Genomic DNA, 71,774 nt, shown 5'->3' on the forward strand with positions numbered 1-71,774 from the left:
GTTATTGTCTGGAACTGGAACTGTCTGGAAATTAATTCTAAATAAGCAAGTATATTCTTAATCCTTAAATATATTCAAACTTCTTGAATATATCCAATATTGTTGTCCATTCAAATATCTAATTAAAATTAAATTTAAAAAAAAAGAGAAATAAGAACAAAATATCCCTTGGAAGCCTTAGTAGATGAAAATTATTTGAGGAGCTCAGAACCACGCTAAAACCAACCACATAAATGAAACAAAGCGCAAAATGAAAAAGGAAGAAAATAATTACAACATAATTTATTTGTTATCTCTTGAAACACAATTAAAAACGTTTAGTAGCCAGGTTTAATGATTAATGTAATAGCGAAACGTACAATCAATGATAAAGTACAATATAACATTAAGAATTATTTAAATTTTTATTCACCAAAAAGAAACAGCCGTAGGACATAAACATTTGCGCCACTAAGCTTGCAACTAACCACACTAAAACAAATTATGTAAGCAATGCTGTTTATAAGATTGATGGCACCCGAATAAAAATTGACTACAGCCCCTCCCCCTTCCCAAATGAAGTATAATACAAAAAATCTACGTCAAAGTGAAAACTTTTATCAAAGTAGGCAAGGTCGTAGCCCCCCTCCCGTGGCGCCCAAGACAGCTTTCCTGGTGGACCACCATTTTGACCTGCCATTCATGTAAGCTATATAAAACACAAGTTGCAAGCTCATGTTTTACCTCTCGAGATGGTATACTTCAGTAAACTTATATTTGTAACCTCTTTGTTGCAGAAAAAACAGAAGGAAATAGCTTCATGTAGTGTTTTTTGAAATATTTTTAACCAGCAAGTATAATCCAAATTCTTAAAATCATTAGCAGATGCATTTCAATGCTTACATCCTTTCTAAATGGTAAAAAGTTACAACAAATAGAGTTAATTAAGTCTCGTTTCATCAAATTTCTTGTGCTGCTTAACAGTACCCTAAGCTATTGGAAAATATCATCCCATGAGCTCAAGTGCCAAATACTCTAATATATATAACAGAACGGTTCCTTGACAGCATCTGTATGGGAGGCCAAAACCATCCTGGAGTAAATCCAGGATGTCCTCACCTCTCGACGCCTATTTTTGATTTTTCCATACCTTTTTTGGTTTCCCGCACATATGCTTTAAATTTGTAGATTTTCTAAAACGAACATCGTCTTCAAATAGACGTCAATCTAAACAGAGGAATTTATGAAGATTGTCCAAAGGATGCTGTGTTTTTCTATGCGCTAATCACTGTAGTGACACAATTTGAGAGGAAGTGGAATGGTTATATTTAAGACCAAAACTATGGAAAGAAAGAATTGTAATTGTTATGGGAAGGAATAATTGTTGTTAAGTGGTTTTAACGAAGAAAAGACGTATTTTTGGACGTTAAAAAACTATCTAGATAGGTCTTGACCTAGTTCCCTTAGAGCCATAGCCTTAGAAAATATTTTTCATATAAACGTCACATGGGGATCGTATCAAACCTAGAGTTTGATAGGATAGGCAAAGGGCTAATTTATGATATGTGAAACCCCTGTTAAAAAGAATTGCACAAATCAGGATAACTTAAGAATAAAAATTATGTCAATCATTCTGAATTCAACTAATAAAGAGTCAATCACCTAAAACAAACAAAAAAGATGGAGGGAAATATTTGACACTTCTGTGTTTAGTTATGAATTATCACTGCGGAATATCCTTAAGGCTGGACGCTCCTCCAAAAATTATACTGCCTGTTAGTTCTTTTTCAGTCGCGGAATATCACACAAATACTCAAGGTTATCAGATTTCAATTACGACTAATGTATATTCATTCTTCGTAATTCAACAAGTAAATAGGAATATTTATTTGGAAAAGAACTATTATTCGAGGAGAAAATTAGAGAAATTATTATTCGAGATTTTTTTTTGGAGGAGGGGGGTTCAGCTCTTACGAAAGAAATACCAGGAAAACACAGGAAAATTAAACATTTCGCTGACAAATTAAGCATTATACAAATTTAAGGTGGGTGAATCCCTCGCCTGCGTGTGTGCCTGTGGTCTGGTCATCATTATTTGCCAGGAGACGCGGTATAAAATTGTGGAAATTACAAATAAAAAGTACATATTTTCGGGTTTTTACTTCATGCAGACCTATTTAGAAAAATATAATTTAAATAATTGCTCGCAGCGAAGTGACAAATTTATTTCATTTTATCAAAAAGTTCGTGGTAACGAACTGTACTAAGGAGCGACCCGGCTCAATAGTAACCAAAACTCTAAAAAACGGATTTTTGATACCAATAGCTACATGAACAAAATCGCATTTTAATGCTGACTTTAAATATATGAGATACCTATCTAAAATTACGAGTCTAAGAAAAATTTACGAGCAATGATTGTGTGTATCTTCCAAGGAATGACTTCAATAACATCAAATTACTTTAGGATAAATCTTCAGTGGTAATTTAATTGAACAAGTATTTGGAAATTGCCCTGCAAGTCAAAATTTGGATGGAATGAAGATACCTGTTATTTTAGCGCCGCTCGACAAAGAAGTGAGTAAAGTTAACGCTGAGATTGTCAATCAACTCTGAGTTAAATACAATTCACGTAAAAGTTATTATTCTCTGAAGGATAAGCAGGAAAGAGGGATTGGATTCATGTCAGAGTTTCTTAATTCAATTGAAATTGCTAATTTGCAACCCCATAGCATAAATACAAACAAGATTACATTACTCGAGTTACGCCAGAATCCAGTAAAGATGAATTTGGATGCACAAAAAAAGGTATTCGACAAATGTTTGCTTTACTAGCGTCGACTTCTGTACATCTTTCTTCCATTACAATATATCTTTTGCATCATTTTTCCGTTTTGAAGTACAAAATAACTTGAAAATATTACTACCATCAAAAGTTACCATCGGAAGTATAATGTCGTGTAGAAAAAAGTATTAAATTCTCCCCAAAATACTATTGTTAATGAGGATTAATAATGAGGACCAGAAGAGCAAGCTACGCATAACTCCTGGCGTTCGGCACGCGGCAGTCTTGTATAAATGTGATTTGTGCTGTTGCTTTTCTTCTAACAGTAGACAAATGTGAACTTCTTTTCCAGCAATGATCCCCCCCCCTCTTAGGATTCCCTGGTCATCATTTTTGCTTTGATTACGTTGTTATATAATTCAGAAGCAATAACAAGTGCTCCAATGCATTTAACCTGACCTGAAATAAATAAATAAATTACACATTCGTAATATTACCTTGTTATCTTATTTTTAAGTCATGGAGTGGAAAATCAGAAATATTCACTTTATTAAGGGTGCTGATGCCAATTTAGTTTCTTCTTCCTGTTTATTTTTAACAGAATATTAACTTTTTATAGGTTTTTTATCCTCCTGGTAGGCAATCGGTAGTCTCAGCATCATTTTTACTTAGTTCTTTTTGTAGGGGCACTAAAGTAACGCACTCCATCACTCCACTGTAAGTTTGTTATTCGCGAATGTATCCTGTTTGTATGATGATACTCAATACCGCATATCTTCTTACTACAAATTTTGTTTTGCACCATTTTTTTTTTGTTTGCCAATTCACTGCGAAGTTTTCTGTTGTTTTTTATTTAATTGGTTTTTTCTTTTGAATTTTTCTGTCGAATCTTCAAAGCGCAGATTTTGTTGTGTATCCTTTTAGTTTGCAATATGCTGTGATTTTGTTGTCACACGTCTTCTACATGCAAATTTTGTGGTGCACTGTTTTAATTTGCAATTTGTTATGATCATCCCTGCCACTTTATTCCAACCCCAGGTTGTATTATGCGTTTTTCTGTTCTGTTGTTCAATGTGACTCTCGTTGATACGAGACGCGCTTGTCTTTTAGCGGCAGATTTCGTTTTTATAATTTATATTTAGGATTCATTTAATACCCGTTGTCACATGTGCTCTAACCGCAAAGTTCAATATGTTTCATTTTTCCTAATTCTTACCTTTGGTATTTTTCCCATGCCTCCTGCTTTAGCTGTTCGGTATCATTGATCAACTTTTATAATTTTTGCATGACGTAATAGATATTAAAAAATCTTCTTTTCCAGCTTCTTCCCAAGTCATTATCTTTGCTTTAATTATATTGCTAATAATTCAGTAGTAACCAGCAGAGGCACCATTTGGACCAAATCTTGGGGTGGGCATGAACTCCATCTGCCCTTCCCCCCTGATTCACTTCGTGTCGCGTAAGAAAAAATGCAGGTTTTGGCCGCAAATCCATCGAATATTCCAAGTAAAAACGCATTTTCAGCACCCATGTGATGCTTGGAAATCTACTGTAACCGAACATGGAACTCAGTCACACTTTTCTTTAAGATTAATTATAGCAACGAAGATTATAATCAACGAGGTCAAGCGATTAAACTGAAAGTGGAAAATTCAACCAGACTACAGGCTGGCCTTCCTCAGCGAGAACTTTCTTGTTTAGGTAAACAATACGTCGGTGTAAGCAATCTTCATTGTTATGCTGAGGGTTGTAAACAGAATCTCGGTTTTCCTTCAGCAGAAATCTTTCAGGTCAAATAAATTTACAAAAGAAAAACACAACAAGAGAAAAAGCATTACAAGACTCAAGGTAACAAGGGGAACTCCTGAGGTTTCATCTTTGCAAAATCGTCAACAAGCTGGACGTAATCCAAATATTTTACTAAATCCTTCTCTGCAAATATCAAAAGGAGGTGACTGAGACGATCATCTCCTATTGTAGACCGCAGGTAGTTTTTCATTATTTCTAAGCTAGAAAACAACCTCTCATTGCTCACTGTTGTCATAGGAAGTGTTGCAGCAATACGAAGTACTTTATATTACTTCTTAGTAATCCACTGGTAATGCCTGAAGATGGTCATCAATGTCTAAGAAGTTTTCCGGCTTTTTTTCCTCATCGAGCAAGAAACGCTTGGCAATGCCAGCTTGATATTCGAGAAGAATGTCATCGATATCCTGCTCGCCGTAAAGAGCAGAGAAACGCTTGAGCAGCACTGTGTCTATAAACTTGGTCGAGCATGGATCCAAGGCCTGAGTGTGCTCAGCACTGGCACGTTATCTGTGAACCTTCTGTCAAATTCGGCTTGTAGACGGTCGAAAGTATCGAAGCACTCCCGCTTCCTTTCATCCGCAAAAGTTGTAGTCCGATTGCCAGATTCGATGAAGTTCTTTCATAGCGTCGAAGTTGTCACAAATTGTTTCAGATGTTGGGTGATTTTTTGAGTTCTTCGAGGTCATCCTTTCTGAGCAACAGAGGAGGGTCTAGTCACGGGTTCATTCACAGCAGGTACTTCCATTTTGAGTTCTGTCACAAACTTTTAGCCTTCTCGAAAAGTGACACGAATGAAGCGTCTGAACGCAGGTCGTTGATTTTGCTTCTTTTGGCCTGAATAATGGTGTGCGATCAGGAAATAACCAAGTCGAAGGCCTGGAGCTGCTGAGACAGCGTGTCCGTCACTCGCATAATTGCTTCTATGTAGTGCAATTGGAAGATAACAAGGAACCCTTCAATCTTCGTCTGTAGCCTCCTTTGCCCATGCTTCGCCGTCGGCTCCCTCGCTTACAGCAGACAGTAGAGCTAAAATGCATTCGTATCGGAGTCTAACCTTCAATGTAGATCGATATCAACATCGTGTGGCAGCGCTTCATTCCAGCTCCCAAACTGGCAGTTCGGCGGCTTTTTGGGCCTCAACAAACAGCTGATGCCGAGTGTTGCTGTTGGAAATGAATGTGTATAGTCTGGACCAGTGAGAAAAAAGAACCAACAGTGCCGACAGATTCAACGCAGCTCGCAGTGACTAAATTTAGCTTATGTGCATGACAATGAATATGGATTGCCTGTGGCGATTTTGCTCTCAAACAAGTTTGAACACCGGAAAATGGTCCGCTTATTACGCTTGCTCCGTCGTAGCACTGTGCGACACAGTAATTCTAAATCGGGTCCAATTCTTGTCACTGTGTCATGAATGAAATTTGCTAGACTTTCAGTATCCAGGCTCTTCATGTGATAGCATTCGATCGGTCTTTCTTTTACTTTTCCTTCGTCGAAGTACCTAAGAAGAATGGCGAGGTGCTCTTTCTTCGAGTTGTCCTTCGTTTCGTCGACCAGAACGACAAGGTATTTGGCACTTTTTAATTCTTCCACTATCTTGCCCTAAAGGCTGGAACCGATCACCGACATTAGATCGGTCTGATATTCATGGGATGTGTAGTAACCGTAGCGTCAACGCAGCTTGTTGAAGAGCGTAGGAGAGTACTCTGCGAGAAGATTGCACGTCTCGACGAAATTTCTCTTGTTGGGACTAGAGCCTCTAGCTACTAGACGTACTCTAGAATAACTAGATCCTCTAGTTTCACGGCAATTAGTTACAGAAATCGATAAATTGGGATACAAATTTGCCTAAGGTGACTGGCTTGTGATCTAAACTAGTAACGACAGATTTTCTCCGACTGGAACAAGGAATTATCTGACTATAAATGGCGACCAAGATATGAAAAAATATATTTGACGTAGCTTTATAACTCTTTATATGGTATACTACTCAATGCGGTTTTCTGTGCCACTTATTAGAGGATGCTTGAACTCGACTCTTTGAACCTAAATGGAAGAAGACAGGAGTTTGCGAACCGTGTTGCTCACAAAGGACAAAAAAAAACATGGAAAATCACTTTCCGCGCAAATTCAGTTCTTTTAGTGCGCAAAACTGTGAGTGGCAAAGAAGACTGAAACCCAAAAGAACAGAAACACAAATTTGCACTTAGTTGCTCAACCGGTTCACACGGTAATGGTTTTTTAATCCATCTACTCAGAGAACATTGATTTTTCGTCTCTTTCTCCTTCTTCAAGGCTGCCAATTTCCGCTTTTGAGCTACTGACAAACTCATGATAACACACAAATAAGATGTTGAATCGACAAGATCACAAACAATACTATCACTGCAATTCCAATTCTTGCCCGACCTGGTTTGCACTAGGATAATTACTTTATACTAACTAAAGCTAATGTCTATTAATCTATTAGTACCTTAGGGCTTAATGGTTAATTGTAAACAGCGTAATTACCCCGAGGGTCGTCAGGTAATTACGCTCTTTGATTAATAGGTTAATAGGCGTGTAGTAATTTCAAATTAATTGGACAGAATGGATTATGTTAGACATAACATAGTTGATTATTACATCCAGAAAAGGGCCCTTTGTGGTGGAGTCTTGGGTCCCCCTGGAAAATCTGGGGTGTGCATTTGCCCACCCTTGTCCCCCCAAATAAGGCTCTGGTAACCGGATGTGTACCATTGCTTATGCTCTCTGAAACATCTTAATAACGTATTAGCAGAACTACAGAATCATAGCTTCAATCGAAACTGGATTCTCTTGCGAGGTTATCGACAATCTCAGCATGAATTTTACTTACTTTTTCTTTTTAGTGACGTTAACACATTAGGTTCCTTCCTTCCATTGTAATTTTGATTACTTCGCTAGTGCTCCTTGTTTAATTGATAATGCTCATTGACAGATGTCTTCTAAATGCAGATTTTCTTTTGTATCATTTTCGTTTGCGGAAGGTTCTGATTCACTCTGTCATCTGTCATTGGGCCATAGATTTCTTGGTAATTTATTTTCATTCATCATGACCTTGAACATTTTCCATGCATTTTACTCTAGTTCATTGGATTTCTTCTTTTAGTTTATCTTGTTTAGTGTCGTATTACATCATAGCCGTCAAAAAAGATATAGTTGCCTCTTAAATAATATGATGAAAGTTATTCCGTAAATGCATATGGATGCAACGTCATTCATATGAAAAAAATTTTCCTAAATTGAAGCTCTCGAGGAATTTTTAACAAAGGTGCGACCTACAAAAATCTTTCAGGTCAGACAATGTCAGTGTGCTTTAAACTCTTAAGGCCTTTTTCGGGAAAAAAAACACAAATACAATATATAAAATCATTTTTCCCTTAAAGAGTGTAGGTAAGTAGAAGGAGACCGAGCTTCACAGGTGGGACACAGGGTCACAACTACAATGGCGCGTAACTGATATGGTGAGTAACGACTTACATGCAAGGGGGGCTTGGGGGGCGCAAAGTTCCCCCACCAACAGCTAGTCTATATATATAAAAAGTACTGTCTGTTGTCTGTTATCTGTTGTCTGTTACAATATGACGTCAAAATTTTTTTCATTTTAATACATGACGTCATATTCAATATGAGGTCTTATTCAATATAAATATATATTCTCTTTGACACTAGTGTCAAAGAGAAATTATCCTATAATGTCACCAAAAAGGGAACACCAGGAGGAAGCACCAGAGCAACACAAAACCAAGCTTGCGGCTCAAAGAGAAAGGGCTAGATTAGGAATGTCCAATTTACGTCAACGAAGGCCTGTCGAGGAACCACCAGAGGAACGTGAAACCAGGCTTCCAGCTGACAAAGATAGTAAGAAAAGAAGGCGTGTCGAGGAATCACCAGAGCAACGTGAAATCAGGCTTGGAGCTTTACGTCAACGAACGTATCGAGGAACCACCAGAGCAACGCAAAACAGGACTTGGAGCTGACAGAGATAGTAAATAAAAGGCGTGTTGAGAAATCACCAGAGAAACGCGAAACCAGGCTTGCGGCTTTACGTCAACGAAGGCGTGTCGAGGAACCACCAGAGCGACGTAAAACCAGGCTTAAGGTTGACAGAGTTAGTAAAAAAAGAAGGCGTGTCAATTTATTACAAAAGCAACGTGTGTATAATCACTTGGCAAAAAAGTACCGATGATTATAGCTTGAGTCGAGATGTTCAAATCGGAACTATGTCTAAAATTTGTCCCTATTGCAAGGCATTGAAATTAAATGGCGAAACAATGGAAATGTTTTGCGCCTCAGGAAAAGTTAAGCTTCCTCAACTGGCTGCACCACCAGAGCTATTGAAATCTTCGCTTACTGGGTACACTTCTGAATCAAATCGTTTCTTATCAAACATCAGGAAATATAACTTCTGTTTCCAAATGACTTCGTTTGGTGCCCAAATTTAAGATCAAGGTCATTTTATGCCTACTTTCAAAGTAAAAGGGCAAATTTATCATAGAGGAGGCTCTCTTCTGCCATTCTCAGGTGAGCATCACAAATTTTTGCAACTGTACTTCATCAGTGATAGCAATGCTGAATTGAATGCACGTTGAAGAATTTCTCCAGGTGTTGGAAGGACTATCATTTTCCAGTTGCAACATGTTCTCCACAATAATAATAATTTAGTGCGTCTGTTCAAAACAGCAATCGACTTAATGCCTACAAATACGCATAACATTTTTATTTCCGCTGACAAAACGCCTACAGGCGAGCATGTGCGTAGATAAAATGCTCCAACTATCAACGAAGTGGCAATCATTATGGTCGGTGATCAGTTCTTATGTCAAGATATTATTCTTTATAGGCAAAACATTCAGTTGACAAGAATTGCTAAAGCTCATCGATGCTACAATGCCCTACAATATCCTATCATTTTTTGGAATAGAGCCTACGGTTATTACTTTAATATCAAATTGATAAATCCAAACATTAACAAAGAAATGTGTTGCTTTAGGGGGGGGGGTAGGCTTGCGGGTCAGAGAGAACTCACCAAAAGAAAGCGTGTCGATGTATTAAAAGAGCAACGCGAAACCTGGCTTGCGGCTGAAAGAGAAAGTAAAAAAAGAATGCGTGTCGTACCAGAGTATATCAGAGGAGTTACCAGTTGTATATCCGCAAGTTTTACGCAGTTAAAAATAAGCACCTTGCACATTTGTTGCTGGGGCACGTTCCGAAAAAAAAATAAAGAAGAAAAACAAAATAAAAAAGAAGAAAAAAAGCAAAAAAACGAAAAAGGAAAACAACTAAAAAACTAAAAGGAAAAAAAGAAAAAAACTAACAAAAAACAAAAAACTAAAAAAGAAAAAAGTTAAAATTAAAAAACAAGGGATTACAAGAATTCAAAAACCTTAAAAGAGAAAACCAAATTTTTGAAGTTTAGTAGATATCATTGTTAGAAATTGGGCATGCTTTAATAATCAAATATCTACTTAAAAAAACTGCAATAGAACACAAGGGACAATGAGAACCCATATATAGAAGCCTGCCGCGTGCCATAGTGGGGCCCGGCAGCGAAGCCGCCGGGTCCCAGCTAGTCCTTAAATAAAAATTTGCTATCCATGAATATAAGCACATCCTGCCTACCAAAATCTTTAATAGCAGCAATTATTATGAGCATGTTCCAAGTTAAACAAAAGGTTAACGATATTTAATATAAATAAAATTTCTCAGTTCAGGTGAAAGCAGACTAATAGCTAGAACGATTGACTATTAATTTTGTATTTTAATTTTGTGAATTAAGCTCTGAGCGTGTTTTAGCTCTGTACAATTGTCATCAAATTGGAAAAAATGAAGACAAATGACCAAACTTATGAAGTCTAGCAAGTAGTAAGGCGCCTCGAGGGGCGCCACAGCAGCATTCATATTATTCATATTTTTCCAATTATTTACTAGCATTATTCATACATTAATAATCTTTATAGTGTGCATTAATAAATTAGTTAATAATTTGTTCCAGGTCCGCTGAAAATTTGTAATGAATTAGAAGTAAACACATATGGAATTATAATTCTCACCGGGAATGGTCTCTATGAAACAAAACAATAAAACTTTTGTTTATAAAAAAGCAATAAAATATTTATAATTTATAAAATACAATAAAAGCATTGATAGAAAGATAGAAATTTTATTCCGTGGTTAAACCAAAACAGATATTTCACAGATAAAAAAACATGCACACACTACAAAAAAAAACAGAAAAAAGAATACACATAATCTAAAACAAAACAGAAACACTAACTAGAAGTCAGGTCTCGTCGTACGGGATAAAAGTCTGTTTACAATAATCCGAACTATATTATTTACAATTATCAGTGATAAAGGAAATGGCATACTTATTTCATATTCAATTAATTCGAACTCCATTACTATACGTGCTCTACAATAAACAGGGCAATCAAATAGAAGATGACAACATGTTTCCATTGGACCGCACAAGCACAATAGAGAGTCAGCTTTCCTGATCCTATTTAAAAAATGAAGCAATCTACTATGACCTGTAATAAGCAGTGTTAATCTGCTATTTGGGGGGGGGGGAGGGGGTTATATAAGGTTAGCTTTATTTTCCAAAAAGTTATTTGGCTATGCGCTAGCACAATTTTTAAACTGATCAAACCATTTTGCATACAAAAACTCATTTAAAGATTTCACGGTCTGCATGAAACGGCTGAGATGCACTTAAGTCATTAAAGGAAAAACCCAAAAAAATTGCAATAATTTGGTCAGTATAATAGCTATGTTTTGGCGAATAGCTAATTCCATTCAAGGTAGAACTCAAAACCCTCGGCTAATTTTGAGGTCGACCATTTTTTCCGTATGTTAATATACTTAATTCCAATGCTCTTAAATCCATTGAAAGCACTACAGCGAGAGCGGTTACTACATGCGTTTGAGCTGTGTAAAGATTAAGAAATTATGATCAGAGAAGATCTTTGCGCCGACCGTAGTATTCAATGAATTTTTTTTTTTCTCAGTGCAGCGATCCAAATAGGACACGCATATAAAATACGGCTATTGATTACTGATTTATATAGCATCCTCAATGCATGTGAATTCAGGTTCCAAGTACTCAAGGCAACCATTAAAAGACGAACAGAATATTCTTTTGCAGAGTTAATTTTAAGTATGACATGGTCAGTCCATAATATTTTTCTATCAAGAATAACACCCAAATATTTAACCTTAATTTTAACAGATATCTCAATTTAAACATACATTAGCTTTACAGTTAGAAGCTGAGGCTTCCTTGAGAATAAAATTGCTTCTGTCTTGGATTTGTCAAACTCAAGCTTATTATCTTCTGACTAAATTTGGAAATACGAAAATACCCTTGATGACAAGGATTCTAAAGTTACTATTTTACTTGATATGATAGTCGCATAGACATCATCAACACATGCCTGAATTTCTATATTAGGAATGTTTAGTTCTAGAGGATCATTTATATTAACCCACCATAGCAAGAGGGATAATATTCCACCTTGAGGACATGATTGCTCTAAAATGCACGAATATTCACCCTTATATGTAATAACTCTATCTGAAAAGTAGCAGTAAATTAAATGTAAAAACCCATTGGGGCACGATTTAGCCTTTAACTTTTTCAGTATTCCAGGGTGCCACGCGGCCTCAAATGCGCCTTTTATATCAGAAGCCAAACTGCAGGGGCGAAAGCCAACTATTTTCAGTGCTAATTGCAATCATTCTATTCGCAATGGGACGCTCGTATATTTTATCAAGATTTGAGAGTAGGCTAGTCGGACGATATAAAGCTGGATTGTAGTCATTATTTTTAGCATTTTTTTAAAATCATTATATTTGTATTTTTCCAACTTTTCGGGAAATGAGAAATCTTTAAGCATCTATTCAATAACTTTACCAAACTAGGAGAAAGGAAATTGATGTTTTTAATTAGTGCTAAATTTAGAATTCCATCTGGGCCTAGGGCCTTCGATGGCTTTTAACCTTTAATTATTTCTTTTATTTCATTCAAAGAGACTTCGGTAACACCTGATATGCTATTAATTAAAAAATCTGTAAGTTCTGCTCTAACTTCACCATGATAATTACTATCAGTGGAATGATCATCCTTTAAAAACCACATGTTTAGCAATATATCCCAGGCTTCCGTCACGGACTTAGTCTTACTGCCGTCATATCTTTTGTTACGTGTAGTTGCTGAAAATTATTGTTTATTTTTAAAGTATTATTTATTTTCTACTGAGCATTAATATTTTACAAATTTTTTAGATTGTACTCCACGGATTCAAATTCGGTTTATCTGCAAAGAATTTATTGCAGTCACTCTTTTTAGCATTTAAAATACTCAGTTTATATTTCTTTTTTGCATTCCTTAAATTAACCTCATTTTCGAAAGAAATTGAGGATTTAAATATCCGTAGCTATTGTCTATACCCTTTTCTAAGGTCCAAAAATTCTGAGGTCCACCACCTTGAATACTTTTTGGGAGAGCCACGACTCACTGGAGTTGATTCCTTCGTAGCTTTTTGTATTAAGGCTGTTAAAGCATCTACAGCTTTATTTATTCCTTCAGCATCCATAGTAGGGAGGATATATAAACTATCTATTTCATTTGAAATAATCTTACTAAAAACGTTCCAGTTAGTTCTTCTGTAATTGTTCTTGACGTTATTACAAATTTCCGCAGTAACTGCCGCAAAACCTAGGTTAAACTTGATATACAAGTGCTCCGAAAAGCGGATGAAAATTTACTAGATATTTTCCAGAGAAATTGCCTGCGGATTTTTCTGGGTACCCGGCCGACTGACCGTATTTCAAACAGTAGGTTGTATGAAAAATGTGGTTCAATCCTGCTTTCTAGGGCTATATTGAAAGAAAGGTTGAGAGGGCTAGGCCACGTTCTGCGGATGAAAGATGACAGATTGCCGAAGATTGTTCTTTTTGGCCCATCAAGTGCGGCTACACAGAAAGCAGGTCGTCTTCGTCTGGGGTAGGAGGATGTCATGAATAAAGATTTAAAGGAAATGGGAACTTCCTGGGAAGGTGTAAAGAGGGAAGCCTTGAAAAGATTAGACTGGAGGAGAGCGTGCGTATCTGTCTTGGACTCAGGTGGCTTGGTGCTGCAGTGAATTATTAGTAGTAGTAGTAATAGACAAGATAAGGATGGGGGCTAATTTGTCACTTCCCAGCTGTCAACAAATTTTAGTAAATTTAAACCAACTGCTGTGACGTAGGGGATAGAATATGAAAATTCATAAGGTGGCATATCTGGGTCATTCATTACTACTAATGATTTGCAGGCACCAAAATTCTCAATGAATTTACCTTTGAAATCAGAAGAAATATTATTAAGCCAGCGTGAGCTCTTGGCATTAAAATTTGCCCCCAAGAGATAACTTGACTAATTTCTAAGATTTTCTATACTTGCTAAATCTAATCTAAACCTAACGAGTACAAGGATGGAGGGCAATACATGGATTTTCTACTTTTAAGATAAATGGACACAGTAACTCATTCATTGGTCGAGATTTCGTAGTGTATACCGCATTTTAGGGATTTGCGGAGAAGTATAGCAGCACTATAGAATCTTTTCTCAAACCTTGTCTTTGAGAAGATATTGTACATATTCGGTACATATGAAAGTTTACCAGATGTACTAATATAAGGCTTTTGGATAAGCACGACATCAGGGTATAAGTCAACCAGTGTTTTTTCTAGTTGTCCTGCTACAGCATAACAATGTTGTAGGCTAATTTGTAGAAACTGAAAGTTATTCTTATACGTATTTACATGAGACGTGTTCTGCATTCATGATGCATAACCAGTATTTTTTTTGGGGGGGTTATTTCTCTGGCTGTAGGACGATTTTTGTAATAGTACGATGGATGTGACTCACAATTGAGCTGCCGCTTATTAAACGAACGGCAACACGGGCAACTACTGAAGGACTTAACACATTCATTGTAGTCCATACACCAAGAGCAGGTTAAATAGCCCTTACACTCAGACTTCTTATTGCCGAAAAGACAACAAATGGTGCATCGTATAAGGTGAATGTAATCTTCGCATTGTAGGCGAAGAAATCCAAATTTGAGGCCTCCTCTTTTTAAGATTTTTCGTTTGATTTTTGGGCTCATTTCTAATATGACGCTGCAACTTTTTCTTTTTTCAATAATAGTCACCACTTCTAAGATTTCTCCAGCAATAACAAGTTTTTCTATGTCTGGATTACTGGATTCTTTGCACTCTGATTTATTTTTGATTATAGGAGCAGTGTTCACAAGCAATGTCGGCGGGTATTTTTTTTTTTAATTCCCTCAAAGAATATTTTAGTGCTGCTGAATTTTTGTTGAAAGCACAAAGAGCATTGCTTAAATCTTGTTTTGAGTTAAATTCAACAATGATTTTGCCTTCTTGGCCATGTTTGATAATTGAAATTCCCGTTTTTAAATATAAGATAACATTTTATTGATGCAAAAAAACATTCAGCGACAAACACCAACTACCCTCTCGTAATACCCTATGGTCAAAAATGCATGAAAAAATAATAACTAAAAGAACAAAACAAATAAAAGACCAAACAACTAAAATTAAAAAAGAAGTAAATATAAACACGTGCTCACACACACTCGTGCGATAAAGCTAAAAAAAAAACTATCAAACAATCAGTCAATTTATTGTAAAAAAAACTCATACCTCCGATGCCACTAAAAGCTCATTTGTCTTTGCATGAAGGGGGGCAACTACAGAACTAAAAAAGATCGCTCAAATGAAAAACTGTTGCGCACCAATCAAAACCAGCCGAATCAAGCCACAAGAGATGTTGCGCACAAATCAAACATCACTCACAACTAAATCTCCGAACCGGCCCCGAAACGTGCATCCCATCAACAAAGAAGAGAAATGATAATTATAACATTTATATGAAAAAAAGTCGCCCGGACATTAAAAAAAAATCCTTAAAATTATGTTGAAGGTACCGAACGAGTGACATTCTTGAGCTGACTCAGGCAGGGTATTCTACACGATATGACAAGCGGTCAGTGGATTGAAATCAGATCTCACCGATATGAAATACTAATGTCTATTGAATTGTGAAGATGACACGTCAATTAATCTGTGACGAAAGATGGTATAGTTTTAAAGGCTGTGGGTACTTTCTTATGGGGAAGTACATAAGTCTTAACAAAGAAGACAGGGAGACAACTCGTTTTGTCTCCTTTAACAATAGAGAGAGAAAAAAGAAGAAGGAATTACGCCTCAATAACTCACACGGAATACATAGAGAAAGAGAGAGAGAGAAGAAGCGAAAAAAAATTCGACTCATGGCGACACCATGGAGACATGAAGAAAAGCAAAGAATCCCACGAAAGAATCTAGAGTGACTGTGTAAATCAAGTAACAATTTAGGCTTAGAACAATTTGGTTACTCTGTAAGGCTCCTAACTTTATCGCATTTGACAGTGGTTGCAAAAAAGAGGAAAATCATAACGATAAGAATAATAACGATAATTTGGACATACCGATCCTTAGGTCTGTTGTAAAAGCCCCTTGACAGATTGATATCAGATAACTAAGAGCAGGCTTGAGAAATACAAGAGAAAATTGTAAAATTTGAATTATTGACATTTAGGGCAAGGCAATTAGCATTGGACCAGCGGATAAATCTCTAAAAAAGGTCTACTAGTTCAGCAATCATCTCGGTCTCTGTTCCTACTGTACTGTCATCAACGAAAGTGACGAGAGCACCCTCCCCGTGTAAAAGCGATTGACTTTTTCGAGCATTGAAATAATTAGGATGACATAGCAAACGGTAGGTGCCTGTTTCTTAGCTACCACTATAAGGTCATTGACATAAATCTAAGATAGAAGTGGTCCGAGGACAGAGCTTTGAGGAACATCAAAGTCGACTTCAGATAGAAAATTTAAATGGGAATCTATGGAGATAAGTCTATCTAATAAATAAGAATCAAACCAAGTGTGACCCTGTCCTCTTACACCGTTGTGTAATACCTAACAAAGCAGAATCCCATGAGTTAAAGAATCAAAAGCTTTATGGAGATCAAGGGATTTAGTAGTAGGAGTCAAGCTGGGTCAAGTGAAAGTTTAAAAGATTAGTGCTTGTAAGCTTCATAAACTAAATTCATGGGAAAATCCTTTTACTTCTGGAAAAGAAAGCAAACACGAAAGCATGGCCTTTTCCATAATTTTTCTAAGAACAGACAGAAAAGAAATAGGTTAATAATTATCTGGATCATACGGTGGTCCACCCTTATAGTACGACAATTACTCTAGCTCGCTTAAGAGAGCCAGCCTGGAAAAACCCAATTTTCAAAAGATGGATTTATAATTTTGGTTAATAGAGCCAGCAATCAAAGGAAGAACGAAAGTACCTTTTTAGTTGACAAACGTTGTTAATCTGTATATCTAGACTATGGTAATGTTAAACAGAATTCCATCTGTTTTCACTACGCCAGTCCTTCATTGTTGTATTCAGAGGGGTTAACAGATTTGAGCAAATACCCTCCAAATTTGTGTCCAACTCGCATAAAAGTAACAAAAATGCAAGTAATAAATTCCCAAGGGGATATTTTCTGCAATAAACAGCCCCTACCTTTAAAAAAGAAGCAAACTCTGGATACGACCCTGTGCTCCTTCATCCCAATAATTCTGAATCTCCATACACACTTGCTCTAGATCTGCATGCATTTTTATGCAACTCCGAAAAATTATGACAGCTTTGCCTCTGACAGAGAAAATCTGTCTTGGCTTTATTTTTGTAAGGTTTTCAAATCTTTTATTACTTTGACCAACTTTTTCGTTTGGTGAAACATATGCAAATTTTTCTAAAAATATATATTTTGCTATTTTTTGCTAAAAATAGTGTTATGTTCTCCAGCCGTAGTTGTCAGCCGTCCATTGAATCTCTCGTGTTTTATTTTAGGGAAGCCAAATGATAAGCATTACGTCGAAGTTTGTAAAAGGATTTTACACATCCCTTACGACATTCTTAAAATAGAGAATAGAGTCTTATTTTGATGGTTGTATTGACATTCAGCAACAAAAAGAGAGAATTCTATTCGTGAATTGAATTTCTTTTAACGTTAATTTCTTTATAATGGAACGGAGTTTATAACGGTTAAGAATTATAAAGGTTAAAATTGCTAAAAAGGACAAATTTTCGAAATAAAACTTTTCTTCCTTTCAGAGGAAATAATATATCTTTTTTTGTTTTTTATCTTTAATAATGTGTATTAATGTTTTTAATTGTAATGTATGAGCAAATCGCTCTTCTTTTCGGGTATTTAAGTGTAATCTGAATCTTGAAGACTTGGGAATAAGATTTTCAAATTTGCAAGATTCCAAGAACTTTTGCTGGTTAATAATATTAGCATGTTTTTTGCCTAAACTAATGAAGTAAAATATATCATTGGTCAACTGCTCCCTGTAAGCGAGACGTAAATCGAAAACTGAGACGTTTGATTAACGTAAATTGAGACGTTTTAAAAAACTGTTCATTTTAGGTTTATTGATTTTATCCTCTCGTAAGTTGTTTTTTCTTATTTCTATTGCTGAGGACGGCCCTTGGACATAGGGCCGAAATATTCATTCTAATTTGTTTCCCACTGTCTTAAAAAATTCCCTATTGTTCTTCTTGTTTTTGGTGTTTGTGGCATTTTAAAATTTCGGGACAAACAATATGAATATCTGTAAGTTTCTTCAAAAAACGAAAAAACAGGCACATTTTAATAATAAAAGTCTAAATCACAAAACAAGATCGGCAGAAATTGAATTTCTTTGAAATCTTTCAAGCACAAAAATCTGTGAAATTCTTTGACAAAACTTGAAAATCTCTACAACAAAATCAGAAAGCTTTTGAAATATACAAAATAGAAAATATTTGTTTTCACTCAACAAATGTTGAACAATAGGGAGTTTTCTTGACAAGAATTGAAAGTGGTAAAATTCACCCATCAAAGACAATAGAATTAAAATATTTAAGCCAAAAATTGAAAATATGTGATTCCCCCCAACAAAAATAAAAACGTTTTTGTTTCGTCGTCGTCAAAGTTGCAAGTAGTCATTGTTGAAATTAGTCACTATTGGAAGTAATCGTGCTGCAGCTGCAAGTATTCGCAGTCGCAAATGCAACTAGTTACAGTTGTAATCACAAAATAGTAGAAGTGCCTTGAAAGTGGGAAGTTAATACCTTTAGCTGTCTGTAAGATATTGCAGATGCATCATTTATATAACCTCAATGCATATAGTTTATAGTGACACTATATACATATAGTGTCTTTTGATTCAGTTCAACATACCCGTCAACATTAAGTTTCAACATAATACCCTTAGCCTTTTCAGACACAACTGGGACCAACCCTCCCCCACTTTGGCATCGATGAAGGTTACATGTAAACAATGAATAAATTAAATAATTTACTATCTTATCCCCATGGGCTGTGAGAGGTATGACATCGCAGTGGCATAGTTATTAGATTTTTTAATAGTTTTTGACAAAATGACCTTATAAACTTCTATTCAGTAATGAGAGGGGACAATTTAAAGCGTTGCTGGTTCCCTTTGTTATCTTTTAAGTATTGCTCTGTTTGCCAAATTTTCTATGTACCCTTGAACAAGCCCAGAAAGTTTCAACTTAACACTCTCAGCTGTTCCTGCGATTTTTCTGATACACCCTTTTGATAATTAGCATGCACATAATTAATTTTTATTTCTTTCAATACCTCCCTCAAAATTCCTTGAGACTTCACGCAAGTAGAGAGAGTCTGATTCACAAGTAGTTACTCTCACAGTTACCAGTAGTTGCAGATGCAAGTAATTTCAAGTGCAGCCACAGCATTAGTAGCAGCAGTATTGGCCCTGAAAGAATTTCCCGTCCTTGGAAATATTGCAGATACAACTTTTGATAGCCTGGGAGCACATGATGATTTTTTACTTAGTTCAAAATACCCTTTAACATTCCCTGAAATTCCACATTAATATCCTTAACCTTAGCGAACACACCAAGGCTTAATTATCTCCTTCTTCCAACTTATAATATGCATATAAGCAATGCACAATTTAAAATCCTTACAACAGGGCCCTTTGGGGGCTGGCTTCCCCGAAGGCATAGTTTTGGACTTTTGACAATTCTAGGACAAATATTATATCCTGCTTAGGTTGGTTTTGTGTTTTCCGTTAAGCCCTAATTTGTAGAATTTTACGGATATTGGAAAGCATAACTTTTCAGCTTATTTAAGCAATTTTTCTAAAAGAAATACCTTTCGTAATCTGCAGAGCAAGTATTGTTGTTTGTTTGACCACTGTTTGCTTCATTAAGAAAAGTTTTTTTATTAATGCATCAAATAAATAAATCTACCAATAATGTAACAGAAATATGTCGTATGATAAACAATAGTAGGCGAGTCCAGTATTTCTAGATATGTGAAAATTGTCATCATTATCACACAATAAATTGAGAAAACACCTATTGCCATAATTGGCATAAACCCATTTTTGTTATTCTTACTACATCACCAATTTCATTAAAATTTTTTTAAATAAACAGTGTTGAATTAAATACAGTTTTTCTCAATTTCAACAATATACCAAATAAACACTGTTTCGAAGTCTTATGGTTGTAATGCAGACCTAAGAGGCTACCTAAGGAAGTGGCATCACTGTTGATATGTTGTTTTTACTCTCCGCCTCGTGGTCCTTATCGTAAGGACCTTGCGAATTAATTACTTAATTGTACTGACAATGCACGATCCTTGTATCCTAACGCTGGTATCATAATGACTGATGACTTTAATGACTTGGATCCCAAATGAATAAGTAATCCACTGTCAGTTAAACAGATTGTTAATGTGCCAACAACAGGTAGCCGTATGTCAAATCTCAACTTTGGCAATTGTCCGGGATATTACAATACATAGTTACATAACCTCCACTAGGTATGAGTCACCACCTGGGTATTACTAGTGCACCTTACCATTTTATCCCAAATAGACAAACCACAGGGCCTGTGGTGTAGAAGCCCTATGCACCTGAGCTAATAAACCAAACAGTTAGTGATAACGGACTGTAGTAGGAAATGACACGGCTCAACAGCAACCGAAACTCTATAAAACGGAATTTTGATACCAACATATACATCAAAAGACTTAAATTTTTATGCTGATCTTAAATAAGTGAGTTTTATCAAGTTAAGTTTTACCCATCAAAAATAACGAGCCTTAGAAAATTTGCCTTGTTTTCAAAGAGAGGCGGAAACACACCTAAACCTCATAGAATCTTACGAAAAAATTTCACAATCAGATTCAGCGTATCAGAAAACTCTACTGCAGAGGTTTCAAGCTCCTATCTGCAAAAATGTAGAATTTTTTTTGCCAGATAAACGATCACGGATACGTGTTTGTGTGTTTTGTTTTCCCCAGGGATGATCGAATCGACCGAGTGGTCCTAGAACGTCGTGAGAGGGCTCATTTCAACAGAAATTAAAAGTTCTAGTGCTCTTTTTAAGGGACCAAAAAATTGAAGGGCAACTAGGCCCCCTCCCACGCTCTATTTTTCCCAAAGTCACTAGATCAAAATTTGAGATTTTGTACAGCATTGTCGATAAACCTAATAGCTATGTCTTTCAGGACGACTTGATTATCCAGAGTCCGAGGAGGAAGGCTTTCAAGTTATGAACTTTACCCATTGCTTAAATATAGTATTGATTACTAGGAAGACAGGGGGAATTTTTCTAGTGGTTGGGGGTCGATGGGTTTACGTGAAAAGATCTTTCTATGGAGGAATTTATCATGGGGGAAGAGAATTTCCATGAAGGGGGTGCTAGTTTTTCCAGCGTTAATGAAAAAAATAATAAATTAAATTAAAAAAGAAGTTTTTTCAACTGAAAGTAAGAAGCAACATTAAAACTTAAAATGAACAGAAATTATTGCGTGCGTGAGGGGGTTTGTCCCCTCCTCAATACCTCGATCTTTACGCTAAAGAATTTTTAGTAATTTCAAAAGAGCTATTTATTCTAATTAAACAGCCTTTGTGATTGATTCAAGGATCATTCTTAAAGAATTGGAACAAAATTTGAACTTTAGCGTAAAGAGCGAGGTATTGAAGAAGGGGCGAACCCATTCATATACGTAATAAAAATACACGAACATAGAAGTTCGTTACTTAAGTTAATTTGTAAGTTAGGTATATTTATTATTAATAAAGACGTTCTTAAACAAAATTGAAAGTCCTAGTTGTCTTTTTAAGTAGCCACAAAAATTGGAGGGCAAGTAGGCCTCTTCCTTCACCCCATTTTTTCTCATAATCGTCGGATCAAGACTTAGAGAAAGCCATTTAGCCAAGGAAAGTGAAATTAACATGCAATATTTGTTTGAGTTATTCTACAAATTTGTACAAATTGTACAAGTAAATGTACAAATTCATGTATAAAAAGAACAAAAAAAGAGCCATCATCGTTGCAAGATTTTTTTTCCAAAAATTGTTTGCATGGTTAACTTTTATTTTTAAGAGAAATAGAAATTATATTTCAAAAACCCTACTTTAATAATATTTTTGATTTTATTATTTTTTCATAGCCTGGTTTTTAGTTTTCACTTAATAAGGGCAATCACCTAAATTGCCAGTCAAAATTCTTTATCTGTGGGGCACAGAAAGCCGTATGGAACATTTTGGTGGGTTTATCAAGTCGAATTTGTAGAAAAAAAACATGTTGACGTAATTTTTTTTCAATTGAGCTCTTAAACTGCGGTCTTTGATGTTATAGTATTTCACTGGCGGCAAGAAAATGCTTCAATGTGGGAGACTAAATATTCTGTATGAGGAATGAAAAATTGAAAAGAGTATGCATTGAATGATCTCTCATAGCCAAAATAACCTCGAGTGACTTGACATTGCTATGAGTTGCGATTAAACAAAGTCGCCCCTGAACGAAAAGAGAGAAAATAAAACATCTCAATGTTTTCCATGCAAAAAATTGATTTTCCTTGTTGTTGAAGGTGGGGAGCTGTAAGGGCTCTATAATGATTTCCCTGACCATTGCATTCCAATTGGTAATTTTCATTTTTATTCGGTGCCATTTTGATGCTTCTGGTTTTTGTTCAGGGGGGAAGAGTTATTTTTTTTAGGTGGATGGGTTACAAAAAAATAAATAAAAAATGCATAAAAGATTTGTTTATACGAATTTTGTTACTTGTTTTTGCAAATCAGAGAAAAATTCTGGGAAGCGAAATTCAGACAAAGTAACCTCCCCTCTTGATACGACCTTGGTTCTAGGCTCCTTTCCAAAAAACGTATAAATTCGCTTTCACAATACCATTTTATGACTTACTTGATTTAAGTCCCATATGGCCTTGATGGTCGTCTCGGGGCCTCTCTACTCACTAGCGAATGTATTTGTCGCCTATACTGCTTTCTGTTTTGTGTCATTCTGAGAAGATCAGGGAGGTTGCACTTGGAGAAGTTTTCCCTCCAGCGCTTCGGAGGGTGACCGCGAGGGCGAGAACGGTAGATGCAACTTTCGAAGACAATTTTCGGTAGTTAGTCGTTGCACATGCGCTGGACATGGCCAAGCCACCTGAATTGTTGGACACGGACCCAGTGCAGGATGGTAGTGTTATACTACAGTTTTTGAGTAATTCGATATTTGAGACTCGATCTACGTATTTTATACCAGCGATTTGACGCAGCAGCTTTGTCTCAAACGCAGCGAGTTGCATGGATTCTTTTACTCTGACTGTCCATGTTTCATAACCGTACATAGCTACAGGAATGATGATGGAGGAGAATATTTTAAGTTTTAGCTTCATGGAGATTCGATTTTGCTTCTATATTAGCATCAGAGCTTTGAAGCTGGTGCTACCCAGAGCGAGGCGTATTTTGATGTCCACTGAGTGATTATTGTTGCTCGTGATCTGGCTGTTGTCTACCTGTTATGCTGTTGTTATGTGAAGTTGTCTACCCATTCTATTTCCGCTCCATTAAGCTTTATTTTTGGCGGGGATGGGTTATTGAACCTTGACACGCGCATGGCTTTTGTTTTATCCTTGTTGATTTTCATTCCGAAGGTTCCTGTAACTACTTCAAGATTTTCTGCTTTAGTTTGGAGTTCAGCAACGGATCCAGTGAGCATGTCGATATCGTCTGTGTATGTCAGCTTGTCCATTACGATCCCTCCTATCATTTCCCCATTGGTTGCTTCAACATGCGACACTACACAATGAAGGAAGATATTAAACATGTGAGGTGAGATGATTCATTTTTGCAAAACACCAACAGAAGTTTGGAATTCTTCAGCTGTTCCCTCAAATGTGTGCACTTGTCTTCTGAACCACTCATACATGTTACGAATGAGTTATACGATATTTGACGGTACGCCATAATGCAGCAGTATATGCCAAAGGCCCTCTCTCCGAATTAAGTCAAAAGCTTATTTGAAGTCAATAAAGAGCTGATAGAGATCCTGACCGTATTCAAGGTATTTTTTTTCCATTACTTGACGGTTGACAAAAATCTTATCTATCATTCAGTGGTTCGCTCGGAAACCCACCTGATATTCAGGGATGATGTGACTGGTTAATGTTTTTATTCTGTCCAGTAGTATCTCGGTCAACACTTTGACAGTTTAGCTTGTCAGACTGATTGGATGGTAATTGTCACATTTGGCTTTGGACCTTCTCTTATGCAGAGGAATCATGGTAGCGGAACAAAACGTTTTCGGGAAATATTTCTTGTGCCAGGCAGCTGTAGCAATTTTGTGGTAGAGGTCTGTTACGACTTCTTCGTCGACTTTCAGGAGTTTTGCGTGCAATCCATCTGGTCCAGGCGATTTATTTGATTTGAGTGACTTCAAGGCAGCTTCACACTCTATTCTAAGTGGTGGTGGGCTTGGTTCTAATGGGGAGATGGTTAAATTCCTAAGAAAAGCCGGGTTAGAATTGATTGCTGGGGGGAGTTAATTTCAGACGGAGCCGACTTCATACGGAGGCGGAAAGATGCCATTACCAGTGTGTGATCACTGTCTAAGTCTCCTCCTGCAAAAGCGACTGTATCTAGCGTGCTAGTTTTCCAGCGTTACGGGACGAGTACATAATCGATGCAAATTTGGTGGTTCCATCAGGTGATCTCCATGAGTGCCAGACCTTTTCTTCCGTCGACCCATCCTATACTCTGAACACCACCATTGGAAAATTACGAACCTGCTCACGTGAGGTATCAGTTCAGACCGAACCTTACTCATATGTTACCAGAGAAAATTTAACGTATCCAAATCCCTGTGTTAAAGATTTTGCTTGCCAGACAAATCTTGATACTCTTAAACCATTAAAAGACAGACTAGAAGAGTTATTAAGCTACATTTCGACCGTAATTTCGGAACCCCTATCTGTAACTCAAAACAGTGATATAACAAAGAATAATGAAGTCAATCAAGTGAAATTAAAAAATTCAGAAAATGCTATATTTCCCTTCGTAAATTCATTTGAGACGTCAAGGGCGTTTGAACCAGTGACAAACCAGGTGATTAGCAATGACATTGACCGGAACGGTCAAGTTAATAATGTTGAAATGAAATCAATTATTCATGAACGTAATCCCACTGTATCCGAATACAGGAATAACTTAACGGCTTCCGGTTGTATGCTGAATTTGAAAGAGGATAATGACACCTTTGTTTTAAAGACTAATAAGGTTACTACGAAATCCGATGCAGATATTGGAATTGTTTATGAGAAACTTGTGGCATATGAAAGTGAAGGAAACGGAAGAATTAGCTGAAAAAAAAAATGGTGATCAGCGTGTAATTGAAAATAAAGAAAAAACGAAATCAGTTTGCAAGGATTTTTTACGTGCAAAATGTAACCACGGAAAAAGATGTAATCGGCTCCATATTTGCAAATATTTTCTGACGGGTTCTTGCAATAAAAGTTCGTGCTTGTTTGACCATGTTTCAATTTGTTCTGTTTTTATGTCGGGTCGTTGTTTCGGTTGTGACATGTATCATGTTTTTATACCAAAGTCGTTTAGTAGGTTATTCTCTAAGCCACAAGCTATACCTTCGCATGTGCACGATGCTAGTTCTAAGAATTTGACAAAAAACGGAGATGGATTTCGGAGGGAGGCCCCGCCCTTTTTAGGCCAGCGTCGAAAGCACTCACGACCCCATCCTCCCCTTGGTCAGGTTCCTGTCGACACCCATTCTTATCCCCCTGCATTTTCAGCCCAACAATTAATAAACCCTTCCCGATTACATACTCCCCCGCCTTACCCCTTGTTATCTCCTCCTCCTCTCCGTATACAGAAGTCCTATTTCCTTCCCCCTTACAGTATGCTGCCCCATACCCTCCCTACTCCGCCGCAAACCAGCAATTTCTTGACGGACATGAATCACTATTCCCACCCAGCCCCCCTTTCCCAGCACCTTACGAAACCCCAGCTCATTCGTTTTATCCCTCGTGCCTACCCTGTAAACGTGACTCAGGTCTGAGATTTTTTGCGTCCAATAATTGTCATATAATAAGTCCTCGTGCTTCGTCCATATCCTTGCTCGTCCCCCCACATCCAAATCCCCAAAGCAAATCCTTCTCTTACCCCTCTTCTCCAAAGCATAATAAAATTAAATTAAAACCGTACCCCCCAGGAAATTCTCAAACCCATCAAGTTTCCCTGTCGCGATTCCCCAATCGGTTTGTTTTTCCTAAACTTTTAGTTACTAATGCTGAAAGTCTTAATTTTGAAAAGCTTACTGAACTCGAGGTGGTTTCAGAATCACATTTGATAGATATTATAGCTGTTACTGAAGTTCAATCCCATGACCCAGGGTCCCTACACCTGACAAATTATTCAGAGTTTATTAAACTCTGTCCTTCAGACCACCCACTCGGGAAAAAAGGTGGCGGAGTTCTGTTTTTTACTAAGAGTCACCTTTACCCAAAGGTTATTCAAGTCCCTAATTTATCCGAGTATGATGAAATCCTCTGGCTAAGTGTTAGACCAAAAGTACTCCCTCGTCCATTTAGTATTATTGCAATAGCTGTTTTCTATTATTCCCCAAATCAAAATATCGAGTCAAAACGTAATTTTGTCCAGCAATTACAGACAAGTGCTGATTTTGTTATTTCTAAGTACCCCAATGCTGGCCTTTTTTTTAGTTGGCGATGCCAACGACCTTAAAATGGATTCCTTTTGTGCTTCACTTAAAGTAAAGCAAATTGTTAAAACACCGACGACTCGGGGAAATACCTCTCTTGATGTTATTTTAACTAATATGTATAATTTTTACAGCCCTCCCTCAACTTTGCCCCCATTAGGTGGGAGTTATCATTTTTCCATTCTTTTGTCCCCCTCCTCAACTTTTAAGCATACTTTCTCAAAGACTTATAGCACTTACCGCCCCCTTCAAAATTCTGGTCTTCTTTCTTTTGGTATGTGGCTGAGTACTGAAGATTGGTCCGACATTTATAGTTTACAAAACCTTGATGAGAAAACAGCCACGTTTCATAAAAAGATAATTGATAAATATCAAATTTGTTTCCCAGAAAAAAAAGGTTTAAAAGGTACTCGAGTGACAAACCCTTTATTAATCAAACAATAAAAACACTAATTAGAACCAAATTGAAGCTGTTTAAGAATGGTAAACTCGATCAAGCCAATATATTAAGAAAATCAATTAAAAGAGAAATTCGTAAATTGGCACGATCATACTACAAAAATAAGATCGAAGAATTGTTCACTAATAAGCCAAAAAACTGGTATTCCGAGGTTAAAAAGCTATGTGGCAGGAGTCTTGACCAGCTTAATTTCAACTTACCAGAGCCCCCTGATGTTACTGCAAATAATCTAAATAAATTTCTCGCTTCCATTGTCCAGAGCCTTCCAGCATTGCCAATCCAATTATCAACAGGAGCCCCATCCCCCTTTTTCCCGACTGTTTCCCCGTCTGAGATTGAAAGAAGAATTGATAAACTAAGAAAGACAAGTGTTTGTCCCTTGGATATCCCGTTTCCCCTTATTAGAGCCTTCGGTGACTTCCTGTCTAAGCCCTTGTCTGTCCTGTTTAACGAAATTACTAAGTCTGGGCAAATTCCAACAATTTGGAAACAGGGTTTTATTACCCCTTTGAAAAAGAAAAATGGAAAGCCTGGCTTTGATGGTGTTCGGCCTATTACGCTTACTCCTATTTTTTCAAAATTGTATGAAGGATTCCTTGCAGATTTGCTAAAGGAAAAAATCCTACCTCTTACTGACCTGAAACAATTTGGAAACCTAAAATCAACTTCTACTTCCCATTACCTCGTTTCTCTTATTGACCACATCGGGAAAACCCTCGAAAAACCTAATTCCTGGCTAAACTTAAGTTCTATTGACCTTCAGAAAGCCTTTGATCTTGTTAACCACAATATTTTAATTGAGAAACTAGAAAGCGAGTTCAATATCGATCCCTTACTGGTAAAATTGGTTGCCTCATTTTTAACAAATAGATCACAGGTGGTTAAATACCAGAACCATTACTCAAATCCTCTCCCTATCTACAATGGCATACCCCAAGGAACTCTCCTAGGCCCCCTCCTTTTTTCAGTCATGGTTAACAGCCTTGCGAAGGAAGTTCCTGACCGTTGGAAATTTGTTGATGACCTAACGATTGTTGAAAGTTGCTTCAGAAATTTAATAAGCGACCCTATGAGTATTCTCAATGAAATTGGAAGTGAGGCTTTGGACCTAGATATGACCGTAAACCCCTCTAAGTCCATGATAATGCCGATTTGTTTCCTCAAATCCTCGCCCTGTTTTCTTAATTCTACCCCTTCTTAAATTTATGCATCCTCGGTTAAATTACTTGGAGTCACAATTTCGTCAAATTTAAAGTGGGATATCCACGTTAAAGATATCATCCATAAAGCTAATGCGTCTATCGCCCTCCTTAAGCTCCTAAATAAATATAGCGTCCCCCCTTCTCACTCCTTAAGGTTGTACACGTCGTTTGTCCGTCCGCATCTTGAATATGCTTGTCCAGTTTGGCACCCTGGCATCTCCCGTGAAGAATCAGACAAAATTGAGTCAATACAAAAAAGAGCCTTGCGAATAATTTTCAAAGAAGGCAAGGTGCCTTACTCTCTGCTCCTAAAAAAAGCTAGTTTGGAAACCCTTGAGCGAAGGAGGTCGTCGTTGTGCCTCCATTTTTCAAAAAATGCAATAACGAACCCTCGGACGGCAAGTATTTTCCCCAAACGTCACTCACCATCCAGATTACGACAGCCTCGAGCTGTTTCTGAGCCCATCCCAGTTTTGTCCCCCATTCGTTGCGTTACCTCCAGATATAAAAAAAACACCTTTGTCCCCTTCATGACAGAAAAAATAAATAAAATAGCCAACTAGTTTCGCCTCCCCCAGTTTTTTTTTTTTCTTTCATGTGAGGTGCTTTAGGTCGTTGTTCGTTTGATTCGTTTGTTCCCACCGATTGTTTATATGTTCTCTTTTAAACCTTTTCAACGTTAATTTTATCTCACTCTGTTAGTTTTGTTTTACGACTTACCTTTTCAACTTTCTGACATATTGCCGTTTAATTTTTTCTTTTTTTTGACAAATGAATGGCTTTGCCTTTCTGATTTAGTTGTTTTTGACATTGTTTAACCAGTTTTTTAGTTGTTGTGCTATTTTTATGATGTGTTTTTATTTTTATGGTTTTATGACTCTGGAATGCGAATTCCTGAATGCGTCCCTCGGGGCTTGTGATAGTTATTTTTTGAAATTAAATATCTTATCTTATCTAAGAACATTAATCCCTCACATAGTTGAAATTTTAAATTAATACCCCCCCCCCCTTTTTTTCTTTTTTTTTTCTCACTCCACTCTTATCTTATAGTTTGAGTGTTTATTTTGCAATTGCAAACTTTGTAATTCTTGCTAGCTACATTTTTGTTTAAATTTGTTTTCCCTGTTTTAACTTTACGAGTTTTTATCGTTTGACTTTTTATTGATTGTAATTTATGATGTTGTACTGACGCTGAAGTGCGAATTCGGCCCTTTTGGGCTTGTGATAGTCGCTTTATTGAAATAAATATTATCTTATCTTATATTATCTTATGTGACTTTTCGTCGCTCTCTATGTTTGAAAAGAGTGGTGGCCACTACCAGCTCGTTGTCCCGGTACTATTCCAGAAGGCACTCACGTCTTCTGTTTCTGGTACCATGTCCAAATGTAACTATGACGTCTTCATTACCGTCGGAATTCAAGCCCACTACTGCATTAAAGTCTCCAATAACGGTAATTATGTCTTCTTTTGGAATAAAGTCTGTGAGGCTTTGGAGTTGGCTGTAAAATTCCTCTGAGTCTTCATCGCTACGAGAAGAATCCGGTGCTTAAGTCTGGATGATGCTTAGGTTTCCAGTCAAACCTTTGAGCTAGATAGCAATGATATGATCGGAGACTGGAGCTGTAGAGGTAAGTTATTTCTTTGCTTTCTTTGAAAGAATGAATCCTACTCCTCGGCGATGAATTCTTTCGTTCAGACCTGACAAAAGTATTTCTGTGTCCCCAATCCTTTCAGCACCAGTTACTGGAAGATGAGTTTCTGACAGACCAATGATGTCTCATTAATGCCTGTTGATTTCTCGTACAAGTAGATCCTTCTTTGCTTCCTTGGCCATGGTCCTTACATTTAGAATTCTTATTGCCAATGTTGTTTTAGGGGTAATAAGGGGGGGGGGGGTCCGATTCAGGAATTATTACATTTGAAATTGTAGTTGCGGCGTAGCTGGTCGTTGGGCCATCAGTAATCTTTCCAGCAGAGCCGGTCGTCACATCATCGGCTACCCCGGACGTGGTATAATCTTAATAATACCATTTTATTATTAAGATTAATCGAAATAAGTGTTATCATTCATGAATAAGCTACAAATGACAATTCCTCTCGCCAGATACTTTCTTAATGAGGTTTCAAACATTGGTTTAATATGGACTATAGTTTGTTCTTTACTAGGTTACAGATTTCAGTGTAACCATAATGGAAGGTAAAGTAAAGGCTCATGAGACTATAAAAAAAATTAATGAAGGTTTTATGTTAACGACAAGCTGTTGGCTAGAATTTAGAACAAAGGTGAAATATATTTCTTAATTAACGAGTTTATTTTTACTTAGACCCGAGGAGACTAAAAGGGGCAAAATCTTTGGAGTTTTATTTGGAATCAAATAAAAACTTTTTTAGACCACTGTCACCTGATAGTTTCTGCAACTAGAATTTCTTTTTTTTTTAATTTCTGCAACTAGATTTGAGAAAAAGTCAATGCGAAAGTACCTACAGTAATCTTTGATAAATAAAATATTGCTAGATATAAGAAAATGGGTTTCTGGTGCCCCGCCGCGATTCATCATTGTCTTGATCTCTACTTAAAAATCCACAACAACAAAAAAAATATATTGAAATTTTAAACTTTCTTGGTTTCTACTTAAAAATCTCCCCCAAAAATATAGAAAGGGTAAAGATTTCATATCTTTAAATAGCTATAAATCCAATGTATACAATTGAAAATTGCTGTCTTCCCACGCCCGACAATTCTTTTCTTTAAATTTGAGTTAATTTTAGAGTAATTGAATTAATGCAATTTTTTAACGGAGATTCTAGAAGATTAAAGTTTATCCTTAATACAAATATTCAAGAAACATGTTTGACTTCTATTTCTACTGGCCGCCAATTCAACCCTTAGCTGTAAACAGTTCCATATTTGGCTCTGTTTTGCTTTCCATACGTTCCGCACCAACAGCCAAGAAGGACCTCTAAATTAGGCGGTCAATTGGAATCTATTTCCGTCTTCACCTCCGGAGGATAGATATAGAGACCGGAACGTTGGAATTTTCTAGCAGTGTGTGTTCGGATTCTCAATCGCTTAGAGGTTTTTTTGTCTTAGGTGTGTACTGGAAAGTGTTAATTTTGGATATTGTGCATGGAAGCTCTGGATATAAAATCATTGCTTAGACTGTACCAAGATAAACTAAGCAAAATATTATTTATTAGTAATGATAAAAAACCAATGATATAGAACTATTTTTATTTGGTAAATTGATAAATCCTCTGAATGAATAGTTTTCGTATGTGAATAATTTGATCAAAGCTGTATCCAGGAGAGAGTAGAGGGTATTTGAACCCCTCCCCCCAGAAATGTTTGTCCAACTCGTAAGAAGTTCACAAAATTGAGTATAAACAAATTTTAATACGTTTTTTAAGCTGTTTTTATAAAAAAAAGAGAAAAAATCCTTTTGTATTCGCTCCCCCTCCACCCGAAAAAAAAATCCTGGATACGGCCCTGAGTTTTATATAAACACAGAACTATAGGCCCTATTAAAAAAGATTAATACAAAAATTCATTAAATTTGGGAATATTTCTTCTCCAAAGAAATACTAAAATCATTTAAGTATCATATTTCGTTCGATGTCATTTGATACAATTCTTTGATTTTAAATCTTAAGTCTAAAACTAAATTTGATTAATTAACTTCCACCTTGTGTAAAAAGCAAAAAGTTTGAAGTGGGGGCACGATCTGCTGAATTATGCAACTCTGGAATTGTGCCAGCAGCTTTAAAAACTGTTGATATTCTAACAATGAAGAATTTTAGGATCTGATTTTCTGAATTATTTTAGTTTGCAATAATTTGATATATTTTTTGTGACTGGCGTAAGGAAACACCATAAAATTCCGAAAACAACTTTTAAAAATCCTAAATTACTTATATCCAGGGCCATAGCCAGGATTTTTGGGGATATTCTTTTAGGGAAAAGGTTACAAAATAAACTTTGAAAACGTATAGAAAAAGTTATATACATTTTTGTTACGTTTTTGACAGTCAGACATAAATATCGGGGGGTAAAGCCCCCTACCCCCTGAATATATCCCTGCTTTTATCATTCTTAAGAGTGCTTTGCTTTACCCCTCCCCCTCCCCTAATGTGCTAGCAAAATTTATATGTTTTTCATTTCTGTTTCTGTTTCTTCATTTCTTGGACGTTGGATTTTCGCCGTTAAATATATTCAAACACAAGAGTGACGTAAACAAGGGACTGAAAATTGCGCGGGAAATATTTAATTTGTGCTTTATATTTACACATTAGGTATATTTACGCAGCCTCGTTCCCCATTTTCTTAGCCTAAAATAACTGGGTAATTGGCTGATATTGTCTTGGGGTAATCCTCTAAAATTTACTAGAGTTTCGTCATTTTTTGACGTTCTACGAAATGTAGCGCGTAATTGTAATTTTTTAGTGAGACTTATTATTTATTCAATTACACCATATAGCTTAAAAAAGAAAGTAAACAGGATTGGTTTTGATTCTGATGATTCGAACAGAAATATAAAGTTCTTTGCACAGGTACAAATAATTTTCATTTTTGGAAATTTTGCCAATTTTTTAAATAGGGTTTATATTTTACACAAACCCTGGACCCCTACCTGTAACAGTGGCGTCATTTTGTCAAAATAATGGGTCGGGGGGTAAAGTTAGAGCAAATTTTTATTAAAACAAGTAAAACTGACAGTGAAAACCGAAAAATGAACTATGTAGTGCCAAAAAGGTACTATATAGTACTATGAAAATACTATAAAGGAACTTTATAGTAATATGAAAATAAATATATACTAAACAAATCCGTATCTGTGGATGCTTGAATTATGCAGGCTTTTCTAAGTTTTGACAAGATTTTGAAGAAAATAAATTTCAGCTGAGAGGGGAAGGGGGCAAGCTGGGGTCTGGAGGGGGGATAAACCGAGTTTTTAGAGTTGCATTTACCTTCCCTTCCCCATAGAAAATTACGCTCCTGCCCTTCTGAAGTTTCTAAAGCATGGTCAACCGACTTTGATAACATTGACTTAACAGGCGAAGACTCTTGATTTATGATTCAATAGTACACTTTTGAGGAACGCTTGTCAAGCTGGTCAAAAAACAATAAATATGACGTCTATATATGACGAATAAATATGATATTTGACGTCGGGTTTAAAGCAACAATTATTATTATTCCAAATCTTATGTGTTAAGATATGTGTTTTTTGTAACGTTGTTACGAGTCAGACAGATATTTCGCCTTTATATGGCCTTAGCAACAGGTTTCAAGAAAAAAAAAACGAAGTCTATTCGATTACATAAACGTAAGTAAAAGTTGATGATAAGTTTCGCAATTTGAGTTAACTATTTCAACACAGGTCTTTAAATATGCAAAGCTATCCACTTATATTTGCTTTGTTTTTGTTTTTTTTGTTTTTTTCAGAATGGAAAGCAAATATACTATTAAATAAAAATGTCAAAATAAATTATTTTGCATCCGGTTGCATGCAGCTGGGGTCTTAACCGAAGCTATATTGGCTATTTCTTCTGAACCACTCGACCATAACTATTTCTGGATTGCATTTCAGAACTGTTTACCATGACTGGCAAAAATCCTGATCTTTTTTTTGCTGTGACTTAAAATCACGCAAAGCCATAATCAGTATATGCTTCCTTTGACTTGAAAATAAATTGTGAGAAAGAATATAGCCGTATTTTCTAAAATTTGCTGAAAGTGTAAAAAAAACTCTTTACTGATTGAATTAAGTAATAAATTAAAAATTAGATATATCATTAGACTTAGATAAACAAATACCCCAATGTATACATGGTACCTTGCAGAAAGGAATTATTTTTCAAGGTATAAGGAAGAAAATAACCATATTTCATAATACTAATATTTCAAATTAATAAATTTCAAAAAAAGAGAAAAATATTTTTTGTGCTTGAATGGATAGTTATAAATCAATTAAATGAGAAACATTGGTTATCCTGATTTCATCAGGATATTGAAGCATTCAAGAGAAAAAAAAATATTTTGATTTTAAGAGAATTTCTGCTGAAACCAAAAAAGTCATGACAATGCAAAGGGTCAAAGGCAAGGCCGTATCAAGGGGGGAAAGCTCAGGGTTTAACCCCCCGCCGCGAAATTTTGATGAATTTCATATATGTAGCAAAAACACATACTAACGATTTTTAAGGTTTTTTGTAGCCCCTCGCCCTGAAAAAATGCCTCCCCGTTAACGAAAATGAGGGATACATCCTTAAGCAAGGATCTCAGACCTTATTTACATTTTCACATTCCCACATAAAAACGTGGTTTTTGAATTATTATGGCGATAAGCAGAGGGATAATCTGTTTTTATTCAATGCTTTCATTAAAATGATTGCTAGGTAGTATCACTTACCGAGTACAAATTGTTTCAATCCCACCTGGATTGAAACTACTACGTGGAATACTTTACAGTGACAATCCTACATTAATTTGCATTTGCGCTTAGGCATTTTCTTTTTAATAATAATTTTTCTTTTTTCAAAAGTTCCTGTCGATCCGTCAGTTCTAATTACACCATATAGCTTAAAAAAGAAAGTAAACAGGATTGGTTTTGATTCTGATGATTCGAACAGAAATATAAAAAGGGCATACTTTATTAATTCTTGTATGGCTACTTATTCTGAAGATAAGAAATCCTTGCAATCGTTAAATTTATTGCAATTTAAATGTTTAGATTCAATAAGAATAGAAATTTCCTATCTTTTTTTATAATAAGTTGTAATTTATTTATAATTCTGTATTACAATTGAATTTATAATAAAAATACTATACTATTTTTGTATTTATAAAATAAAAAATAAAATCAGTTTCACACTACACATTCCTAATGAGCTCTCAATTCGACAAAAAAGGGTACAGTGACCGTAACACCTCCAGCAATACCAGAACGCTGTGATTGATTTCTGAAATGAAAATGAAAAAAATTCCATGCAATTTTTTTAAGGGTATTCTACCATAGGTTTCTGTTTGTTTGTATCAGTCAGCCTGGTTTGAAGTCCACATATCATCATGCCTAAAATTAATGACGGCATTTAAGACTAATTAAATATTAAGAAAGTTCCCCAGAGTATATCCTTATCTTTTCACCGATGACTATTTACTTATTAGTAGGTGGGAGTGGGGATTTTAGTTGAAAATGAAATAGCTTAGAGATTATTGATGTTTCCCTGGTAGGTTTTAATCCCTTTGTCGTGTATAAAGATGGGTATTAACTTCATAGAAGATAGAGGGGAATGACTGTCATACCTGGGATTCTCTGATATTATGTATAGACGGGTATTTATTTCAGAAAAGGTAGCGGGAGGGACATTTACGAACTGATTAAAAACAGAACGAAAACCTTATTTAGAAATTAAAAAAAATCTTCAAGCAGGTCTGTATCACCAGGCCTTATACAGAGAAGAGTATTCATAGAAGGTAACAGATATCTGTCATGAAGAAAAATAAAAAGCTCACTGTGAGATACATTTTACCAATTTAGTGTTAATATAGGCTTTTCAACTTGCAGTTTTAAAGTTCTGCTTCTGCAACAAAAGTATGATGATAACTGAAAGAAAAACATGGACAATTTTAAGGGCTGGTTTTTTATAGTGTGGCTCTAGAATTGACATCACAAAGTTATTTCACGAGGACTCTAACAGAAAAATGCTTATATTTTTTTTTTATTGTATTAATTATTCCTATTCTCTTCTAGAAACAAAACATAATCCAAGATGTGTGACGATGATGTTGCGGCTTTAGTAGTTGACAATGGTTCTGGCATGTGCAAAGCAGGTTTCGCTGGGGATGACGCCCCACGTGCCGTCTTTCCATCAATAGTCGGCCGTCCTCGCCACCAGGTACTTTAAGTCAATGTAATGCATGTAATGTTTGTTTTGTCACAAACTGAAACGATGTTTTTGAAGGTTTTGCAATAGCTTTGGCAAAATTTTCTAATGGCTTATTCAGAGGCACAGACTTCTCATTACAAACCCTAAAGTTTGGAAGCGAAACCGTTCATGCGTACATATCTTGGATATAATTAAAAACAAATCCTGTTTGCGTCTTTTCAAAAGATCTTCTTTAGCTAATAGACGACTTTGTACTTTGCCGACTGAGCAGCTGACAAAGCCTGAACTAATTTATCTTTTCTTCGAGTTTATAATATTCCTTATTTAAACTCAATACAGTAAGAATCATATCAGCTAAATTGTTGTCTATGGGTCATACCTTGAAATAATTTAATCTGGTTAGATTATTGCAAATTAAATTGTACGTTGTTCATTTTTATATGTGGTGAATAATTATTCTTATTGTTTAGAATCTTTTTTTCCTAAGCTTAACAATGCAAGCTATTCTCAAAAAAGTTTTTACTCGTCCTAATTGAAGTTATGACTATTTTGTTTAAATTTTACACATTAAGTTTATTTAAAAATCAGTCTTATTGACAAAGCCTAATGTTAATTGGAATCCCAAAATGAGAAATTTTTTGCTGCGCTTTACCAGCATTTTAGCTTAAGTCCTGCCCCTGTCATGGTAAGACTTTTTTTTTTTTTAGTTCAATAGTTCGGATGTATCAACTTAAGACATACATTTTGCTACAGTTACGTAATCGAGACTAACATTCATTCATTTGCCTAGTTCTATCTCTGAAATTTGCCCTGGGATGTTTTAAGATGAAAAGAAATTTTTTTAAAAAGAACAAAAAACATGCCAAAATAGGAAACTTTCACTACCTATTATTTTAACAAGATTAAACCATGTTCAAGAAAATGTCTAAGCCATAGCCTAGCTTACTGAATGAACAGTTCAACAATCAATGATTCCAATAATAGACCTATCATGGCCTTCCTATGTAAGTTACAGCTGTAGGCTTGTCGCAAGATTGAATGCCTTACGGGGCCCATGCCCCATAAAAACTAAAACAATCAGGGTGTCTATTCACAAAAGTTTAGGAAGCGGGGTAGTGAGGATTTTGTTTACAATTGTTTTTAAAGAGGATACAAAAAATGTATTTAATCAAACCTAGAGAGGGGTATTTTCTAAAAGATTTTTACAGGAAAGGAATTCAAAAACAATCTTTTTTAAATCTAGGTACACCCCCTCCTCCTAACATCCCTGAAAGCAGATCAAAACCCCATTAACACAAAATTCCAATATTTATTCAGCCACAGTGTAAATTGAATTATCTTAGGCTTAAAAATATAGATATGGCGCAAACATATTTTCTGGCTTCAAAACAATGCTAGAAAAAAATTGTTTTTGCCAGATTTGCTGTTAACCGAGTCTTTGTTTTATGTTCTAATCTTGAAGAAGCATCACAAGTATTGGATAAATCAAACAAAGAAATGAGCGAAAGTTCTGCCCCTCTTAATAGGACATAGCCCTCAGCTTAGATAAGGTCTATATTATTATTGACAAGGAATGATAAGACCCGCTTTTGAAACCATAATCTCTAATAACTTCCTCATTGAACTTCTTGATAATAATTTCCGGATATCGTCGGTGTTAGCCGTATCTGACTAAATTGCTCTCAGATTGACTGTCAGCTGTGATAGAGCAACGAGGTACAGGGAAATCAAAGAGTGATGGAAACCCCTTTGAGGATAGCTCCCCAGATGGTTTCTGGCAATTGTCCTCAAAGGTTTTAAGACCTCAGCAACGAAGCATAATACTTCATTTCATAGCATTACTTTTGGCATTAGTTATTGGGTATAGTTTTGTTGATTCCCAGAAAAAGAGACAACTAAAAAGCCCAGAAGAGATAAAAGGTGCTGAATTAAAGAAATTTTTTTTTTTTTTTTAACACAGTTAATTCCCTTATTAATGAGATCGATATTGTTTACCCTACATTCTTGGCACTGATTGGACAACAGCAAATCTTCTAAGAATCCTTGGTTAAACATAAACAAGTAAAAATTGCAATAACACAAGGGGTATTATTTCGAAGGCGTCCGGGAGGGGATGTGTATGCTGAAATATATAAACTGTTCAGGTGGCATAACAGTGGTTACAGTGATAAGAACCTCATATATGGAAGGCAAATTATAGGAGAAATAGTGACGAGGGCTGCCATTAAATGTCTTTGAAGATAGAGGCCTCTTGGGTATATGCTCTTTCAATGAATTGTGACTTTCCCGTTTCTTCTTATAAATACACTCCCAAAAAATGTTCTTGTCACTTCTTACAAATTAAGTCCCCTTGTCTTTTATACGTAAAAATGATGTTTTTAAGTAATATAGCTAATAATATAGTTAAACCAAATTATAATTGAATTAACTAATTTTTTCGCAGGGTGTCATGGTTGGAATGGGTCAAAAAGACAGCTATGTAGGAGATGAAGCACAAAGCAAAAGAGGTATTCTTACATTGAAATATCCCATCGAACACGGTATCATCACCAACTGGGATGACATGGAAAAGATTTGGCATCATACATTCTATAATGAACTCCGTGTTGCACCAGAGGAGCACCCCATCCTCTTAACTGAAGCTCCACTCAACCCAAAGGCTAACCGAGAAAAAATGACCCAGGTAAATATCAAACAAAAACCTAGATTTTCTTTTGTTACTTTTTAAATGATAAAACCCTGAACGGAAGCATCAACTCTTGAATTATTTGATATGATAGCTCCCCATCTTTTTAAGTTTTTTTTCTTGAGAGGAAGCTGTGGTGTACAAAAATATCTATTGAAAGATAGCAGACCCAGTGTTCAGTTAATTTGAGATTATAAAAGATCAGCCTACCTTTTCAATTGTAAACATTTTTAGTCCCCACGACCTAAATACTTAGATCTGAATGGACGGTCTTGCCAAAACTTGTTGAGCTTGGATAAGAGATCTGATAAATTCTAGAAAAACCAATAGTTACTTTCCCAGACACCTATATTCAGTTTTAATGAAACTTGCATTATTTAACGTAGGAATTTTGTCTTTTCGATTAAATGTAGTAGAATTTTCTTTTTTAAAGCTCGGGAAAATATAGTCCCTAAATACCTGGTAGGAAAATGCTAAAATTTGGAACAAACAAAATAACATTTTAGCAATTTTGCAGCTTCGACAGTTCCTCGTAGTGCTACCCACTATGACTGAACACCTTTACAGCACAGGTGACATAAAATATCATTGTGTATTCAATCAAATTTCATATTCAAAACACAAATTCTTAATAGCGCTCGAAGGTGGAAAGCCCCCTGGGAAAATTCACTTTTGGGCTCTTTTTCTTTGAGACAGACAGCCGACACTTAGGCTCGGAAAATGATTATAAGATTATAGGTACCACATCCTCATAAAGTTCATTGATGTCATTTTTAACCTATTCAAAGTACAGATACCGCAGGATAATTGAAATTAAGGATTTTCAGAGGATTAATTAACTAGATTTTAGTTCTAGACTGGCAAAGAGCATATAATAGTAAACTGGCGGTACAGAACGATCAAAGTCATGAATTACAGCCTCCCAACTGAAATTTTGAAGAAACGGTCTCCAAACCTTCAACTGAAATATTTCCGTCCAAAAATACATAAATTAAGATTTCATCTTGTGCCTTTAGTAGGGTTTTAGGTTATTTTTTCTCACAAAAGCGATTTATAATTTTGCTTGTTATAACACGAAGTAAAAGAAACAAGTCAGACTTGTACTTGAAAAGATTAGCTTTATTATTGGACATATTCTTGCTAAATAATACAAAGCATGCATATAACGGAGGGAATGGGTGCGATCACCTATTCCAAACACATTTTGATAAGAATCGCCGCGATATTTTTTCTAAAATTAAATTTAAAAAACAAGTTTTTCTAACTGCAAGTAAGGAGTGACATTAAAACTTAAACGAAAAGAAATTGTTTCGCATATGAAGGGTGTTGTCCTCTCCTCAACGCCTCGCTCTTTACGCTAAAGTTTGACTCTATGTTATAACTCTACTTTTTAAAACAGTAAAAAACTTTACTGTTTATCATTACTAGCGTAATGAGCGAGGCATTGAGGAGGGGATAACCCCTTTCATATACGGAACAATTTCTGTTCGTTTTAAGTTTTAGTCGCTCCTTACCTGCAGTTAAATAATCTTGTATTTTTTTATTTAATTTTTAAACTTTTTTGGAATTAATGCATGTTTTGATTTTGGCTCACCGCATATGAAATAATTAAAACGAGATTTGCATATTATTATTTTTATTTTTTTTTTGCTAAATAGCTTTCTCATAGTTTTGATCGGACGATTTTGATAAAACAAAGGGGTGGGGGAGGAGGCCTAGTGGCCCTCCAATTTTTGGCTACTTAAAAATGAAACTACAATTTTTTATGTTTTTACGAGCGCTTTTTGTTAATAATAAATATACTGTAGCTTATGAATTAACCTACGTAATGAACTTCTATATTCGCGTATTTTTATTACGTATATGAGGGGGTTCGCCCCCTCGTCAATGCCTCGCTCTTTACGCTAGAGCTTGAATTTTGTCCCAATTCTTTAAGAATGACCCCTGAATCACAAAGGCCATAGAATAAATAGTTGAAATTACTAAAAATGCTTTAGCGTAAAGAGCAAAGTATTTTGGAGGAGACGAACCCCCTTATATACCTAATATTTTCTGTTCGTTTTAAATTTTAATACTGCTCATTACTTCCCGTTGAAACAAAATTTTTGATAAATATGATATGTGTTTTTTTTTTTAAATAATGCTAGAAAATCCTTCGCACCCTTCATGGAAATTCTCTTGCCTCATGATAAATTCCTCCATGGAAAGATCCTCCCACGTAACCCCCGAACCACCCCCACCCCAACCCGAAAAAGTCCCCTGAAAACGTCTGTACACTTCATAATAACCATTACTATATTTAAGCAATAGTCAAAGTTTGTAACTTGCAGCCCCTCCCCCAGGGGCTGTGGGGGATTAAGTCGTCACCAAAAGAAATAGTTATTAGGTTTTCGATTAAGTTGAACAGCATGGCTATATTGAAATTTTGATTCGTTGACTTTGGGAAAAAATTTGCGTGGGAGGGGGCCTAGGTGCCCTCGAATTTCTTGGTCATTTAAAAAGGGCACTAAAACTTTTAATTTCCGTTATAATGAGCCCTAACGTACATTCTAGAGCTACTGGGTCTATACCATCACTCCTGGAAAAAAAACAGCAAATAAACACGCATTCGTGATCTGTCTTCTGGCAAAAAATACAAATTCCACATTTTTGTAGACAGGACCTTGAAACTTTTATAGAAGGGTTCTCTGATACGCTGAATCTGATGGTGTGATGTTCGTTAAGATTCTATGACTTCTTGGGGGAATTTCCTCCTATTTACTAAAATAAGGCAAATTTTCTCTGGCTCGTAACTTTTGATGGGTAAGACTAAACTTGATGAAACTCATATATATCTAAAATCAGCATTAAAGTACAATTCTTTTGATGCAATTATTGGTATCAAAATTCCGTTTTTTAGAGTTTCGGTTGCTATTGAGCCGGGTTGCTCCTTACTACAGTTCGTTACCACGAACTGTTTGATAGAAATAAAGCAATTATTATCTTATCAGATTCACCTCATTATTCGACATATTCTTCCTAAGTAGTACTTCTTTTTATTTTTTTTTTGCGAGAAAAAAAAAAACAACTTTATCAAAATCCCAAACTGAACCCTAAATATAAATTTAAATAGACCTTTATTTAGCTTCAATAAAAAAAAACGCACGTTTTTCAACTGGAAGTAACGAGCAATATTAAAACTTAAAACTAACAAGTATTATTATGTATATTAGGGGGTTCGTCCCTCCTCAATGCCTCACTCTTTACGCTAAAGTATTTTTAGTAATTTCAAAGGACCTATTTATTCTAATTAACCTGCTTTTGTGATTTAGGGGTCATTCTTAATGAATTGGAGCAAATTCGAACTTTAATGTAAAGGGCGAGATATTGATGAGGGGGTCAGCTCCCTCATATACGTAATAAGGATATACAAACATAGAAGCTCCTTATGTAAGTTAATTTATACGTTACGTATATTAGATTAATAATAAAATTTTCGTAAATAAATGAAATATTCTAGTGGGATTTTAAAGTAACCAAACAACTAGAAGGCAGTTAGGTCCCCTCTCCCACTCCTTTTTTCCTCAAAATCGTCCATCAAAATTTTAAGAAAGCCATTTAACCAAAAAAAGTAAAATTAATATACAAATTCTGTTTTAATTATTAATGTATGGTGAGCAAAAATCAAAACCTGCGTTAATTCAAAAATGTCCAGAAATTCAATAAAAAACAAGTTTTTTTTAGCTGAAAGTAAGGAGCGATATTAAAACTTTAAACGAGCAGAAATTATTTTGTATACGAAAGGGATGTCCCCCTCCTCAAGACCCCGCTCCTTACGGTCCGTGTATATGAACACGCATTTGTGATCTTTCTTCTGACAAAAAACACAAAACTCCACATTCTTGCAGATACGAGCTTGAACCTCTACAGTAGGGTTTTCTGATACGTTCAATCTGAAGGTGTTGCAGTTTTCTTGTTATAGCTATAGTTTGTTACACTCATTCAGTGTCTTACTTTCGTCAAAATCCTGAGAGTCGGGGGAGGGGGCGGGGAGTTGGAGCCAATTTTCCAAAATCAAGTAAAATGACACTGAAAACTGAAAAATTAGTCATAAATTACAATAGATGCAAAGATATACTAGAGAAAACTGACCTGCTTCTCTGGATACCTAAATTATGCAGGCTTATCTTAGTTCTGACAAGATTTTTTGCAGAAACAAATTTCAGCTGGAAGGGTGAACTGAGGCCTGGGGAGACAAACTTGGGTCTATAAGGGGCAATTTCTCCCCCTCCTCCCGCCCCGTAGCAAATTATGTCCCTGCACTTATTGTTTGTAACAGTTAACAGAAATGTTATCTCTTTATAGTACTTCCTCCCATATAAAATCACATTAAATCATATATTTTTCTAAATATATTTTTTAATTAATGATATCGTTTTGTTTTGGAATGAATATACTCTTTAATTTTTAGAACATTTTTTTGTACAATTGTCTCTTGTATCTATGCTTATGTTTGTACAATTATTCCATATACTTGACACAAAAAGGAAAAGAAAACACTCTATTTTGCAAAAATAAAATTGTGCATAATTCATGCGTATTATAGTTTAGAACATACTCTGAATAAGTACGTTTCTTTTTTTAGATTATGTTTGAGACATTCAACAGCCCAGCTATGTATGTTGCTATTCAAGCTGTACTCTCGCTCTATGCTTCTGGTCGTACCACTGGTATCGTCCTTGATTCTGGAGATGGTGTCTCCCACACCGTACCCATCTATGAAGGCAAGAATCAGAATTTTTCTATTTAACTAAAATATAAAACATATCCAGGGCGCACTAAAAGTTACCAAGTGGTACAAATAAATATTTAACAAATTTTAGCTTTTTTTCATTTTTGGATACACCTTTAAAATGAATTACTAGGAAACAGCCCTCAACTTTGGATGTAGATGGTGCAGGACCAGAAATCTATAATGACTCGCTGGACAGCCAAACATGCGTGATAAAATTTTAAGGCAATTTTCAAGATAAAATTTGTTAAAGCCAAAAAATGACATTTTCCAGAAAAGCCACTGCACAACCCTTTACAAAGGGGGCATGAGCAATACCCCCAAACCAACCCCTCAATATATTCATTTGGGGAAAATGGAGACTGTATGAGGAGCGTAAATACGTTTTAATTTATTTACAATACTATTCCAGCTCAGAGTGTTTGGTAAAATACACGTATTTCCATAGGTAAGAAATTTTAAAGTACAATTTGAAATCCTTAATATATATATATATATCTATATATATAAAAATAAGTTGTCTGTGTGTGTGTGTATGCGTTTCGAGTGACGTCATGTTTGTGTGTCGACTGACGTCATGTTTGTCGACTGACGTCATTATAAGGATTGAGCTGTATGCGTCATGGAGTTGTTTGTCGACTGACGTCATGTTTGTCAACTGATGAAATTACATACCGGGACACAAATGACGACCAGGATACAGGGAATATAAATGACGACCGGGAACCTCAAAGAGTAATTACAGACTGGGACACCCGGACACAAATCACGACAGGGACACAGGGAATATTAATGACGACCGGGACACAGGAACACAACTACAACGGGGACGCCGGGGGCACAGGCGGGATATATAAATGACGACCGGGACACAAGGATTGTTCGAATAGAAATTACAGACCGGGACACCGGGACACAAATGACGACCGGGACACCGGGACATAGGGAATATAAATGACGACCGGGACACTCAAAGAGAAGTTACAAACTGGGACACCGGGACACAAATGACGACCGAGACACAGGGAATATAAATGACGACCGGGACACAGGGACAAATCATTAGAATAATGAGGCATAGAACTGAATACGGATTGTTTTTCCCATGGACAATTATATGTTGCATATTCAAGAGTCAGTAAACCTGACAATCTATTTATATGCACAGACAATGGGACAGCGAAAAATGTTGTATATTCGCATATTCGCATGTTTTACGTAGTAAAAAACATATATATATATATATATATATATATATATATATATATATATATATATATATATATATATATATATATATATATATATATATATATATATATATATATATATATATCTCTATTTACAGGTGGGACACAGGGACACACCTACAATGGCACGTAACTAATATGGCGAGTAACGACTTACGCGCGCGGGGGGGCTTGGGGGGGCGCAAAGCGCCCCACCAACTAGGTGTTGGGGTGGCGTGAAGCGCCACCCCAACAGCTAGTATATATATATATATATATATATATATATATATATATATATATATATATATATATATATATATATATATATATATATATATATATATATATATATATTATTGTCCCTTTGAAATGTCAATCAAATTAGAGCTCAAACTTATATTTACAAGTTTACTTTAACGATGATTACCCCAAAGTGTTTACGAAGAAGAAAAGTGATGAAATATGGCCAAAAATTTAATTTCATTTATTATAACAACAACAATAGAATCTCTTTTCATTGCTATACACTAGAAGATAAACAATAACGTTATTTTTATCGACAAAAAAAAATATACTATGTTGAACAAGGCTACATTTGTCTCTTTCTTAGTGCTGAAAATAATAATCATTTTTTATTTTCATTTCAATCGGAAATAGAATGCAAATTTTAGTAAAACTAGTATAATTATAACATCTTAATCCCCCAATTTATGCATTATAACAATGAAAGTTGCCTATATACAAATGTGGCACTCACATTGCGTTCATAATTGTCTATACTAAATGGCTCAGTTTTATGTCAGTTTAACCTCTCACATGTAGATAAAATTTAATATAGAGCACAAGTTCACAAAGATTTGCTCTGCAAGATTCCATAACATCCTAACAAAACAAAAAAATCAGCTTCATCTAGTCCCGGCAGGCTTGTCCACTGTTGGCTTACTTACAAATTAACCATTTTCATTTCAGGTTATGCCCTTCCCCATGCCATTCTCCGTCTCGACTTGGCTGGTCGTGACTTGACTGACTACTTGATGAAAATTTTGACTGAACGTGGCTACTCATTTACCACCACTGCCGAGCGTGAAATTGTCAGAGATATCAAAGAGAAACTGTGCTATGTAGCCCTTGACTTCGAACAGGAAATGGCAACTGCAGCTGCCTCCACTTCATTAGAAAAATCCTATGAACTTCCCGACGGCCAGGTAAACAAGTTTTACTTTATTCTGAAATTGTTCCCATTAGTATCAAGTATCAAGTATCAAGGATGAGGTTCTTCTCCAGAAATGGTTGAGTATTAATATAAGAACAATCATGATATTAATTTCACAAAGTCCTGAAGTTCTCTAGAACTTCAAGAAAGCCATCTTAATTGGTGAACAGGCTTGTCTTAATTGAGGATGAGCGGTAATAATCAATCTTCATATTTGGCAGTAATGTTAATAAAAGTGAATAGCGCTGATATTTATAAAGTAGAAACGTTTCATTTTTCGTATCTTCGTATTTGCACGAACAGAAACAAAATCAAAATAGGCTAAGTATAAATCTTCTAAGCATCAAAATATTGTTGTTACTTTATAACCCTTCTTTTTAAAGAGCCTTAATTGCTCTTAGTTGGAGTATTTGTTTGTTCATAATTGACCAATAATGATGATATGTCCTTCATTTATAATGAATAGTGCTATCGAGGTTAAAAGCACTAATAACGCTAAAGACGCACCCCATTCCATATTAGCATTTGAGAAATACCCTGTTACATATTTGGAATCGCAGCCCTCTGATGATCTTCTTATATCTACTGATAAGAAGACTAATAGTGAACAAGAAAGTGTGGTCCCTTTTAATGGGGTTATACAAAAATCAAGTTAGCGTTATCTTTATCCTATATGATTTATGTCTATGCTTCCTAAGGTCATCCTTATGACTCTTATTACACCATTAAGCTAAGGTGTAGCATCCTTATGACCCTTCTCGCACCATTAAGCTAAGGTGTAGCATCCTTATGACACTTATTACACCATTAAGCTAAGGTGTAGCCTCCTTATGAAACATACTACACCTTTAAGCTAAGGTTTTGCCATCCTTATGACACTTATTACACCATTAAGCTAAGGTGTAGCCTCCTTATGAAACATACTACACCTTTAAGCTAAGGTTTTGCCATCCTTATGACACTTATTACACTATTAAGCTAAGGTGTAGCATCCTTCTGACTCTTCTCGCACCATTAAGCTAAGGTGTAGCATCCTTATGACACTTATTACACCATTAAGCTAAGGTGTAGCCTCCTTATGAAACATACTACACCTTTAAGCTAAGGTTTTGCCATCCTTATAACTCTTATTACACCATTAAGCTAAGGTGTAGCATCCTTATGAAACTTACTACACCTTTAAGCTAAGGTTTTGCCATCCTTATGACACTTATTACACCATTAAGCTAAGGTGTAACATCCTTCTGACCCTTGAAACTCCATTAATACGGGGACTTTCTTCGACTAAAGATCAAATGTGTTTAATGCTCTCTTTAAAGAGATGGTGAGTTTGTCATCTGAAACATCGAAACATATCCTATTTATGGGCAAATTAAGCAAGATTTTCCTTTTCTAGGTCATCACTATTGGTAATGAGCGTTTCCGTTGCCCAGAAGCCCTTTTCCAACCATCTTTCTTGGGTATGGAGTCATGTGGCATTCATGAGACGGTCTACAACTCCATCATGAAATGTGATGTTGACATCAGGAAAGACTTGTATGCCAATACTGTTCTTTCAGGTAAGCATTAAGGCTTGTTTTTTCATTAAAATTACTTTTAAAATAATAATCAAAAATAAACATGTGGCTAATTAAAATTGGGCGACAACTTGTCCCTTGCTACTTGTCCCTGTAAAAACATTCAGCAACTGAAACGTCTACTCGATGCCCTATGCATCAGCAGTGGCTCAGGAGGATCTTTATCCTTTTTTCTCTTTTTTTTTAAATTAAAAATAAAGGCATAAAATACAAAAAACAACGGGTGTCCCAAGATTAAATAAAAAATACATTAAAAAACATAGAACAATATAGTGAAAGTCCAAATGCTTAGGAGTCCCCAAGCGTCTTTTTAAGACCCTAACTGCAAAAATGCAAAATTTATGGAAATGTGTGTGTATTTATAACTTTCGTTTCAGTTCTTTTTCGTTTTTTGCCCGGGATCATTTTGTCGAGGCGAAGGTCAGACCATTTTGGAAAGGGTCCCAACCAAACAAACATAACGAGTCGCAATACAGTTTTTATAAAAGACAAAGAGATAGGAGAGCAACTAAGCTCCCCTCCACACCTTTTATTTTTCTTTATAATCTATCAAATTTTTTTAAGACTCGATAACTCAGCCGAGCAACCAGGAAGATCAATAACCAGCAATATAAACATAAGTTAACCAAAAAAGTAACCAACCAATTGAAGATAAGTTCTATTGATAGTAAGTCCATCTAAATTCGATATTGGATTTTCTATTATGACTATCTAAGAAAAAAACTGAGTGCTCCTGTTGGTCGGCCACCGACAAAAAGATATCAAAACACAGCCATTCATTAAACAAATCTTTAATTCAACTTTAATTCAAATCTACTTTAATTCAAAGTATTTCAGTCTCTACAAATATACAGCTTTAGTAAAAATTTCAAGTTAGGAAAAAAAGATAGCCACTTCTAGCTAAAGAAAACCAATAAACTAATTGTAAAATAAAAAAAATTGATTAACAAGTTCATAGAAATTCAATATTGATCGAGAAACGGACACACAGAAAAAAAAGATAAAATAGGACAGGTGAACAATAAATAACTAAAACAAGGGGAGGTCATCGTGGGAAGGTAAGCAGCATTTACCTGCTAATGCCTTAAAAGGGTAGTGAAGCTTCCTTGGTAATGTTCAATGGGGGCAAAGGCTGGGGATTAATTTAGATTTCTGAAGAGGACAATAGGTAGTAATCCAATAAATTGGAAAAAGTAATAATTAATAGTAATAATAAAGTAAAAAAGCGACAATCGATTCGGTAAGTATATACCAATACTGCCAAAGGACAAAATGCTTCTGGTCTACTTTTCTGTACTGTGCCTGGTCTTAAGATGTGATTTGAGCTCCAAAACCAATTATCAGTAATGGTGATTACCACCTTTATCCCCTGTTACCACCTTTATCACCCGTTACCGCCTTTATCACCTGTTACCACCTTTATCCAAAGAATGAAATATACCAAAAACTAGAGTGGGTTCCAGAGACTAATTATCAGTGATTAAAAATAGTGAATTATAATGACAAATTCTACCTCTTATATGCATACAATAAACAAAATATATTAAAACATTAATTCTTTCTGTACTTATAAAACAAAAATTAACCAAATCATTTTTTTTTGTTATTTGAAAGGCATGAACAAAATTAATCGATAATCATTGCTAATGACAGTTTTCTTTTGGACAGCACCCATAGAATCTAAAATACTTATAATATGTAAAATGAGCTACCATTTAATCCATTCTCCATATATAGCAAAACGAATTCCTCATAATTATGTTTTCCTTATGTCTTACGACAAAAATAATAAAAAAACACTGAATCATAGTTAATAGTAAATTGGCTAGAGAACGCAGCCATAATGCTTTCACGTCTTTAGTTGTTTAATTCCGTACAAGATTTATGCATTTTGTCTTAAATTCTTAAGACTGTAAGAAAATTATTTAATACCATTTATTCAAACTATTTATTGGTATATTTCTATTCCATTGTCTCTATGGTTGCTGGTCACCAACAAGCAATAAACCATTTTATAAAACCTTTAAATAATAATAATATCATAGAAATTCAACATTGAAAATTCTTCATTTGTTTTATGTCTAGGAAAGAAAAGTGACTAACCCCGCCATGAATTACGTTTAAAGTTGAAGCTAGGATTTATAACCTATTAGAGGCTCTAAAGCAGCCTCTAATCGAAATGTTTATTATATAAGTAATTATAAAGAGCTTATTATATAAGTATAAGCAAAATATTTTTAAGCTTATTACTTAATAATGAATCTCGTTCATTATTAATTGCAGCTCCAATGGTGGTGGATTTTAAAACAACATAAAAAGCGAAACAATTTTAAAAGCATAACAAAAACAACTGTATTAATATTTAAATACCCATTTGGTAGGGAATAAAATTTCTTATAGTTTTTTATATATGCCATAAGTCAAGTATTTAAATTTGTGTTCGCAAATTAGTTCCGAAGTTCACCGCTGTATGTGCTGTTATGAGCAGCGCATTTAACGAACTAGGAAACGAACACAGAACCCAATCGTATTGATAGCATTTCATTCTGCTGCAACGTACTTCGTTGGTGAGAAAATTGACATTCTTAATCGTGAAATATTAAACAAATAAGAAACAAAATTAACACTATAAATTGAATATTTAAATTGAATTTGTGCTTCGACATAACTTGCAAATGAAAAACTTAGGCCCCTTACGAGGATCAAAACCTGCATCCCGACAAAATTTGGAACCTCCAACTTTCAACCAGTTCAACTTTAGGTCAAAGAAAAAATCAATCTTTTTCGTTTGATGAAAAAAAATGTAAATTTTATTTAATTCGATTCACTTCGCTTTTACATAGAATAGTATATTCACAATCGGTTTGATGAAAAAATTTAAATATTATGCAATTCGATTCACTTCACTTTTATATAAAGTGAAAATCAAAACGATCAAACAATCGGTTTGAAGAAGCTGGACTTCCGTTTTGAAAAATAATGGTCTTAAAAATCAGTTTCTTCGGGATTTTTCGAACCCCCTTCTTCTACTTGAATTCATCCAAACCTCCTCATGATAGCTAATCTTGGTCGAACTTATTCTTATGACTCTTAAGTTACAAGTAAATTACAACGTAACAATGAAACTGCAAAAAATTCTCCCAAACAAAATTCCGTAATCATTTACCGTCAAGGCCGTCTCTTTACGAGAAAGTGTTATTTTTCCAATAAGAATGCAGATTATGTATTTTTCGAAGAAAATGCCAAGAAAATACTGTTTGCAGGGGAGAGGGGATATTGAGTAAGGGGTTGAATGCCTCCCTTCTTCTCTAATTATAGGTCCTCTGATACTGACCAACATGAATAATAAAGCTGTGTGTACTCTTATCTGGATACGGAGTTACAAATCAGTTTTTAAGTTTACTTTTCTACAGATTAAGCTCCATCAAGGATAAGAATTGAAGTCCTCTTCTCCACTTCTCCAAACCAAATTCTGGGTCAAAACGCAGTTTAATAGAACTGATGTCTAGGTTGCTCTCAAAACTGTTTCTAGTACGAAAGTACAAACCTTAAAATAATCAAAAAGGTAATAAAGAAATATTTATGAACAATTTTTTTTTTCTAGGTGGCACCACAATGTACCCAGGTATTGCTGACAGAATGCAGAAAGAAATTACCGCTCTTGCCCCATCTACCATCAAGATTAAGATCATTGCCCCACCTGAGCGTAAATACTCCGTTTGGATCGGTGGCTCTATCTTGGCTTCTCTTTCTACCTTCCAACAGATGTGGATCTCCAAACAGGAATACGACGAATCCGGACCAGGGATTGTTCACCGCAAATGCTTCTAAACGTCTTTTTATTTATTTTATCCTTTACTTTTACGCTTTCTCCATCAAAAGCTTAATCAGTGAAGTGAGATCCGGACTCTATTCAAAAATGGAATTAATATTTTAGTGGCTATTTTCAGTTGTCTAAGAGGATTGGAAGCTGCGTTGACATAGTCGCCAGATGTAGCTAAGTGGGAGTATTAGAGCACCATACGCCCATTTTGGACACGGTGCATAGTCAATGCTGTTTCTATTCAACTTTGATTTTTTTCTGTTTTTGTTTTTGTATGTTGAGTGAAATTGATTTTGGACATAAGACACACTGCCGAATAAGAAATGAATGAGCTAATGATGAAACTAACCATTATTTATTTGGAATTAAAAATCTCCGTAATAAAAGTTTCTCTAGCAATGCATTTTGTCTATATCAGATGTAATAACTTGGTAATTTCTACTTAAAGAGTCCTGATTTGGCACTTGAAGATAGACACAGTGTTACAAACCATAATTTTTACAAGTCATAACAAGAGAAGGGCTTAGATAGGTCTCAAGCCCCACAATTGCCTAGATTTATTTTAATACCAAAGACAGTGACAATGTAATCTGACTGTTCGAATTGGTTGAGTGGATGCTTACACACACATAAATGCCTTAGCAATATATTGAATTCACTTTTTAATGAGAAAAAAAAACTATGTTCAGTTATTGATAGTAACAGGCCCCCGAATTAATAAAAAGGTTAATAATCGGGAAATTGCAATTCTAAAAACGTATGATACTAAACACGTTAAGATGAAAAGCGTGGTCAAATATAACAATTCAGTTCTCCTTGCTACGTTGAACGTGGCAAGATCGCAAAAATGTGGTAGTACCTGGAAGAATTTTTGGTAGTAAGTGGAAACAACATAATTTGCTTTCATCAAGACATTAATGGTGATTAAAAAATCCGAAAAAAAAACTACCAAAAGCTCAAAGGAGTCAATTTGGATTCCAGGTGCTCTGTCTCGGAATAAGAAGCTTTTCAGACCGGAAAATTCAGAAAATCCAGGTTTTTAAATATGAATAAGCCTCAGAAAGGTAGGTGCGAGGGCAAAAATTTTTGTATTTTATGTCCTTGGACTTTAAAGGTATTTGATTCTGAATCACTCAAGAGCTTTCCCCTTCATGAAATTCTCGAAATGGAAATTAAGCTAAAACAAAACTAAAACGACCAAAAGTTCCTGTTTCACAGTTTATGCAACGTACAGCGTACAGCTAACGCATGATATTTCCCTATATTTGTGGAATTTTGAAAAGATAACGCAAACAGAGCAATTTAAGATTTTTGTAAAGCATATACATAATACACTTTAATAACTTTCTTTTACAACAGAGAATGAAGTAGTTTAGTCTGTTAGGATGGTTAATTCGGTACTTGCTGATTTAAATTTTGTGTAAAAATCAGAAGTGAAAGTATTTGGACAGTGTTGGGATTATAAAGTAGCCTCAGATATTCGCATCATAAATTAGAAAAAAAAACTCTAGAACTTGAATTTGAAAGACACTGAAATGCATTTCAATAGCAAAAACTAACATTACTAGCTAATTGATATTAATACGGATGTGTATAGTTATTTGAGGCAGTCAGGTAGATAAACGGTGGGTACCCAGCAAAGCAATAGTTCTTCTGCTTTTTTTTATTTTTGTTTAGTCCTCTACCTTCATTAAAACTTAGAATTAAAAGTAATTTTTTTAGCATAAAAATGAGCTTCAAGAAAATATCTTTGTCAAACTTAGAAATGGGTCAACGTCAGTTTTTGTTAAAATAGGCACTAGGTTTCACATTCTATCTTTCTGACACTATCCCATAATATGTGTAACTTTGTCATATAGACAAGAGTGCTGTAGGGTTTATTATCACCCTTATCTTTGAAAAGGTGCAGAAAGAAATTCAATTGTTTATGACAAATCCCTCTTAAGTTACATACAAGTCCGCAGTAACTTAGAGCATAGCAGCAGGAAAATTTTCACAAAACTGTCTTATGTTCGAGTTCCTGATTTTACTGTAATTTTTCGTCAATTTCATGGATTATTGATTTACCCAAAGACGGCATAATTTTGGTCTCAAGAGAAAAGAAGCTGCCCTTTATCAGGCATATAGGTATATAGGGAATCAAATTTGTCAAACAGAAACAACGCTCGTGAAGTATACAAAAAAAAGAAAAAAGATATATCTTTCGTTATCGACATGTACAGTATCTGCCCTCTTCTTCAACAATGGGTTTTCAGAAAACCCACTTCTATATCTCCAAGAAAATAATAGAGCCAGTTGAACAATACTTTCATGAATTACCTCCAATTTTTTTGTGGCACGGTTTTATTCTCGACTTAGAAAAATTACTAGAACTTCCATTCAAAACAAGCTCATTCTGATTACTTGCGACCTCTCTGTAAAAGAGAAAAGGAAAACAGTTACACTATCCGAAGAACCACTACCCTGGAAAATACTACACTACCCCGGTAAATACGATTTTTAAGATGGGGATGTACGTCATCAATCTAGGGCCTTAGAAAATAAAAACAAAAATTGATATTGGGATCAACAAAATGTACAATTTTTGGGCCTTTGGCCTATTGCAGCCGAAGTCAATGTTTTACAGCCCAAAAGGGCAGACAAAGGCGCATTGCTGAGGTCTGATCTCTTCCATTGCCTAGAAAGACCACTAGATATTATTATGTCCGTGTAAATGAGCCCTTCATGCAACATACATATAATAATAATAATAATAATAATGATAATAATAAAAAAAAATCGTCTTAGACTTTAAGAAATCGAAATTTTCTTTACATCCCTCTTTGTCATACCTTAAATGTCATGTCATTTTTAATTGCATCGAAGTAGACGTTCCCAGTGAGCCACCCACTGGCAATAAACTAAACACCCCAAAAAGAACAAAGGCCAAACTCTTAAAAACTTTAAAGGTTCGTGGAAGTATCTACTTAAAACTTAGTAAATGAGTCGAAATACCTCTTCAAAGGTGGGAGTAATCACTTAAGAAGAATAGATTTTTGAAAACTGTTTATAAAGGAAGGGAAATAATTATGTGTCAATTTTTTTTTATCTAGCTCGTATAGATGAATCTCTGAATTCTCAGTTTGAATCAATGGAATGCCATCATTTTTTTTTCAAACATTTACTAATAAAATGTTGCTAAGAAGTGGAAATACACACAACTTTAGTCAACTACGGAAACGGAATGCAACTACAATATTACTTCAGAATTTCTAATCTTTTCAATACCAACCAGTCACAAAATATAGTTATGTTTTTGTATAGTGGGTTGCATATATTTGTCCACAAAATCGTCTAAACTGCTATACATACAGCTGAGGATTTTTATACTTATTTTGATACGTGCCATCCAATCAAATTTTACAGGACAACTCTCTTACCTAATGCTAAGTCTGAGTCAAATTTCACGTTTTAATTTTTGTGCTCAACAGGCATTGCGAGACTTGAAACCTTGAATATCTGAAAAATTTCACGATTAAAAAAAAAAATAAAATAAAAAAAAATAAAATAATATAAGAAACTTATCACAGCTTGAAACCCTGAGAAATTAAATCACGAATCTATACCTATCAGATACCAAAATATCAAACACATAGTTATTTGTTTTTAAGGAGTATTTCGAGTCATATACTTAGTTAGAAGCACATCTACATGCATCTTTATTAGAGTTCATACTTTTCTGACAATTTTAGTCTTTATTCGAATATTTTAGGATGACTAGAAGAGGAAATACTAACGAAGAGCTCTAAACTGAGAGGACTCTAGACTGACTAGGCTAGCCATTATAAACGTCCAACGAAATATTGAGATAGACATCGACCATGTAATAGATAAATATGGCGGGAGTGGAAATACAAAAAATAGACTTTTTCTTATAAAATTCTGAATACTGTAAGTTAATTGAAATATATTGAACTTTTAATAGTGGTAAGATACGCTACGTTGTTATGAAGTAAAATTTTGATTACTAAATTTTTGAGATTTCATGAAAGTTGGCACTGTTTATTAAAACACTATTTTTAAAAAGAAAAAGTAATTAGCTAAATGCTTTATTGCCTATACTTAAAACACTCGTTTTAAATGTCTTTTATGCATTTCTATATCTTCGTTCTGTTTTTATTGTTACATTCCTCAAATAGAAAGTATTTAATCTATCTATATATAAAAAAATAAGTTGTCTGTGTGTGTCGTCTGTCGGGTGACGTCATGTTTGTGTGTTGACTGACGTCATGTTTGTCGACTGACGAAATTACAGACCGGGACATCGGGATGCAAATGACGACCGGGACATAGGGAATATAAATGACGACCGGGACACTCAAAGAGAAAGCGACCGGGACACGAGGAATGTTCGATTAGCAATCACCATCAACAAAGCTCAAGGGCAATCATTAGAATAATGAGGTATAGATCTGAATACAGATTATTTTTCCCATAGACAATTATATGTTTCATGTTCAAGAGTCGGTAAACCTGACAATCTATTTATATACACAGGCAATGGGACAGCCAAGAATGTTGTATATTTGCAAGTTTTACGTAGTTAAAAATATATGTATATATATATCTATATTCACAGGTGGGACACAGGGACACAACTACAATGGCGCGTAACTAATATGGCGCGTAACAACTTACGCGCGCGGGGGATTGGGGGGGGGGTTTGGCGAAGCGCCCCCACCAACTAGGTGTTGGGGTGGCGCGAAGCGCCACCCCAACAGCTAGTGTTTAATATTTCTTTTACAAATATACAAGTTGCATCCTCATCCTCATTTCCTACTCTTCACTACAATCATAGTTACTAAACGAGCATACAATGTTAGGCGACATGCTAAATGGTTTGACCTATACAAATTGTCACAAAGAGTTCATGATCCCAAAAAATGGTTCATGACCAATTCTATTTTTGACAATAAAAAGATTAACTCACTCGCTATAGCGGCCAGAAGTGCAAAGGCAAAAAATTAAGCAGAAAATATTAAATATCATATTTCTTTTATGGTGAACAGCTTTTTATTTATTTTGTATGGCGGGGTAACTTTTATAACTTACTATTTTTTTTATCAATATTTTTATACCATTTTAATTTCGACATATTTGTTAGAACTTTAACCCTCACCAGATTTTAGATTATCGAAGCAATCTATTATGCCCCCCTTCCCAAAGAAAATCCTGGATCTGGCCCTATGCCCACCATTAATCTCTGAACAAATTATAAAGGAGCAGTATGTGGCTGAAATGGTAATGCCAAAGATTATGCTCTATATGATCACCATACGACCGAAAGGGTTAGGCCTAATTTTTTTTTAAGAAATGTCTTTTCTTTATTAACTTCTGATGGACAAGACGAAACTTGATTGGCTCATTGGATTGATAATCAGAAGTTCTAGTTTTCTTTTTAAGATTCAGAGTGATCGGAGGGTAGATATCTCCCTCCCCCACACCGCGTGTTTTTCCGAAATGCATCTGATAAAACTTTTGAGATGGCCGTTTGTTGTCGTAGAAACTTTAAAATAGGCTCATTTGCTTGGAAATTGAAAGGGCTAGTGCCCTTTTTGTTAGTTAAAAGTAATTGAAGGGCAACGAGTCCTTTCACGCTCATCAATTTCTATAATACATCTAAACAAAATTTTGAGAGACCCATATTTTTCAGCGTATTTGAAAAGTCTAGAAACTATGTCTTTGACAACCCCTATACCTTCTCAAGACCAGAACATAAATTAAACTTTACCAAAAAAAAATGGCCGTGGATCGCAATCTCAAGTACATTCCTTTTCCAAACATATCCAGTCAAAATTTTTCAACGGTCATTTTGTTCTGCATAGTAGACGGTCCAGCAACTATGTATTTAGGAATATTAAGCATGTTAACCCCACAATTATGCAATTGCCCCATTTTTCATTAAAACTAATTGTTCATCCAAAATAAATAAAAAGGCATTGTGTTCATAGTAGCCAATAACACACGTCAGCATTATACCGAGAACAAGTGGAGGTATTAACTTGAAACTTTTGGGGATACTACTATTACTACTTCTGCTCTTACAATTTAAACAGATAAAAAGAAGGAAAATTTATCCAGGTTTGTAAAGAGCATAGATAGAATCTTTGGGGAATGAAATGAAGTTTTATTTTTAAAGTCAACTCCAGAAGCTATAAAATAATATTATAAAACACTGTTTGTATAGGATTAAAAGATGTTGGAGAAGTTCCTCCAGCATACAAACAGCAACTCATAATATGGATTCTTCTAGAGAAAACTGGAAGTATATACAGTATTATTTTTTCTATGATAAAGATTATGTCAATAAAAAACAAACAGAAATTAACTTTAAAAACTTATTCGATAAATAATTCCTAAATACATAGTTGCTCCCACAAATCAGTCACTATAAATAAATAAATGAAACTCAAAACGAATACAAGTTACAATAAATAGCCAAGTCAAACTCAAAATAAGCAAAAATTAACATGTGTAGGGCTGATAATACCCATGCCTTAACAAGACTGAGCACAATTTGTACTTTACTGGAAAAAAAAGGTGGATTGTCAGTTTAATTCACATATACTGACATTTATTTCTTAAAGTTTTGATAATTTTGTCACTGCCAGTTGATTAAAGAAAACATGAGTGGCAGAAGGATAAACAAATGCCATAGGATTGGTGATGAGGTGTTTTCTATTTACTGCAAAATGTGCAGGAAAAACCAGGACTATCAGCTCCCTACATAGCACTATGTAGTTCCCGTAAAAGTGCCGACACTTGGAATACATATGGAACGAAATCTTGAACATCTTGCGTAAGAACCTCTTGAAATACAGGAAAAAGGAGATCTTCAAAAGCATCAACCGCAGCAGGAGTCACTTTGCAGACAATGCTTATAGCCACACTCAGAGATTCAAATATATAATGATTGTAAACAGGTTTGCTTGGACTTTTCACCGCCAGTTTCAACCTCTCAATCAGTTGAGTCACAACTGGTGTTAAATACGGAACAGCTTGTTCGCGGAGCGCCAGGAGACTTTTACTCAGGGTACGCACAAGATGATCATTTTCTCCCGACCCATGTAATGAGAAGGCAAGCAGAAGATTGCTTAAAAGAGACTCTGCAAAAGGTGAAAGCTCCTCCTTTTGGATTACTGGTTTCTTCGCATCTGCTGTTTCCATGCTCAGTATTTTATCCAGAGCAATGGCTGCATAAGAGTGGATAACTTGACTAGAAGCAGTTAAAAGGTTGATGAGACAGGGGATGGAGGCCAAAAGCTCCCCATGGCCTAGTTGGCTTCTAAAAGTCATCACATATTTGATAGCATCTGCTTTAAGAACGGGAAGTTCATTCACATTTGTGCTTATCAAATCAGGGACTATGTTTTGATGAAAGAAATCTGATAAGTTGACCAAGGGGTTTGTCTGAGTCGTACCGTATTTCTGCGTAGCCCTCTTCGATGCCAATGCAATGACCAAGTAGATGGCAGCATCTTTGTTTCGCCAGTTCTTTGCAGGGTCCGCAGCATAGCTTGCTAGCATGGTCTGTATGTAAGTTCCAAAAACCTGTGTCATTTTGGTTTCAAAGAACTTGGACAGGGCCCTGACTAAATCGCAGGCAGCTCGCCTTCTCGTATCCACATCGCTACCTTCAACATCCCGCCTAATATATTCTTCTGGATTATCCTCAAACAATTCTTCATCGGTTAGCCTAAACTCCATATTTGGTAAAATTGCACACTTGCATATACCATCAAGGACATCTGGCGCTTCAAATAAACTTCTATTTGAGTCTTTACTGGCGACACAGGATAGAAAATTGATAGCATTGCTAATTAACAGGTCAAATTTTAGAGCTTTCCCTGTCGTAGTTAAGAGATTCCAAACAGATGTAACAAATTCGTCCAAATATGGCTGAAGATCGTCATTGTATTTTGAAGCAAACATTTGGGCTATTGAGCAAATGACAGTCTTCATTTCTTCCAAAATTCCTGGTTCTTCCTCATTATCAGTATTAAGCAGAGGAACATCCTCTGCAAGAAGTTGCAATAACGCCGCCATCCATCTTTCCATATTGTCTTCAAAATATTCAGGAACATCTTGGAAAGTCAACGCTTCAAAAATTTCACAGAACAGCTTCAGGGATCCAAAAATAACTTTCAATGCTTCTTTGTTATCTCTGTGTACAACTGTCAAGTCTTTAGTTGCAAAAAAAAGTTCTGTAAAGGGATGAGCAAAATTGGCCATCACATATCTGATTTCCATCCAAAGCTTGTGTGATCGATTTTCAAATCGATAGCGGGCAAATAAAGTGTTGGCAGTTTGCAGAACACCGTTAATTATGTTAAAATCACCTGTTGCAAACTTGTCAGTCATGTCCTTGATCAAAGTAGGCCATTTCTCAGGAAAATCAGATTTGCCTATTTCAGCAATGGCGTCGGAGAGTTGTCGTTGAATCTTTTTTGGTGACTTGAGCATAAGATCCACTATCAGCTCTTTGATTTTCCCTCTCATCTCCTCATGTATATTATTTCCTCTTCCTTCTTCAGTAGCCCAATTCCTTTTGATAAAGTTTTTGAAAGTGATTGCTCCAGTTGTCCTAATTGTAATATCAAGGTTGGAACTTGAAACTAATGTCAGGAGTATCAGTGAATAATTTTTTCCCTTTTCAATGGATGCTATACATCTTTCAGCTTGTTTTCTATTAGCAGGATCTGGTGATAGCGTTTGCAAGAGATACTCAGCAAGTGCAGTCACACTCCCTTGATTGATGTCCATCTTAAGTGCAAATGAATTTGAGATTCCGAAATTTTTGAATATTACCGTAAGTCAGCTTTCTAACAATGCTTTCTACTAAGCTTCAAACTTTTTGTTTTCTTTTTTTGAGGTTTTTGAATTGTTGTAATCCCTTGTCAAAATATATGCAAATATTTTTGCAATTACCAGTTTTTTGCTCTTTAAGCTATTAATGTAAGCTTTTCTAGTTGAAAATCTTCAATTTTTCTACAGAAGTACGACAAATGTCATGACATCATTGTAATTTTTAAGATATGACGTAATATGCAAAAACCAAAATTAAGGCTCTTAACAAATTTTATCAAACTTCTGACCCATCTGCATCATTTTTGAGACCAGATTATACCAGAATACCAATTTTCCCGAAAAAACATGGATCCGTTTTATATATAAAATCCATATTAGTTACGCGACATTGTAGTTGTGTCCCTGTGTCCCACCTGTGAATATAGATATATATATATATATATGTTTGGCGAATATACAACATTCTTCCCTGTCCCAGTGTCTGTGCATATAAATAGATTGTCAGGTTTATCGACTCTTGAACATGCAACGTATAATTGTCCATGGGAAAAACAATCCGTATTCAGATCTATACAGCATTTTTCTCATGATTGACCTTGAGCTTTGTTGATAGTGATTAATAATCGAATATTCCCTGTGTCCCCGTCGTCATTTCTGTCCCGGTCTGTAATTTCTCTTTGAGTGTCCCGGTCGGCATTTATATTCCCTGTGTCCCGGTGTCACGCTCGTCATTTATATGTACATATATATACAACACCTAGTTGGTGGGGGGCTTCGCGCCCCCCCCCCAAGCCCCCCCGCGCGCGTAAGTCGTTACGCGCCATTGTAGTTGTGTCCCTGTGTCCCACCTGTGAATAGAGATGGATATAAATATATGTTTTTAACTACGTAAAACATGCGAATATACAACATTCTTCGCTGTCCCATTGTCTGTGCATGTAAATAGATTGTCAGGTTTACTGACTCTTGAACATGCAACATACAATTGTCCATGGGAAAAACAATCCGTATTCAGATCTATACCTCGTTATTCTAATGATGTGTCCCTGTATCCCGGTCGTCATTTATATTCCCTGTGTCCCGGTCGTCATTTGTGTCCCGGTGTCCCAGTTTGTAATTTCTCTTTGAGTGTCCCGGTCGTCATTTATATTCCCTGTGTCCCGGTCGTCATTTGTATCCCGGTGACCCGGTCTGTAATTTCTATTCGAACAATCCCTGTGTCCCGGTTGTCATTTATATATCTCGCCTGTGCCCCCGGCGTCCCCGTTGTAGTTGTGTCCCTGTGTCCTGGTCGTCATTTATATTCGCTGTGTCCCGGTCGTGATTTGTGTCCGGGTGTCCCAGTCTGTAATTTCTCTTTGAGGTTCCCGGTCGTCACTTATATTCCCTCTGTCTCGGTCGTCATTTGTGTCCCGGTCTGTAATTTCTCTTTGAGTGTTTTTTCTTTTTAGTTTTTTACCTTTTTCTTTTTTCAGTTTTCTTTTTCTTCTTTATTTTTCAGCGTCACTATGAAGTACATATCGACGAACCTTTGTTTTTTTAACTTAAATCTGGTAGGCATTGATGACCTTATCCAAGTCAAAATCCCAAACCCAATCATCATCGCTATCATTTTCAGTTTTGACTCTCGCTGTCCAGGTGGATTTTCATCTAACTGCGCGGTTTTGCGTTCTTTAGCCCAAGCCTGTTTTCTTGCTGTTCTTGTGATTCCCCGGCACGTTTTCTTTTCTTACTTTCTCTATCAGCTGCAAGCCTGTTTTCTTACTGTTCTTGTGATTCCTCGGAACGCTTTCTTTTCTTACTTTCTCTATCAGCTGCAAGCCTGTTTTCTTGCTGTTCTTGTGATTCCTCGGAACGCTTTCTTTTCTTACTTTCTCTATCAGCAGCAAGTTTTTTGGCATAAACTCCTCGAGCAGCTTCCTCGGCTGTTGCCATTGTAGGTTCTTCAGTCATTTTACAATTAAACATTTTTCCGTGAACAAATGTCTTAAATACCGTTAATGACGTCACCGTCATAGCAAAAATGACGACAACTAACTTCATGACGTCAGTCGACACAGAAACATGACGTCACCTGACAGACAGACACACAGACAGACAACTTATTTTTATATATATAGATATATATATATATATATACTAGCTGTTGGGGTGGCGCTTCGCGCCACTCCAACACCTAGTTGGTGGGGCGCTTCACGCCCCCCCAAGCCCCCCCGCGCGCGTAAGTCGTTACGCGCCATATTAGTTACGCGCCATTGTAGTTGTGTCCCTGTGTCCCACCTGTGAATATAGATAGATTTATATATGTGTTTCAAACTACGTAAAAATTGCGAGTATACAACATTCTTGACTTTCCCATTGTCTGTGCATATACAAAGCCGTATGTACTAATAATGACGTCATATGCAAACGCTCTTTTCACAAACAAACAAACATGCATACCCACTACTCGTTTTTATATAGATAGATAGATAGATAGATACAATACAAATTAACTGCGTAAAACTTGCGAATATACAACATTCTTCGCTGTCCAATTGTCGCTGCATATAAATAGATTGTCAGGTTTACCGACCCTCGAACATGCAACGTACAATTGTCCATGGGAAAAACAATCAGTATTAAGATCTATACCACATTTTTCTAATGATTGACCTTGAGCTTTGGAATTGCAATCTTTTAAATTGAAAAGGCAGATCCGTTGGAATCATGGGAATGCGAGGAATAAGAACAAGAACAGCCTCACCCTCAAAAGGCCCTGTCAAGATTGTAGCCTCTATTAGGTTTTCCATTTTTTTTTTACGGCAAGTCGCGTGCCATTGCAAAGCTTTGGTGGGTTGATATTTCTTAAAAGTATTATTGGTACGCCTATTTTTAGTTGTAGCACGTGTGGTGGAAACCCTGAAAGATCTATGGACTTTAAAAATTCAGATGGATAATTACCCGCTTCATTTGGTTCAAAAACTGTGTCGACTGACTTGTAAAGGACTGCCTGGTCTCGAATCTTGGTCAAAACAATATTGTTGATTTCGTGGACGTCTATATTTTTGGGTGCGAGAATCGCTCTTTCACTTAGCCATTTATTATTTTTATAATTTTTTAGAATATTCGGAAATACTTTTTCAATCAATTCATTTTTGGACGTCACTAAATTACAGAAATCAGCAGGTAGTTGTATACGTCCTGAAATTGAGTCTACTGGGAGCTTTCCGTTTCCAATTGCCAGCAATTGATCTGAAAATGTTTGACCAGAGTCATCGTTTTGCAATCGGACACGCATATTTGTAGTCAATTTTAATATTTTTACGTGTGCCCATAAATTAGAATTTTTCAGGCAAGCATTCATTTCGTCTGCAGGAGTTGATCTAGGTATTATAGGTAATGTTTGCCAGAAATCTCCCGCAAGCAATATTAATGTGCTGCCAAAGGGTTTCGACTTCCCTCTCAAATCTTTCAAGCATTGATCCAGAGCCTCGAGCGATTTTTTTTGTGCCATTGTGCACTCATCCCAAAAAATAAGTTTGCATTGCTGCAATACTTTACCCATTCCAGATGATTTGGAAATATTGCACGTGGGAGTTTCTGTAGAATGCAAATTCAGAGGCAATTTCAAAGCGGAATGAGCAGTTCTTCCACCAGGCAGCAATGTTGCGGCTATTCCGGACGACGCAATTGCCAACGCTATATCATTTTTTGATCGAACTGATGCCAGAATCAATTTTATCACAAACGTTTTACCAGTACCTCCTGGCGCATCCAAAAAGAAAATTTCTCCAACGTTGTTATCGACACAATGCATTATCGTATCATAAATGTCTTTTTGTTCCGACGTTAACTTGGAAATGTTATTTTGTACATACGACAACAGATCACTCGTACTGTAACTTTGTTCACGATCCAATTCTACACATGTCGAAACAGCAGCGATACGGTTAGGTGAAGGCATTCCCAAATCCTGAAGAGGCTTGTTTGCCATACGTACGCACAAATCTTCTATAATAACTAAAGTGTAGTTATAAATTTCTGATGTAAAATCAAAAGTCATATCTGACGTCTCTAACTGTTTTCGATGGAGTATATCTTCGGACATTTTTGACTTATATTTTTCCCATAACTCTGTAGGAGCTGATGTAGAGCAAGTTGTTAAAATGATGCCAAACAATGAACGAATTTGACTTGGGGTTGACGTTTCGCACGTGTCATTGATGCAGTTGTCCCAGTGTTGGTCATTCTCCAATAAATTCAGAGCTTGGCATGCACTACGGTAAGTGTCATGTATAGTACCGTTTACAGTTCTGAAATACTCAAAGGATGTCGGACCGGGTACATTCACCAAAAGCAGGCGTAGAAAGAAGCATTCATGTTGATTGGGGTGAACGGTGTAGAGTCTTCCTATCGTGGTATCTCTAGTCAGAAAAGAAAGCGTGCCGAGGAATCAAAAGAACAGCAAGGAAACAGGCTTGAGGCTGATAGAGAAAGAAAAAACAGAAAGCGTGCCGAGGAATCAAAAGAACAGCAAGGAAACAGGCTTGAGGCTGATAGAGAAAGAAAGAACAGAAAGCGTGCCGAGGAACTACCAGAGCAACGCGAAAGCAGACTTGCTGCTAAAAGAGAAAGTGAAAAAAGAAGGCGTGCCGAGGAATCACAAGAACAGCAAGAAATCAGGCTTGCTGCTGATAGAGAAAGTAAGAAAAGAAAGCGTGCCGAGGAATCACAAGAACAGCAAGAAATCAGGCTTGCTGCTGATAGAGAAAGTAAGAAAAGAAAGCGTGCCGAGGAATCAGAGCAACCTGAAAGTTATCGCCTGACATTCAGGTACAGCCCAGTCGATGATTATAGCTTGAGTAGATGTGTTCAAATCGGGACAATGTCTAAAATTTGTCCCTATTGCAAGGCCTTGAAATTCAATGGTGAAACAATGGGAATGTGTTGCGCCTCAGGAAAAGTTAAACTTCCTCTATTGGCTGCACCACCAGAGCCATTGAAGACTTTCCTTACTGGAACTACGTCAGAATCTGAGCGTTTTTTGTCAAAAATCAGAAAATACAACTCATATTTCCAAATGACGTCGTTTGGAGCCCGAATCGAAAATCCAGATCAGTTTATGTCTACTTTCAAAGTAAAAGGGCAAATTTATCATAGAGCAGGGTCCCTTCTACCATTCTCAGGCGAGAAACATAAACTTTTACAATTGTACTTCATCAGTGATAGAAATTCTGAATTGAATGCACGTTGCGAAATTTCTCCCAAGGTTGAACGGACAATCGTTTCCCAATTGCAACATCTTTTCCATGAAAATAATAATTTAGTGCGTCTGTTCAAAACAGCCATCGATTTGATGCCAACTGATGCGCATAAAATTGTTATTTCCGCTGACAAAACGCCTCCTGGCCAACATGTGCGTAGATACAATGCTCCAACTATCGACGACGTGGCAATCGTTATGGTCGGTGATCAGTTTTTACCTCGAGATATTATTCTTCATAAGCGAAACGCTCAGTTGTTAAGAATTGCTGAAACTCATCGATGCTATGATGCCTTACAATATCCTATCATTTTTTGGGATGCAGCCGACGGCTATCACTTTAATCTTAAATTGATGAATCCAGCCACTAACAAAGAAATGAATAAGAAATGCAGTGCAATGCATTATTATTCCAATAGACTAATGATTCGGCAGGATGAAGAAAATTATATTTTAAAATGCCGTGAATTGTTTCACCAATTTGTCGTTGATATGTATGCTAAAATTGAATCAGAACGTTTGCTATATATCCGCCTGAATCAGACCAAGCTCCGCTCTGAACAATACATTCATTTGCGAGATGCAGTTATAAATGACGGTAATACCACAAACGTTGGAAGATTAACAATTTCACCTTCGTCATATGCTGGCAGTCCCCGTCATATGCATGAATATGCTCAAGACGTTATTGCGTATGTTCGTCTCTATGGTCGTCCAGATTTATTTATTACATTTACATGTAATCAATCTTGGGACGAGATACTGCAGCTTTTACTTCAAGGCCAATCGGCGGTTCATAGGCATGACATTACGGCCCGTGTCTTCCGGCAAAAGTTGAAATCACTGATAAACTACATAGTAAAACTTGAAGTGTTCGGGTCAGTGCGATGCTGGATGTACTCAGTGGAATGGCAAAAACGAGGTTTGCCACACGCACATATACTAATCTGGCTACATAAGAAAATACTTCGAACGAAATTGATGATGTGATTTCCGCTGAAATACCTGATAAAAATGTCGATAAGGGGTTACATGATATTATTGTAAAAAATATGATACATGGACATTGCGGTGCACTGAACGAAAATTCACCATGCATGGCCAAAGGAAGGTGCACAAAGCAATATCCTCGACTTTTAGTATCAAAGACAATTACTGGCAATGATGGTTACCCACAATATAGAAGAAGATCTACTGAAGATGGCGGTAAAACAGCAATAATAAAAAAGCGTAACGGTACCACCATCGAAGTAGATAACCAGTGGGTTGTTCCATATTCCCCATTATTATCAAAAACATTTAATGCACACATAAACGTTGAATGCTGTAACTCCGTAAAGGCAATCAAATACATATGTAAATACGTCAACAAAGGCAGTGACATGGCAGTTTTTGGCTTGCAGCCCGAAATCAAAGATTTCGACGAAATCGTACAATATCAGGCTGGAAGATACATAAGCAGTAATGAAACTGTTTGGCGAATTATTTCATTTCCGATACATGAACGTAGTCCAGCTGTTGTTCACTTAGCGGTACGTTTACAGAATGGTCAACGTGTTTATTTCTTGGAAACCAACGTGCAACAAAGAGCCCTGAATCCACCGGATACAACATTAACAGCTTTTTTTTCGCTTTGCAAAAATGATTCTTTTGCAAAAAAAACTGCTGTATACTGAAGTGCCTTCGTATTACACGTGGAATACTACAAATAAAGTATTTGAACGTCGAAAACAGAATAAGTCAGTCGACGGCCAACCTACCATCTTCAAAGATACCACGATAGGAAGACTCTACACCGTTCACTCCAATCAACATGAATGCTTCTTTCTGCACCTGCTTTTGGTGAATGTACCCGGTCCGACATCCTTTGAGTATTTGAGAACTGTAAACGGTATTATACATGACACTTACCGTAGTGCATGCCAAGCTCTGAATTTATTGGAGAATGACCAACACTGGAATAACTGCATCAATGACGCGTGCGAAACGTCAACCCCAAGTCAAATTCGTGCATTGTTTGGCATCATTTTAACAACTTGCTCTCCATCAGCTCCTACAGAGTTATGGGAAAAATATAAGTCAAAAATGTCCGAAGATATACTCCATCGAAAACAGTTAGAGACGTCAGATATGACTTTTGATTTTACAGCAGAAATTTATAACTACACTTTAGTTATTATAGAAGATTTGTGCGTACGTATGGCAAAAAACCTCTTCAGGATTTGGGAATGCCTTCACCTAACCGTATCGCAGCTGTTTCGACATGTGTAGAATTGGATCGTGAACAAAGTTACAGTACGAGTGATCTATTGTCGTATGTACAAAATAACATTTCCAATTTAACGTCGGAACAAAAAGAAATTTATGATACGATAATGCATTGTGTCGATAACAACGTTGGAGAAATTTTCTTTTTGGATGTGCCAGGAGGTACTGGTAAAACGTTTGTGATAAAACTGATTCTGGCATCAATTCGATCAAAAAATGATATAGCGTTGGCAATTGCGTCGTCCGGAATAGCTGCAACATTGCTGCCTGGTGGAAGAACTGCTCATTCCGCTTTGAAATTGCCTCTGAATTTGCATTCTACAGAAACTCCCACGTGCAATATTTCCAAATCATCTGGGATGGGTAAAGTATTGCAGCAATGCAAACTTATTATTTGGGATGAGTGCACAATGGCACACAAAAAATCGCTCGAGGCTCTGGATCAATGCTTGAAAGATTTGAGAGGCAAGTCGAAACCCTTTGGCAGCACATTAATATTGTTTGCGGGAGATTTCAGGCAAACCTAGATCAACTCCTGCAGACGAAATGAATGCTTGCCTGAAAAATTCTAATTTATGGGCACACGTAAAAATATTAAAATTAACTACAAATATGCGTGTCCGATTGCAAAACGATGACTCTGGTCAAACATTTTCAGATAAATTGCTGGCAATTGGAAACGGAAAGCTCCCAGTAGACTCAATTTCAGGACGTATACAACTACCTGCTGATTTTTGTAATTTAGTGACGTCCAAAAATGAATTGATTGAAAAAGTATTTCCGGATATTCTAAAAAATTGTCAAAATAATAAATGGCTAAGTGAAAGAGGGATTCTCGCACCCAAAAATATAGACGTCCACGAAATCAACAATATTGTTTTGACCAAGATTCGAGACCAGGCAGTCCTTTACAAGTCAGTCGACACAGTTTTGGAACCAAATGAAGCGGTTAATTATCCATCTGAATTTTTAAATTCCATAGATCTTTCAGGGTTTCCACCACACGTGCTACAACTAAAAATAGTCTATTAAATATAATATAAAAATAAGTTGTCTGTCTGTGGATCAGGTGACGTCATGTTTCTGTGTCGACTGACGTCATGAAGTTAGTTGTCGTCATTTTTGCTATGACGGTGACGTCATTAAAGATATTTCAGGACATATATGTTCACGTAGAAATCTATTAATGTTAGAGTTTACAATGACTGATGAACTTACAATGGCAAAAGCCGATGAAGATGCTCAAAGAGTCTATGCCAAAAAACTTGCTGCTGATAGAGAAAGTCAGAAAAGAAAGCGTGCCGAGGAACTACCAGAGCCACATGAAACCAGACTTGCTGCTTAAAGAGAAAGTGAAAAAAGAAGGCATGCCGAGGAACTACCAGAGCAACATGAAACCAGACTTGCTGCTAAAAGAGAAAGTGAAAAAAGAAGGCGTGCCGAGGGATCACAAGAACAGCAAGAAATCAGGCTTGCTGCTGATAGAGAAAGTAAGAAAAGAAAGCGTGCCGAGGAATAAGAGCAACCTGAAAGTTATCGCCAGGCATTCAGGTACAGCCCAGTCGATGATTATAGCTTGAGTAGATGTGTTCAAATCGGGACTATGTCTAAAATTTGTCCCTATTGCAAGGCCTTGAAATTCAATGGTGAAACAATGGGAATGTGTTGCGCCTCAGGAAAAGTTAAACTTCCTCTATTGGCTGCACCACCAGAGCCATTGAAGACTTTCCTTACTGGAACTAGGTCAGAATCTAAGCGTTTTTTGTCACAAATCAGAAAATATAACTCATGTTTCCAAATGACGTCGTTTGGAGCCCAAATCGAAAATCCAGATAAATTTATGTCTACTTTCAAAGTAAAAGGGCAAATTTATCATAGAGCAGGGTCCCTTCTACCATTCTCAGGCGAGAATAATAAATTTTTACAATTGTACTTCATCAGTGATAAAAATTCTGAATTGAATGCATGTTGCGAAATTTCTCCCAACGTTGAAAGGACAATCGTTTCCCAATTGCAACATCTTTTCCACGAAAATAATAGTTTAGTGCGTCTGTTCAAAACAGCCATCGATTTGATGCCTACCGATACGCATAAAATTGTTATTTCCGCTGACAAAACGCCTCCTGGCCAACATGTGCGTAGATACAATGCTCCAACTATCGACGAAGTGGCAATTGTTATGGTCGGTGATCAGTTTTTACCTCGAGATATTATTCTTCATAAGCGAAAGGCTCAGTTGTTAAGAATTGCTGAAACTCATCGATGCTACGATGCCCTACAATATCCTATCATTTTTTGGGATGGAGCCGACGGCTATCACGTCAATATTAAATTGATGAATCCAGCCACTAACAAAGAAATGAATAAGAAATGCAGTGCAATGCATTATTATTCCTATAGACTAATGATTCGGCAGGATGAAGAAAATTATATTTTAAAATGCCGTCAATTGTTTCACCAATTCGTCGTTGATGTGTATGCTAAAATTGAATCAGAACGTTTGCTATATATCCGCCTGAATCAGACCAAGCTCCGCTCTGAACAGTACTTTCATTTGCCAGATGCAGTTATAAATGACGGTAATACCACAAACGTTGGAAGATTAACAATTTTACCTTCGTCATATGCTGGCATTCCCCGTCATATGCATGAATATGCTCAAGACGTTATTGCGTATGTTCGTCTCTATGGTCGTCCAGATTTATTTATTACATTTACATGTAATCAATCTTGGGACGAGATACTGCAGCTTTTACTTCAAGGACAATCGGTGGTTCATAGACATGACATTACGGCCTGTGTCTTCCGGCAAAAGTTGAAATCACTGATAAACTACATAGTAAATTTTGAAGTGTTTGGGTCAGTGCGATGCTGGATGTACTCAGTGGATTGGCAAAAACGAGGTTTGCCACACACACATATACTAATCTGGCTACATAAAAAAATTACTTCGAACGAAATTGATGATGTGATTTCCGCTGAAATACCTGATGAAAATGTCGATAAGGGGGTTACATGATATTATTGTAAAAAATTTGATACATGGACCTTGCGGTGCACTGAACGAAAATTCACCATGCATGGCCAAAGGAAGGTGCACAAAGCAATATCATCGACTTTTAGTATTTTTTATTAGAGTTCATACTTTTCTGACAATTTTAGTCTTTATTCGAATATTTTAGGATTACCAGAAAAGGAAATACTAACGAAGAGCTCTAAACTGACGGGGCTAGCCATTATATACGTCCAACGAAATATTGAGATAGACATCGACCATGTAATAGATAAATATGGCGGGAGTGGAAATACAAAAAATAGACTTTTTCTTATAAAATTCTGAATACTGTAAGTTAATTGAAATATATTGAACTTTTAATAGTGGTAAGATACGCTACGTTGTTATGAAATAAAATTTTGATTACTAAATTTTTGAGATTTCATGAAAGTTGGCACTGTTTATTAAAACACTATTTTTAAAAAGAAAAAGTAATTAGCTAAATGCTTTATTGCCTATACTTAAAACACTCGTTTTAAATGTCTTTTATGCATTTCTATATCTTCGTTCTGTTTTTATTGTTACATTCCTAAAATAACAAGTATTTAATCTATGTATATATATAAAAAAAAGTTGTCTGTGTGTGTGTGGGCCTGTCGGGTGACGTCATGTTTGTCGACTGACGAAATTACAGACCGGGACATCGGGACGCAAATGACGACCGGGACATAGGGAATATAAATGACGACCGGGACACTCAAAGAGAAAGCGACCGGGACACAAGGAATGTTCGATTAGA

General features: G+C 36.0%; 2 protein-coding genes across 2 annotated transcripts; one reads left to right on the plus strand and one right to left on the minus strand.

The window, feature by feature from the left end:
* Positions 1 to 31,387: 31,387 nt before the first annotated feature.
* Positions 31,388 to 52,021, plus strand: LOC136032700 (actin, muscle). Its single transcript, XM_065713008.1, has 7 exons — positions 31,388 to 31,525; positions 36,183 to 36,327; positions 38,762 to 39,001; positions 43,629 to 43,767; positions 45,977 to 46,212; positions 47,617 to 47,779; positions 51,402 to 52,021. Exons 2-7 carry the CDS (start codon positions 36,202 to 36,204, stop codon positions 51,626 to 51,628), a joined length of 1,131 nt encoding a protein of 376 aa, XP_065569080.1. The 5' UTR covers positions 31,388 to 31,525; positions 36,183 to 36,201; the 3' UTR covers positions 51,629 to 52,021.
* Positions 52,022 to 56,423: 4,402 nt separating this feature from the next.
* LOC136032709 (exportin-2-like) lies at positions 56,424 to 60,582 on the minus strand. Its single transcript, XM_065713020.1, has one exon. The coding sequence runs from the start codon at positions 60,420 to 60,422 to the stop codon at positions 58,383 to 58,385; it is 2,040 nt and encodes a 679-aa protein (XP_065569092.1). The 5' UTR covers positions 60,423 to 60,582; the 3' UTR covers positions 56,424 to 58,382.
* Positions 60,583 to 71,774: the final 11,192 nt, after the last annotated feature.

This window comes from Artemia franciscana, chromosome 1, assembly GCF_032884065.1.
Source record: "Artemia franciscana chromosome 1, ASM3288406v1, whole genome shotgun sequence".
In the NCBI taxonomy this organism is placed as follows: domain Eukaryota; kingdom Metazoa; phylum Arthropoda; class Branchiopoda; order Anostraca; family Artemiidae; genus Artemia; species Artemia franciscana.

Bases quoted from the DNA above. Each gene is read 5' to 3' on its own strand.
- LOC136032700 (XM_065713008.1), top strand. From the start codon at position 36,202: ATGTGTGACGATGATGTTGCGGCTTTAGTAGTTGACAATGGTTCTGGC. The intron at 43,768-45,976 runs GCAAGAATCAGA...TTTTCATTTCAG, and splicing joins CACCGTACCCATCTATGAAG to GTTATGCCCTTCCCCATGCC. The intron at 47,780-51,401 runs GTAAGCATTAAG...TTTTTTTTCTAG, and splicing joins TGCCAATACTGTTCTTTCAG to GTGGCACCACAATGTACCCA.
- LOC136032709 (XM_065713020.1), bottom strand. From the start codon at position 60,422: ATGGACATCAATCAAGGGAGTGTGACTGCACTTGCTGAGTATCTCTTG.